Source organism: Cajanus cajan, chromosome 6, assembly GCF_000230855.2.
Source record: "Cajanus cajan strain Asha chromosome 6, NIPB_CcT2T_4, whole genome shotgun sequence".
NCBI classification, from domain to species: domain Eukaryota; kingdom Viridiplantae; phylum Streptophyta; class Magnoliopsida; order Fabales; family Fabaceae; genus Cajanus; species Cajanus cajan.
Window position 1 is genome coordinate 54207527 of NC_138522.1, and position 63724 is coordinate 54271250.

The 63724-nt window shown below is 32.2% G+C and overlaps 3 protein-coding genes across 5 annotated transcripts; 1 reads left to right on the forward strand and 2 right to left on the reverse strand.

Annotated features, from left to right (window-relative positions):
- Positions 1-8426: 8426 nt before the first annotated feature.
- Positions 8427-10319, reverse strand: LOC109795719 (uncharacterized). Of its 2 annotated transcripts, none has more exons than XM_029271035.2 (4): positions 9885-10319; positions 9031-9150; positions 8847-8927; positions 8427-8756 (listed from the first exon to the last, which is right to left on the reverse strand). In XM_029271035.2, the coding sequence occupies exons 1-4, from the start codon at positions 10110-10112 to the stop codon at positions 8682-8684; spliced, it is 504 nt and encodes a 167-aa protein (XP_029126868.1). In that variant the 5' UTR covers positions 10113-10319; the 3' UTR covers positions 8427-8681. The 2 variants fall into 2 exon arrangements, with proteins under 2 accessions (XP_029126868.1, XP_020210823.1); XM_020355234.2 differs by having other exon boundaries at positions 9031-9141; positions 9885-10313.
- A 21805-nt stretch (positions 10320-32124) lies between these two features.
- Positions 32125-35356, forward strand: GRF3 (growth-regulating factor 3). Of its 2 annotated transcripts, XM_083077647.1 has the most exons (5): positions 32125-32218; positions 32335-32730; positions 32921-33100; positions 33498-33792; positions 34735-35356. In XM_083077647.1, exons 2-5 carry the CDS (start codon positions 32535-32537, stop codon positions 35195-35197), a joined length of 1134 nt encoding a protein of 377 aa, XP_082933773.1. In that variant the 5' UTR covers positions 32125-32218; positions 32335-32534; the 3' UTR covers positions 35198-35356. The 2 variants fall into 2 exon arrangements, with proteins under 2 accessions (XP_082933773.1, XP_020212803.1); XM_020357214.3 differs by lacking the exon at positions 32125-32218 and having other exon boundaries at positions 32228-32730.
- A 985-nt stretch (positions 35357-36341) lies between these two features.
- On the reverse strand, positions 36342-59433 carry LOC109796153 (1,4-alpha-glucan-branching enzyme 1, chloroplastic/amyloplastic). Its single transcript, XM_020355810.3, has 22 exons — positions 58959-59433; positions 57576-57730; positions 56583-56854; positions 54086-54184; positions 53172-53214; positions 52969-53028; positions 51392-51472; positions 50071-50187; positions 49274-49357; positions 45794-45915; positions 45500-45619; positions 45200-45329; positions 44977-45087; positions 41305-41433; positions 40960-41063; positions 40282-40426; positions 39797-39944; positions 39571-39671; positions 38830-38907; positions 38107-38262; positions 37269-37343; positions 36342-37078 (listed from the first exon to the last, which is right to left on the reverse strand). Exons 1-22 carry the CDS (start codon positions 59077-59079, stop codon positions 36920-36922), a joined length of 2610 nt encoding a protein of 869 aa, XP_020211399.1. The 5' UTR covers positions 59080-59433; the 3' UTR covers positions 36342-36919.
- Positions 59434-63724: the final 4291 nt, after the last annotated feature.

Here is a 63724-nt window from a genome sequence, read left to right on the forward strand (position 1 = left end):
GAAGACCCAAACCTTAGTGTGAAGAGCACTTTAAAGTCGAGATTTAGACGATCAAACCTTAGTGTGACGAGCACTTTAAGGTCAGAATTTAGACGATCAAGACCTTGGTGTGAAGAGCACTTTAAGGTCGGAAAGTTTGACGATCCAAACCTTGGTGCGAAGAGCACCTTAAGGTCGGAATTTATACAACCCAAACCTTAGTGAAGAACACTTTAAGGTCGGAATTTAGACGATCAATACCTTGGTGTGAAGAGCACTTTAAGGTCGGCATTTTGACGATCGAGACCTTGGTGCAAAGAGCACTTTAAGGTCGGCATTTTGACGATCCAAACCTTGGTGCGAAGAGCACTTTAAGGTCAGAATTTAGACGACTCAAACCTTGGTGCAAAGAGCACTTTAAGGTTGGCATTTTGACGATCCAAACCTTGGTGCGAAGAGCACTTTAAGGTCGGAATTTAGACGACCCAAACCTTAGTGTGAAGAGCACTTTAAGGTCGGCATTTTGACGATCCAAACCTTGGTGCGAAGAGCACTTTAAGGTCAGAATTTAGACAACCCAAACCTTAGTGTGAGGAGCACTTTAAGGTCGGCATTTTGACGATCCAAACCTTGGTGCGAAGAGCACTTTAAGGTCGGAATTTAGACGATCAAGACCTCGGTGTGAAGAGCACTTTAAGGTCGGAATTTAGACGATCAAGACCTTGGTGCAAAGAGCACTTTAAGGTCGGCATTTTGACGATCCAAACCTTGGAGTGAAGAGCACCTTAAGGTTAGAATTTAGAAGACCCAAACCTTAGTGTGAAGAGCACTTTAAGGTCGAAATTCAGACGATCAAGACCTTGGTGTGCAAAGAACACTTTAAAGTCGGCATTTTGACGATCCAAACCTTGGTGTGAAGAGCACCTTAAGGTCGGCATTTAGACGATCAAGACCTTGGTGTGAAGAGCACCTTAAGGTTAGAATTTAGAAGACCCAAACCTTGGTGCGAAGAGCACTTTAAGGTCTGAATTTAGACGATCAAGACCTTGGTGTGAAGAGTACTTTAAGGTCGGAATTTAGACGATCAACACCTTGGTGCAAAGAGCACTTTAAGGTCGGCATTTTGACGATCCAAACCTTGGTGTGAAGAGCACCTTAAGGTTAGAATTTAGAAGACCCAAACCTTAGTGTGAAGAGCACTTTAAGGTCAGAATTCAGACGATCAAGACCTTGGTGCAAAGAATACTTTAAAGTCGGCATTTTGACGATCCAAACCTTGGTGTGAAGAACACCTTAAGGTCGGTCGGCATTTAGACGATCAAAACCTTGGTGTGAAGAGCACCTTAAGGTTAGAATTTAGACGACCCAAACCTTAGTGCGAAGAGCACTTTAAGGTCGGCATTTTGACGATCCAAACCTTGGTGCGAAGAGCACTTTAAGGTCGGAATTTAGACGACCCAAACCTTAGTGTGAAGAGCACTTTAAGGTCAGAATTTAGACGATCCAAACCTTGATGTGAAGAGCACCTTAAGGTTATAATTTAGAAGACCCAAACCTTAGTGTGAAGAGCACTTTAAGGTCAGAATTCAGACGATCAAGACCTTGGTGCAAAGAGCACTTTAAGGTCGGCATTTCGACGATCCAAACCTCGGTGCGAAGAGCACTTTAAGGTCGGAATTTAGACGATCAAGACCTTGGTGTGAAGAGCACCTTAAGGTTAGAATTTAGAAGACCCAAACCTTAGTGTGAAGAGCACTTTAAGGTCGGAATTTAGACGATCAACATAAATCAAGTCAAACGGTGCGCCCCAAGTTGCGACCCAAAGTAGGTCAACAAAATGCCTATCTGACATGCTCTTCGCACCTTAGTGCTCGAGCACGGAAGGCTATGTACCGTGGTGGTCTCCCATGAGCCAACCCGAAGTAGGTCGGCAAAATATTGATCTGACATGCTCTTCGCACCTTAGTGCTCGAGCATAGAGAGTTATGTACCATGATGGTCTTCCACAGATCGACCAAAGTAAGTCGGCAAAATGTTGATCCAACATACTCTTTGCACCTTAGTGCTCGAGCATGGAGGGCTATGTACCGTGGTGATCTCCCATGAGCCGACCCGAAGTAGGTCGGCAAAATATTGATCTAATATGCTCTTCGCACCTTAGTGCTCGAGCATGGAGGGCTATGTACCGTGGTGGTCTCCCATTGGCCGACCCGAGGCACATCGGCAAAATGACGAGCCCATAATAGGGACCCAAATATGAGAAGATTCACTGGCTCACTCAGACAATCAATAAGATCCCACAATCCGTGGGAACAATAATAAATACCGGGAGTTACGAGTCCATAATGAGGCGTGATTTATGGGATCATAAAGAGGAGTGTGCGATTCATGTCTGTAACGCTACACCATTATATATAGCAATGATTAGGTCTAAGAGAAGGGGTTACTCTTATCAAATGTTCTAGGTCAAGATTGTTGTCAAGTTCTTTTAGCTCGGTATCGCTAAGGGTTCTTCGGCGGTGATCTCCAATACCGGAACAATATTGTAACTAGTAATGTTTTTAAATGAAAAATCAAGAGCTTCAAACCCAAAATTTTTATTAATTTTGATCTATGTATATTTTAACTTAAATTTAATAATAATAAAAAACTATTTTTTGTAACAAGAAGTCCTTATAAAAAGCCAGGGAGAAAGTGATATTTAAAAAAATTAATTATGTATATTTTTATTTAAGTACGTGCTTTCTTTAAAAATATCTAATAATATTTAGATGTTTTCAACCCTAATAATTTATTCATTTTATATAAAATAATATGACTTAATTTATCTTATATACAAAATTTTCTTATAAATAAACTAAAAGTATAAAGGGCCAAAATAATTGAATTAAATTAATAATTAAATATATAAAATAAAATTAAATAATTTATTTTAATTTGAGCATGTTAAACTTTCTTAATTAAAGTCTGTTTTTGGTGTAGAAGATACATGTGATTTAAATAGATAAAATAATAAATTAAAAAACTATTACACTCTCTTGTAAGTATTGATCATATATATATATATATATATACGGGATGTTTGGTGTAATATTTTATATGGATTTCAGTGAATACTAGAGAGTATATTAATTTGGAGAATTTATGGAGCTAGGGAGAGTAGTTTAGTTTGTTAAAAAGAATGTGAGTATCCTGTTGAAGGCACTATCGAGCAGTAAATGTGGGTAACTGATCTGGGAAAGATATTAAAATCATGGTTGATCATGTTATAAGAAATTAAACTAGTTGCTTCCGAAAAACCCAATCCTCGTTAGTTGGGAGAATATATTTTACTCTTGTTGCATATGGAGCAGTGCATACCTTTATCATTTTAATTTCCTAAAACTGGGGGTGAAGAAATGTGAAAGAAGGTGACATGTGATAAACAATAGTCCTCTTTAATTTTACTTATTTTGCGGTCAAATTCAACTCCATATTATATAATAATAATATAGTTGGAGTCGAATGGTACGAAAGATGCATGAGACAGTGGTGTTATAATATCGACATAGGTCCCTCCCAGAGCAGACATGAAAATCTTTTCGACTTTTCTAAAATCTTTTACGGAGACTGAAGACGCACATAAAAGATAAAACCCTCTTCCAAACTTTAAATTTGGGAAAACGACGCCCCAAAATAAATCTCTTCTCTCACTCAAATTTTAGGTTCTCTTTATGTGGCCATGGCCATGGCCATGGAATTGGTGGGCTTTCTTTAACGTACTGTTTCCCCCTATGAATCAAACATAAGATATGGAAGTGGGTATATAGTTTTTCTTTATTTACGTAAAAAATTCATATGCTACTAACATAGAATATATGCATTTGGTTTTATTAGGCTATTAGCTAGGTAGATAGATCGAGTGAAAGATTGAAGAATTAATGGATGGGATTGGGACTAATAATGAGGCATGTCGCGTAGGATTTAGGAATGTTCCTCCATACTGCAATTGGATGCATATCTACACTACACATTCTATTTCTTTTCTATAATCTGAATATAAAATTTGTTGCACTTATATATATATAATGGAATCCTATGTTCGTCTTTGTGTTTCGAATCTTGTTGATAGTAGTGAAGTCGTGGAGGTTTCTTCTTGTATATTGCAAGCTCCTCTCAATAATCATCATCACAACATTTCTATTATTAATTTCAATGTTCAATTCCTCTACCTTTGACTGTGTAATGCTTTGTCTGGTTCCATGTATCAGTTCATACTTCATGGAGAGTCACTATACTTAATTAGCTTGTCAAAACACTCAAACTAGTTTTGTATTTCATAACACACTTTTCGATTTGAAATTTAGGATTCAAATTATATTTAATTTTTAAAATTAATGTCATAAAATTTAAGTTTACCTAAATTTTAATTTAAAATTTAGGATTGAGATTAATTTGAAGATGTAGTACACTTAGTTTTACCTAATTTAATTGAATATAATTAGCACAACATCGATAATTGGAATGACAATTAATTGTTAATATATATATATATATATATATATATATATATATATATATATATATATATCACATAACCGACCGATAATTAAATTACTAATGATGGCTAACTCTAATATGTAATTTGCTAATTATTTATGCTGATACCGATGAATAAATTGTGTTTTATATTTTTTTTTTCATATTGTGTTTTATAATGTAAGTTGAATGATCATGTACCAATAATAAAAATATTTTTAATACTGTCAATTATATTTCATTGTTGAAATAATATAATGATTTGTGATATAATTATATTTTAATTATGTATTTTAAAAATAAAAAATATTGCATATAATGATTTGTGATAAGATAACCATTTAAATATGATTTATTAACTAATTTAATTATATAAAATTAATTCTAATTTGTTAACTATTAATTTAGTAATTATGATATGTAATTAATAATTAATTATTATGCATACTAAAATAAATAAATTATACCGCATGAAATATACTAAAAAAATTATAAGTATTTGCAAATATAAATATAATATGGGGAAATGCAAAAATAATATTTTAAATTTTGAGTTAATGGATAGTGTAGAAGAAATTAATATATAAAATATTATTTGAATTAATGTGTATATATATATAATGTTAAATATAAAATTTTGAATAATGATTAAAAAGAATTAAAAAAAACTGACTTGATAGTCAATTTAAAAATAAAAGTATTATTTTTCATTTAATTGATTGTCTGCAGAAAATTCAGATCATTTATTTGGATGTACTATTAAAATATTTAAAAGTTATCATTTATTTGAATCTACTATAAAAAAATTAAAAATGAGGTGAATGAATTTTCACGCAATTGAGTGTAACTAATTATTCATAAATAAGTGTATTTAATTAATATAATTATCACGTTATCAATAATTGAATGACAATTAATTGTTAATTCTGATGGTGTTAAACAAAAAATTAAATGTTAATTCTGATATGTAATTTTCTTTTTTTATCAGTGATATGTGTGTGTGTGATTCAAAATTTATCAGTATTTACTCTTACATAATACATTTTTGTTTGGATAGAGTCTGATTCAATTTCCTTCTATTGAACACATTTTAATCAAATACACTGACGGATAGATTCTAATCACATTTCTTTCTCTTACAGTCTTACGTAATTATGTATTTTTTATGAGAGTTTTTGGACTACCATACTAAATTAAATTAAAATATTTTAATTAATTGTTATTTCCAAAGAGATATTTGATTAATTTTTATTTAATTAATATTAGACATAGTAAAATATTTACTGATTTCCACTTAAATAATCAGTTTTTTGGGTCGTTCAAAAGTAAAAATTTCAAACACTAGTTTTTCTGATTAAAATAAAATAGCATGTTATTAGTTTAACTAAACTTTCTTATTTTTTTAGTTTTATGTTGATATTCTACTTGCACTTTAAAGAATAGCTTTAAGTATGAGATACTAATTAATTATAATAAAATCTTTATTCGCGGACAATTTGATGTTATTGTTTTTGTGTATTCATTTTGAGTGTTTTATTTGAAGAAAATGACTGCAAAAAATTTCTAAATTCAGGTAGAAGAATGCCGCGTCAAAATTCAAAACTATGGAAGTGTAATTTATAGGTCCATGCTATAACGACATGCCACACCTTATCTAAAGCCCATACCCTAATGCAATGGGCCCAAAAATGCAGAATGGGGGATAAGGCACGTAAACTTAAACATCCTGCCATTTTGGCTCACTCAACCACTTTTTAGTACTTTTTACTTTTTAGTTTGACACACACAGGAAATAACATTCAAAAACTGCTGGACAACACATTTCATAATACATATTTTATTATTAATTATAATTTCTTAAAAATTACTAAAGAATTGAGGATTCATTAAGTAAGTAAGAAGTAAAACTCAAAAAATAAGTGATTTTAATAAATTTTAGCTAATAATAAATAATGTGTTCAAAAAAGTATATCAAAGAATCAGTATTACTAAATGTATTTTCTAGAGTCAAGGTGAATTAAAATAAAGACTTAAATATATATTTAGTCCCTTAAATTTAAAATGAAATTATTTTTTATCTCTCAAATTTATAATTATTATTTTTCAGTCTTTATAATCTTTAAAAAAAAATCTTATGTTAATGAAGTTTTGTGGTGAAAGGAGTTAAGGCATTCTTAGTTATTAAGTTTATAGACAGTTAAATTATTTTTACGGATAATTTCTTGACGTTTGTTAAAATATTGAGTATTTAGTTGGGAAAAGTTTTGTCGACATTGAGATGCATAGAAAAATTTGGCATCCCTATCTCCCACCTACAATCCTTATTAATGCTTCCAGCTTCCAACGGTGGAGAAATATTCAGTTTTCAGGTACCTTGCCGAACGGGATGGCTGAACTTTCTACCTCGCACTATTTCTACAATCATTTAATAATGTCATTAATTACATTACATACAATACAATACCATGTCTAATCATTTATCCTTAGCCCTTAATGGCTCCTACTTTTTCATATTCGAACCGTCAAGATTAATTTTAATTACAACATGTATTCCACGTTATGGAAATGCATCCATTAATAAAGTAACTTTTTTTTATTTATTTATTAATCGCAAGTACAGTAGTATTTTTTGATTGGAGCGTTACTTTTGAGGTGTATCCTCTTGAATCTTGATTTGTCAATTTCTTCTTGTGGCTAAGGGCTTGGGTTTGTCACGTTGCTACTTATAACCTCTGCCTCATGTTTTGGTCTCATTATTTGATTATAATAAATTACAATTTACCATAACGAAGATACTAGTGTCAGGATAGAATGATGATTTGCACCCACACACACACACACCATGTCTTCCTTTCGGATGCTTTTAACAATGCACAAAAGAAACCACGTACATGACAAGTGCGTCAGAGCGCGTGGCTTCTTCATTTCTGGTAAAACGCAACAATATGCCCATGTTTCACCTGTACCCTTCCATGAATATTAATTATAAGTTACTATAATTTATAGGCTCCCATAAACGCTACACAGTCATTTATATTGGGTGACGTTTAGATTAGGGCCAAGAGTAACTATTTTCTCACGACAAACATTCAATTAGGTATCACAAAGAAGAATGGTGAACTGATGTAGACGAAAAATGTATGAAATTTTGATTGTTATTCGTCGAATTTGGTTTTGATAGATAGAAAGGAAGAAAATTAGTTTGGAAAATTAAAACATCATTTTACTCTTTTTATCAAAGGGTTTAACACGACTTGTACTGACATATTTTAGTCAATTATAGTGTGCATATATAATATATAATCAATTATATGCACTACGGAATCCACTATCATCTTCCACAAATTGATTACGATTGTCACTCAAAATGGTAGGTGCCATTCAAAAATCAATCACAGGTGCCACACAAAATTGATTATGGACAATAATCAAACTAGCAACAAATTGTTTCTATAACATTTCACAGTACAAAAATATAATTTTGATTTTTTGTATGCAAATAATCCACAATCCACCCCGTGCTTCAGCCCTATTTAGGATCACAAGAAAGAACTTCTTGGTTTGGATCCGATGCTAATATGGAAATTGGGCATTGATGTCGCAAATCACAACAGGTTTAGCCCGTATTACTCCATGGTTTAACAGAAAACGATGTTGAAAATCCTTAGAAGTGTAAATGATTAACGAGAAGAGCTTTGCATCATAAATGATAACAAGTGTTTCCCATAAGAAATCACAAGCGGTTAATTGAGTCGCAATTCCATTAGAACATTGCTCCAGGAGCTAATACTGAAGTGATCTATTGTGTGAAGTATATAACATCATATTCAATTATAGAGGTAAATCATTGAACTAATAACAAAACACACAGAACTATGTTGGAACCATCCTTCGTGGCAACAAAATTCAAATTACATGAATAAATTAAATTATGGAGAACAAAGCAAAGAAAAGTGAATTGAAGGGTAAAAAATGACAAGAAAATGCAAGTATTTAGTTACAAGCCTGCCTGTTTGTAGGGTATATCCCTCCTAAATTAGCTGATTGTCCCATGCAATGCTAGTTAAACAAACATCAACACCACAAAATTACACAAACACAAAACACCCATACATATGAAAATATACTATGTCATCTTTAATATACCACACAATGCTAATCAGAGTCATTAGCAGTTGGCTAAATCATTGCATCGAATCTATGTTCTTACTCAGCTCCTCCAGCTTCTTCATCCTCAATCTTTCACTTTCGCTCACCAACTGAACAAATTAATAATATCCCACATATTAGAATAACCAAAGTTTTATATTCATTCACAAGTCACAACCATGACCAAGCATGAGACTAACCTCCATTAACTTAGTGATTAGCTGTACTTTTTCCCTGTTCTTTTCATTAAAAGCTTCGAGGGCGTCTTTGTATTCTTTCTCCTGAAACGCATCATATGTTATCCTCAATAAAATGTCATGATCCGTGTAATACGGCACTTTACAACGAGTATTAATGGTTTCTGGGAAATTCAATTAACTTCACCTTCTTCTGGCAGGTGTGACCCAGTGGCTTTAATTCTTTGTTTACGGAATCGATCCTTTTTCGAACAAGTGCAACTTCTTTCCTCATTGGATCTGCCAGGGCTTCAAGTTCCTGATATTCCTCAAATAGAGCAAAGTTTGGGATTATTCAATTACATATCAATTGCGTATAAATAACAAACGCTATACATATATATTAACGTCTTTTAGCCTAACTTATGGCCAGTTGCTTACTTGAAAAAACATATTAGTAAATTGCAAAGGGACGTATACGTGTGAAATTTGATATATTGTTGCATAGCCCGAAAATGTTTTCTGAGAAGAATATATTCATATTTCATGGGAACAAAAAATTTCAAATTTTGAATTTTTTTCCCCAGAAAAACACAACGGAAATAAAAAAAGAAACGTTTTGGGGCTAAAAATTCACCGTCTCGTGAACAAAACCACAGATCGGGCATACCCAAGTGCTCTAGATGTTCTCAAAACCTCTGGTATTCTCCTTGTTACAATATAACCCCATTTAATTACATGAAAAAACCCAAAGCTGCTCCATCAGAACTTCTTGACTTCATAGACCAACACAACTTTGTTAAAAATCCCAAAATTTGCATCTTAAACTTTCTTAAACAAAAAAAAATGTTTTTTTTCATGCAAGTCTGTAACAAATTCATGTTCAGCCGACTAAAAGACCACGAATACTTTTTGTTGCTGTTGTTGTAAGCCCTTAATTAATTTTTGGTACTTGGGTTTGGTCAATTTATTTTCCTTAAAAAAAAAAAAAAAAAGTAAAGAGGAAGCGGGGCTGAGATGAGTTATTAAGAAAGAAAGGTTGGTTGAGTTAATTTGGAATACCTCACGAATGGTTGCAAGGCGTTTAGTTTCTTCTTCGACGCGACCCAACTGAAGCTGAACCTTTTCTCTGACCTCCATCTTCTTCCTTTCAATCTCTTCCTCCTTGGCTTTGAAGGTGGAGAGAGCAGACCTTGACATCTCTTCATCTTCCTTGGACAAGTGGCTGCTGAAGCTAAGGCTCCCCGAATTCTGCACTACCAACTGGTTGTTCTGTTGCTCACTCTGCATCCTGCTCTTCAACGCTAAGCCAAAACCCTTGTTCTTCTCTTTTTCTCTTTTTCTCTTAGTCGCTTTTTCTTTTTATTTTTTGTGCTTTGTTGGGCTTGAAATGATGAGCCTGCACTGCTCTCTCTGCTTCCCCTGTTGCCAGTGCGCTTCTTATGTTATCTGCCTGCGCTGCCTTCCCCTTTCTACCGTCAAACCCTTTGCCTTTATGGACCCAACATTTTCTAAATTAATGCCAAATTCACTCAAGTTTCTTTTTTTATTTTCTATTTCTATAAACATTTTAAAATTTAAAAGTAAAAACTATTTATGTTATTTATCTAATAAGATTTTAAGATATTTTTATGTGTTTATCTTATCTATCACATCACACAAATATTTGGCTTTTTTTTTAATTTAATTTTTTGGTTAAAAAATAGAAATGGGTGTCTCCTTGATAGTAAAATATTGTTGATCAATTTGTGGGTGACCTGTTCCAACTTACCCCGGCCCTTTCTTCCCAGCTTGGCTTACCCCTTTTGAAGAACAAAATAAATAAAAGACAAAGATTACAAAAGCAGAAGCTGATCCGGCCCAACTGCCAGACCAATCACTGATGATAAAGAGCAAGTGCCCTTCAACTTTACTAAATCAAACATTGTTGCCTTTGGTTTTTATGAATCAATCCTTCTACTTCTACCTGGAGAGATTCTTTCTAACAAAAATACCTAACCAACACCAACCTACTCCACTCTTTCACTCCCTATGGCTATGGAGTAATTCAATTAGGAACTAACACTGACCACTGTGTAATTCATTGCTCATTCAGGTTTAATTTTAAAACTAAAATATATATGCATCAGGATTCCTTGCAGTCACAGAGAATACAATTTTTTTAATCTCAACAATTAATTTTATTTTATTTAGCAAGTTTAATATCATTAACAAAAAACTATCATTATTAATTTTCAGTGTGAGTCAATTGAACCCAAATCTTAAGTGGCTCAATGAATGAGTCAATTGGACTTTCTCGAAATTAACATTTAAAGGAAAAAGGGATTTCAAACCTCAGTTTTGTATTTCCTCCAACGAGAGACATTATATTAGATGGATCTGTATTGGAAATAGCCTCCTTGTTTTTTCAAATTAAAAACCAAATATGTGTAACAAAAGAAGCCCCTCAACAGCTGCGACGATAGCGAAAGGATTATTCTCGTAAAAATACATGATGAAGGAGAAAACAATACGTACGTACAAAGTAAAGAATTTTAGAAACGGTTAATATATTTATATCAATCACTGTATATTATCTATATGATAAATATTACTGTTCGTACCATATATACCCTGAATGACTTTTTGGTTAATATTAAAGTTTGGTCAATTGCCTAAGACTTTGTCTATATTCTGAGGCTAGCTTTGTTACGTTCACTTTAATTTGCCATTTGTCACAAATTGTTTTCTTCTAAAAGTTGTAAACTTGGAACTGTTCGTGAATCGTGACTATTAATTCTTTCCCAATTGGCGGCAGCCGGCCTCAATTTTACTTTAATCATTGTTCTTCGTTTTATTTTCAGTCTACCATGGTATTGCTACATTTCTAAATGCTTTATCGATCATGTTTTTAGAGAAAATCTTAATTAATTTCATTTTAACATATCTTGGCATCCTATGATCTATGTTTGAATGAGCAAATCGCATATGGACTTAATTGTTGCACAGTGTGTTTGAATCGACTTCGTTTCGTACGTAGTATTTTTCAAGACAAAAGTAATAAATAGTCTTTTTTTCTCATAATATTGCGATGATTTTGGAGAATAAAAGTGATTCTTAGATATTACTCAAACATACTAAAATTACACCGAAGATCACAACGTTATGGCTGAATCTGGATGTTATATGCTATCGAAATTAAAAGAAAAGTTTTCAATTATCTTACTTTATTAAAAAAATACCTTAACAAAATTTAATATTAAAGATAATTATTCAATAACAATAAATTTATTATTTTATTTTATTATCTAATAAAAGTATTAGTAACTAATAATAGTCACTAAAAATATATTTATGAAAATAATTATTGAAAATGACCTGTAAAAAAAGTAAGGGTTATTTTTAATTCATTTTATTGAAAAAAAATTAAGTTTTACATCGATTAAAGGTAAGATAATTAAAGAGTATATAAGTGGAGGATAACCCCCACCTTACAAGTTAATTTATAGGATTGAGTTAGGTTTATAGCTCACTATTTTGAAATGGTATTAGAGTTATCCTAAATTCACTTTAAAAAGAGTCATTCATCATTAATGCACGTACTAAGTACAATAGTATTAAACGTGAAAAGTAAAAAAAAAAAAAATTCAAGTCCCACCAATTATAAATCATTATAATGAGTCACTTACCATTTATTTACGTGCCAAACTCAATAATGCTAGATTTGAGGTACTGAATTTAAAAAAAATTAAGTCTTATATCAACTAAAAATAAGACAATTAAAGAGTATATAAATAAAGGATATGAAAGTTAATTAGAAATCATTTCTTAAACTTTTAACAACAATAGTGGCAAATCAGTAAATATGTGACCACTAGGTTAGCCTAGTGGTTGGGTGGGGAGGAGTTGGGATAATTAGAAGCATAAAGACCTAGGTTCAATCTTTATTGCGACTATCTTTGTAATCTTTCTTATCTTTATAAAAAAAATCAGTAAATATGTTAAACATTTTAAAATTCATATTAATAGTCATTATAAATGACAATAAAAAATGCAACAAGAACTCGTATATTTTTCTTAATTATTATGAAGATCTTTATTAATAAATAGAATAATTGTCAATAAATATTTTATCGACACTATATACAATAACTAATGTAAAAATGTTAATAAAATATTTTATAACTATTTTTATTAACATTAAAAATAATATTAAATATTATTAAAAATATTTTTTTATTGTCGTGGTTAATCCTAACGGATGATATTTTTGAGCGAGCAAGGTTATTAGACACTTGTACGTTGTTTTGCCCTTGTTGAAAGCTTTATTAAAAAAATTGCCAATTTGAACAAGAATTACTTGCAAGAGAAGGAATTTAATAAAATAAAGTAAGAAAGTAAAACAAGTCAATTTTCTCTAATAAATTAAAATTAACGAATGTCGACTCTTAACTAAAAATAATTAAATGATCCTCATCCAACTTCTTTATAGGAATCCATAAACTTACAAGTTTTTTCAAAATTAGAAATCAAATAAGTATCTCATAAAGCTAGAATCTGATCTAACTATAACCAGAATTGCTTTTCTTATAAGGCTCAATAACATTTTAAAAATATATATATATATTAAAAAAAATAGGCCATGTTTAGATATGGGCCATGGATATGAACTGTAAAATTGACTTATATAAAGGGACACAGGTGAGCCTCGGCCCCCGGCCACCCCTTAATTTAATTTTGTTTTATATATAACAAATATAAAAATAAAAAAAATAAAAAAAGAGTAGCTAGTCGTATAATTTATTGATCAAAATAGAATTTAACGTAGACTTGGCTTTGGTGTAGTTGGATTGGATGTATCCCTGACGCGGTAAGTGTTGGTTATACCCTACAAAGAAGAGATTGAGCAGATGCAACCGTTGTGTTGTCAACATGCATATGCATGTGAAGGAGAAGGACCTGTACCGTGTGGGTGTTCATAGATAAGAATAAGATCATTAAGGCTTTATATGTATCGGTTTGAGTTGGTAGACTGAAATTTTCGACTAATGCCTGTTCTTGTGTATTTTTAACTCATTCGTATGGCGTGTAATGGTCGGGGAAATTGAGAAAGAGAAAGAGAGAGAGATTAAGTGTTAGATAAACACGTGTATGGTGTATGTGATAGATCTAGCCTCTAACCCACAATGTCAAGCAATCTTCCAGCAGCTTCACCATTTCTGTGCTAACTTCTATTTGGTTTCTTTGCCAGACAGCATGTGGGTCGTTGCAGATTCTACGTAGACAACAATCTTGTCATTAATTCACTGTCTTAAGTTAATTAAAAAAAACATTTACTATAATTATTTAAATAAATTACCTTTTTTATATTTTATTTCATCATTACTATTTGGTATGAAATAACTCCAACATCACTTATGATAAAAATCGTGGGATGAACAGCCATAAATAAATAAATAAATATATATATATTATAATTATATTATTAGAGCATACTAAGCATCAAATTTGATAGTTATTAATTTTTATCATAATTACTTTTAGTGAAATTTTTTTAATCATTTTTTTTCATCTATAAAATTCAAATTCAAAAACTTAAAGAAATTAAGCTATTAAGTTTAGTTCTATTCACACTAACAACTTGTTTAGTATCATTACTACAGAGACATATTTTACATCGATTTTGGAACCGATGTAGATTAAGGAGATGTAGAAAGTATCTGACATTCTACATCAGTTGTTTAATAACTGATGTAAAACCGGTAACCCCTCGTCGGCGACGGCCAAAACCCTAACGCGCCTCACCACCCAAGCCACTCCAAGTTCTTCTCCAACGGCCTCGACCACACCTGGCCCCAATCTACTGCCTCCCCCTCCGCCGCCCTCCATCACCTAGAGTCGTCCATGGTCACCTCCCTCAAGCCCGTCATCGCCACGCCCTCATCGCCCTCCCCATGCCCACCATCGCCGTTGTTAACGGCCAAAATCGCCTGGGCCCAATTCGCGGCCTCCCCCTCCGCCGCCCTCCATTGCCTAGAGTCCATGGTCGCCTCCCTCAAGCCCGTCGTCACCGCCCTCATCTCCCTCCCCATGCCCACCATCGCCGTTGTCAACGGCCATGCCTCCACCGCCAGCCTCTTGCTCGCGTTAAGCCACACGACTACTTCGCCGCCGTCATGAGTGTGTGCGAGAGTCTAGTGTTCTTTAGGGGGGGAAAGGATTGCTTTGAGAGTGGAGGGTTCATCAGGGGAAAGGACTGGCATAGAAAAGCTTCAAATATCACATCGGTCCCTAAATGAACCGATGTAGATCTCTTTACATTTTAGAGGTATTTACTAAAATACCACCACGTTTTGAATATTACATCGGTTCTACTCAAAACCGATGTAGAACACTAAATATTTACATCGGGCCCAAAAAAAACCGATGTAAATACCACTGCGTTTGATTTTTACGTCGTTTTTATTAAAATCGATGTAGAATTGACGACGTAGAACAGTAATTTTCTAGTAGTGGTAAGAGAGAGAAAAAAAAATTATAAACACCATAATAAATTAAAGATCTTTATTTTTTTCATTTATCTTCATTTTTTTCAATAAAACACATCTATCATATTTGAATAATTATTAGATACTTCTTCACTTTAAATGCCTCATTGATTATCATTTTTATTTAAAAATAATGATATTTGTACATCTAAATATTTCAAATACCTTAATAACATCATGTTTTTCTATGCATCTCTTATGCGATTACATCATAAACTTATTGCATTTATCACTTCTTTCTTTTATTATTTTTTATTTTAGATATATATTAGTATAACGACTCAACAAATTTCTATATTTACAACTTAACAACTATACAATGAAAATATAAATCTAATTAATTAGGATTTTCATACAAACCATTCCTATATATACATGCAATACTATATATACAAGAATATATATTGAATTCTTAAATTCTCAAAAAATTTCAAACTATCTTTACATTTTTAATAATAATAATAATTTATTATTTTTTAAAATAAATTAAAAAAAAATATGAAATATCTAATTAACATAAAAGTGAATGACGTATGCGACTGAATCAATTAATTAAATTCAGTATTAAAAAAATGAAGTATATAAGTGTTAAAAATAAAGAATATGGGCATACAGCGATGAAAAGTAATATGCATGTGGAAGATTATTTAAAAGTTTTATATGCGCCGAAAAACAGTGAAAAAGTAGAAGATTTAATTTGAAAATTGATGGTATGTCCTCACTTATATTGACGTCATGAGTATTATGATTACTGTCCTCACCATTTGATTTACTAGTGCTCCCATCATATCCTCCTCATATTGCCATCACAATGCTCTTTTGTTTTTTTAGGTGGAGCCATCCCATCCCAATGTCCCCATTACAAAATCACTCTCTTCATTCTTCATGTTATAACTCACAACTGTTTTGCAAAATTTCATAATCTACTCACTAATATGTTATCCTTTCCATCACCTCCTTCCCCCTGTAGCTAATCACGTCATGTCCTCACAACTTTTTTTTTTATGAAAATGATTTATATAGTATTTTAAAACAGATAATTAAGACTAACTTATAGTTAATGAAGGAACTAGGAAGTGTCTTCTGGTTTTCAACCATCATTTTAACATTTTATAAGTAAAAGATAAAACAATATATAAAATCTCTTTCCAATAAAGTTACACATATGTATGTGTGTAAATAGACAGATAAATAGAAATAAAGATTATTCAAGTAATGTATCTCTTGTAATAAGTGATGAGATGATTAAATATTAGTTTTTAGATTATAAATATAAATAGTTAATAATTTAGATTAAAATTCAATTATCAACACTTGTCCCATAAATTATTGTCGTTGTTTTTATGATAATTATTATTGTTGTTGCTGCATATAATTAAATATAATTTTACATATTTTTTAATAATTATTATATTATTTTGAAATATTTATCATCAGAAGCATAATGTAGGTATTCCTTTTCCAATATATCAATTCTCGTTACTATTTTTGTATACTTTTGATGTGTTAAACATAATGTATAGTCACCTTCATATAAAATGCTAATTTAGATAAAACAGATAGAGAGACGTAGTTTTAACGTTGTGTTTGAAAGTTGAAAGTGAGGATGGTAAGTGATGGTTGAGGTAAAGGCTTTGTGGTGCGTGGACGCAGTTACAGAAGAGGTAGCATTGGTATTAGAATAGAAAAAGAGTATTTCTGTATTCCTCAACAAGACGTAAGGTGTAAGGCAAAGTTGGAAGAGTAGGGCGGCAGCGGCACCTTATCTAACCTTTTGACAAACATTACAACACTCTTTCTTCTTTCCTATATTTCTCACATCACATTGCCCTAAAGACACAATCACCATGCTTTAAAATAAATATTTCTTTCTTTTCTTCACTTGCTATCATTGAATCCGCCTCTACTTTACATTTTTGCCATTTTCATTTGGTAGATACAACTTTACACGTCCTAAACCAATATTAATCACATGGGGGACCCTGGTGCACCATCTAACCTTTTCCAACATGAAATTCTTAAATGACAAAACTAAAGGTTTAAATTCAACGGTGCTGATTATGGAATCACTCATGGCCATTAGCCATAGAGCAAGGAATCTCCAAGTGGGGGCCACTTCTCATGCCAAACAAAGTATCGCTCGCCTTCGCCATGCCAATTTTTAAGCTAAATAAATTTAATAAGGCACAAAGAGGAAAATTTTACCACCTACCCACCAAATTTTCAAGAAACCAAAAAATGGAGGCTATTAACACACCCTGAAAGGACCCAATGTCTACGTAAGCAATTTTGATTCATTAAAAAAGAGCTCCCGTTAGTATATTTGTGTCCAAAGGAATTAATTTGTGCTCTGCTTTGTATTTTTATTACATTGCATTCAATAGTAAAAAGCTTATTAATTAAATCCTATTAATCACTAATATCCTGCTCTTGCATCACATCACCTTTTTCAGTTAACACGTCTCACAGTTTTTCAAAAATTGCAGTAGATTCATTTTCAACTTTACGATATAACTCTGTATATCGGTGATAAATATGATTTGATAAAAAAAAATTGAAATTTATTTTTGTTTGTGGGATTTTTTTTTTCCATTTCCATTTTCTTACAGTCACTTTGGAAAGAAAAAAAAACGTTTATGGAAAACAAAAATAAGGAGGTGAAATGAATTAAAAATATGTAGTATACCTTAATTATTTGAAAAAGTTAAACGAAAGAAGATTTAAAAAGAGTGAAATGAATAAATTGATTTTAACTTGTAAAATAAATTATTTAATTTTTTCTATGAATATATTTTGAAGTTTTTACTAAACTAAATATGTCATTCTTTTTAAGACATGTTAGAATGCTCGAGTTAAAAAAAAGAAATGTATATTAATGCGGTTATTTGAAAATTGTGAAAGTGTGGGAGGGAGATTAATGATCAGGTGGAGGTGCGCCTCAAAGTTTTCAAAATTCTCAATCCAGTTGAAAATTATATATTTGAAAGGCAATACTAATGATGAGCAACAGGAGAATGAAAACAGGATTTTTTTATTTTTATTTTTTGAGTTGATGCTTCTAAAGACCAAACATAGATAGAAGAATCCAAAATTGTAGTGAGAGTATGAAACTTTTTAAATTCTTGGTATATAAATGAATGGAGTTAATAATATTAATTTAAAATGTGAAGTGTATGTACAGTTGTACATGAGATTTGCACTCTGTACCCACAAGACCGTTGCTTTCCGTAGCCGTTGGGTTTTTGGAGGGTAGGTGGCCATTACGTTACAGGCGTGACAACTGTTTTTGAAAGATTCTCTTCGCTTCACGCCATTTTTTGTTATTTTCTTTACAAGAAATTCATCACTCATCAAACTCTTTCTAACCCAAGCGTGTGGTTCAGCGATAGGGGTTGATCCACGTTTAAGCAAGGTCAGGGGTTCGAATCCTGTCTTGTGTATGCAGCCGCATTAAATCTTGGGGCCAGCTATCCCACCTTTTGAGGTGCCTCCAACGTAGCGAGGAGATTTGTCGACGGTGGATACTCCAGGGACGAACAAAAAAAAAAAAAAAAAACTCCTTCTACGATGGGAGTTGCTTATCCAACCACTTTAAATGGATCTCACTGTGTCACGTCACTCATAAGCAACTCATACTACATTTTTACAATTTTTACTCAATAGAAATTGCTTATAAACAACTTTACTTTTTTACAACTCATACTACACTTTTTAACACCTCACACTACACTTTATTATAAATTTTTGACACCACATCCTTTTTTATTATGATTTTTTTCTGATGCACGTCTCAACGTCTCTCAATTCACTTTTCACTCACGCTCCACTGTCTCACTTATCACTCACTCTTCACTCACGCTCCACTCACTCTCCACTCACTCTTCACTCACTCTCTTCACTCGCGGGCGGAGTGGTTCGCGGCCTGAGGGATTCGCGGCTGGAGGGGTTTGCGCGCGCGCGGGCGGAGGGGTTCGCGGCCTGAGGGATTCGCGGCTGGAGGGGTTTGCGCGCGCGCGGGCGGAGGGGTTCGCTCGCCGGCCAGCGGGTCTGGTTGAAAGGAGCCGCGTGCGGGACGGAGTGGTCTGGTCGCGCGCGGAGGGGTCACCCGCGAGGAGGGGTCGCGTGCGGAGGGGACGGCCAGGCGGAGTTGGTCGCGCGCGGAGGGGACGGAGCCCTCCCCGGACGGAGGTTGAAGAGGTGAAGGATGTTTTATTGTTTTTTTGATTTTCAAAACTTCTGTTCATATTCCACCTGGATACAAGAGAACCAATCAAATTTCTCTCTTTCAAGTTTTTCAGTGCTAAGCTCCGTTGCTTGCAGAAGTAATTGTGAAAAAAATTTAAACAACTGAGTTGCCACGTAAGACTACTCCAATGAAAATTTCTTGTAAGCTCTGTTGCTTATTCTTAAGCAACACAATAAGCATCCTCCGTTGGAGATGCTCATGTAACCAAAACCTGTCTCAATCTTCTACATTCTCACTCTGCCATATAAAAATTAGCAAATCATAACTTATTCACTTAATTTTAAAAGCACCCAAAATCCATCTCACTTCAACTCTTGATAGGTCATTGCACTCTAAAGCAAGAACATGATAAATTGTCTCGATTTTTACTAAAGAGAACATCTTGTTAGGCAAGAGAGGATCTAATCCCAAAAAGTAGCCATTTAACAGGATAATGAAGTTTGGGTTTGTTATAAGATTATGTGGAAAAAATAGTTCAATTTATATGCACTATTAATTTAAATATTTTATTATTATGAATTTTGGTTACAACCTTAATAATGATAAAAGTGATGAATATCTATTATAACTATTTTATTATTATAATATTATCACTATCATATTTATTGTTAAATATTATTATTGTAATAATAGGGATAACAATAATAATAATTATTATGAAAAAGATAATGAATACTAATATTATCATATTCATCATCATAACACTATCATTAACATTGTCTTTATTACTATCAATGATGATAACAATGATTATAGTGATAATAATAATATTAGAGATGATGACCGTTATAATGATAGTAGCGTTTATCACAACAATTATTATTATTATTATTATTGTCATTATCTAAATGATAATTAAAAATAATAATTGTAAAAGTAACAATAATATTTATAATTAAATTATAATTATAATTAAATTTTAATTTTGATAATTAATATTTTTAGCTATAATTAAGGATCATTATTTTTGTCTTTAATCAATTGTGATAAGACATACGATACTGTTGAGTGTTGATACACTCCAAACGGTAGAAAGGTTTTAACAAATGATAGGCACTCATCTTCCACCTGGCTGAAAACTAGGGAGAATAGCACGTCAGTTCCAAATTTCAACGGCGTGCTTTCCCAACTATTATTATTAAGAGATGAAATGTAACCCATAGATGCGACATGTTTAAAATTTAATATATTCTTTCATAAAATAATAAAAGTCTATTTTATTTTTATCTTCTTTTTTTATCCGTCAATAATAAGTCATACCAAGTCTTAAGGATTAAGATTTAAGGCGACCATAGAGGCTGGCTAGGTTCTTTCGTGCGAAAAGAGGAGAGAAAATAAAACCTAAATTTGTTACATCCCTGTTCTAAACCATTCCTTTTTAATAACAGTAATAATAATAATAGTATAGGAGTAGTATAACTTGTTATTAAAATATATGAAAAGTTGTATACTTTATTTGAATATATTATCGAAAGTAGTATGTTGGGAGGAAGTTGGTCTAACCTATCTCGTAGGGTATCTGTGACTGGATTATGAGTTGTCGCCAAGACGCCAAAACATAGTCACATGGGACATGATAGTGAGATGAGATCATTCATCATCCCTTGTCCTACGTTGATCCCACACTAGATCACATCTTTTCTCATTTTTGGTTCCACACTTCCACTTCCTGCGGCCCAGCCCAACAATAAATCATCAATGGGCCTCTTATGGAATTGCACGCCCACTTTGGATTATAGATACGCTTGTGTAACAAATGACCCTTGTTTGTTCACAAAAAAATTACATAGACAGAAGCTGGTAAAAAACAAGGGGGCATATTTTGTTCAGAATAGGCCTATATGGACTAAAATGCCTTACATTCAATGCTGAAAAAGATTAAATATTAATTTAGTCTTTCAAAAAAATGTTATTCATCGAGTTTTTCATGTTACAAAAAAAAAAAAAAAGTTAATTATCTACATTAATAGTTAATCATTAATTAATTAAATTTACTTTTTTTGTGAGGTTGAAATCAACTTCACTGATCATGCAACTTCTTTTTCAATGACCTGATTATTGAGGGTCCGACAAAACAGCGATGATAGGGCACTGAGATTTTTTCAATAAATTTCATGTCGTTGAAAATTTTCTTTACTAACGAGTAACCCAGAAGATTTTCTATGATGTTTTCAGGAAATTAAGATATTCTCTGAAAAGTGAAAACCATCAGAAAAAGTGGCCGTAGAAAGTACATAAGCAGAATAAACTTATGAACATATTTTTGGAATTAAAATGCAATCTATAGGTTGAAAAAGAAATTTCTTCTTTCTTCTCAAATCAAACATACCGTTAAATTGGGTCTGGTAACGAAAGTTTGTTGAATTTACATAAAATGTTGAAATTAAAATCACATAAATAAAATGATTTAACCCGACTAAAGCGAAAAATAGGGTGATAATGAAAATTCATCTGACCTAACACAGACAGAGACATATCCCGGAAGGGAGGGAGGTGATGGCATGAAAAGGAAAATGTGGGCTTGTGGGCCAATCTACAGGTAAACCTAAACATCACTTTATCCATCTAAGCCTTACCAATAACTTTTTCATTTTCTCTTTTATTCATTTTTTTAAAAAAATAAATTACCCCAACTTCCTTTTTATTTTAAATATATATATATATATATATACAATTTTTTTATATTTATTAAAGTTACTCAAAATTCATCTTATATTATACACTTAAATTCGAAAATTTATTTTTAATTGAATTTGACTATTATTTACACAAGGCTCTTTCTATTTCTTGAATAGTATACTTTTGTTTTATTTATATTACAACTAAATAATCCTAAACTAGTAAAAAATTGAAATTATTAATATTTAAAAACTGAAAATTAAGATAACATTGATGAGAATAAATAATAAAAAGTTATCAATAACAAATATTAATAACAGGGTTTATTTAAAAACTGTTGTGATAAAAATTCAATAAAAGCTCATTTTTTTTTAAATAAGTATACTCCATCTTACTACTAATTCATATGATTAAATTTATATTAGAAAAATTTTGAAGTAATGGTTTTATTTTAACTACAAAACTATATTTTTTTTATTATGTATTTTTTATGTTGCTCTAATTTTATTCTATAATTTTATTTTTATTTGAGAACTTAGTAATTCCATCTTTTTAATATAAAAGGGATTTAATTATGGTTTATTTTTAAAGTAGAAATTTTGCGTAATGTTTAACAAAAGGAGAGATTTTCATAATAAGTAAAATTTATAATTTTGTAATTCTATATAAAAAAAATATTTGGAATTTAAATGTATCGTGTTTATAAATTAAAATGGAATTTGTGTAAGTTTTAGAAAGAGAAAATTTTGTATAATAAGTGTAAATAAAAGATAATTTAGAATAATTTTACCTTTTATTATGAACCTTTTTTAATCAATGTTTTATTTCGAGTATATGATGTTATATTTTTAGTTAATGTATGCACATAACTTTGTGTTTAATGATTTTTGGGGAAGAAAGAATCATCAATAATTTTTATTTTTATTAAATAAGCCAGTGACAGATTAATCTAATTTGGTTCAATATATAATACGTAAAGGCCATGTTAAGATTACTAAAACATAGGTTTTTCTATGAAGCTAAAAGATAGGTTAAGGCATTAAAGAAAAATTATAAGAAACTTATTTGTATTTATAAAGATAGTTCATTTTTATAATCTATTTTAATAAGAAAATAATATAAGTTTTAGCTTACTCAAATGCTTGTTTAGAGTTCCTTTAACTTATTGTTTTATTCAAATGATTTTTGAGAAGAAATAAGTGTAAGAGAAAAAAATAACTTATATAATTGCTTGGAAGAGAAGAAAAGTGAGAGGAATGAAAAAAAAATTGTGAGTTGATATATATATATATATATATATATATATCTTCATCTATGAAGAGATTTTGTGTAAATCTTATAAAATTTGTGGACGTATTAAAAAATATATCTTTATATACTTTTTTTCTATTTCTCCCATATTTCTATGGTTCTAAACACTTTGAAAATCTACTAATTTTGTATCAATTTTCTATTCTCTCTCTTTTTTCTTTTTTTCTTTTCTGTCACACTTCTCTCTTTCCCCAAATAAAACATAAGATGTTAGTAGGCTATATAACGACAATATTAGAGACAAAGTGAGAGAAATGCAAAGCAATTGTGTGTATCTAAAGTCCAAAGTTTGAAAAGGAACTCTAGCAATTGGTGGGCAAGTTTTTATACTGCAATATTTATATTATATCGTATTACTTATTATACCCATATTTCTCACTCTTTCTTTTTTTCTAAATGTTAAATAGGTTTTGGTGTCCATAAATTGTTTTCTTATTTATTTTGAGTGAAATACTATGTAGGGAACCACTGACAATAAAATTCATGTTTTTATATTGTAAGACAAAATTTTATTAACAAAACCTGTATAAAAAAATCTTATAAAAAAGTGAGGAATATATGTCTTTTATAAGATACCTACATAACATAACATTCCATCTATATTTGGAAGGAAAAGGGCATGAATGCATTATTTTAGTCGTATATTGATCAGATTGTTGTTACTTTTGTCACGATTTTATTTTATTTTTAAAGATATTTATGTCATTATATATTTGTATACTACCAAATAAGAAAAAAAAAATTACCTAACCGTATCAAAATTTAGAAATCCGTAGCTTTATAGAGAAAAAGAGTTAGAATGGAATGATGTATAGATTCATCGGTATAAAAATGTTTCCAACTTTTGAATTGTCAAAACAAAAACTTTATGTGAGAATTGAGGCTCCAAAGGAAGAATTAGGAATTTTTGTGGGAGATCAACATGATTTTTCATGGAGATAAAAAATTTATCCACATCAACTTACAAATTCTTCTTCAAGCAATTAAAAGAATTAAAAGAATGAAATTATCAGATAGTATATTAGAGAATAGAGGTTGATGCGATTCAATGTTTTTTATCTGTAACTTGTTCCTATCCCTACTTTGTCTTTTTTCTCGTTTTTCATCAAAGCTTCTCCGTTCTCCGCTTTGCTTCAATTGTGGAAACACACACTCTCATCAACCTAATTTTCAACTGTAAATGCCATCAACAACCTCACCTCAAACATTGCAATTGCAACTTCAAATCCTGCTTCTATTAATTTCCCATTTCAATATCATACTCCCATAATCTGAACTGTCATTAACTATCACTAGGGAATCCCATTTATTAATTTTGGTCAAGGGAATCATGAATTTGAGCCACAAAACCACCCCCTAGTCCTACCACAACTATACCCCAACCTTTCAATTAAATAATAATATATATATATTTATATTTAATATAAATAGTCTTAAATAACAAGAGTATCTAAACATAAAAAATTAATAGTAAAATAAATGATTGAAAAGAAAAAGGGTGGAGAAAAGAAGTCACGTGAAGTCACGTGAGGGGTGGCGTGCCGGCGTGCCTCGCTTTATCCAACAAAAAATGTTAAATAAAGGAAGAGTGAGGAGGTGGGACCCACGTGGCAGTGTGAGTGACATGTGAATCAATGTCATTACTTTTTTTGCTTTACATATTTTTAACTCTCTTCATCTAATCTTTTCTTTCCATTTTCATCTTTTTTCTTATATTATATTTTACTTACACCGTTGCCTATTTTATGCTCTGCTATATTCCACATTCAACATATTTAATACAACAAACAAACAAATACCATACAATAAATATCAATCCATATGTCATCTCCAATAAATATACTTCCATTAATAAAATGCTAGGATACTGATATAATTATTCTCTAATAAAAACTAAATGATTAATAACACTTATAGTGGAATATAATATTTTAATAACGTTTTCATATAACAATATACTAGTTTTTAATATTAATATTATATGTTACTATAATATATTAATTTATTAGCATAAACATGTAATATACATTGCTGTGTTTTCAAAAAATTACAAAATCTGATTCCAGATTAAATTATTTTTATCAATAAAAATATTAGAGAAAAGATGACACAGCAACCACTTCCATTTCAACCTCAGTCAATGCTCTCCTAAGGTATTACAGCAACTAATAGATATTTTTAATATTTTTTTCATAAAAAATAATTAAAAGCATAGTAGATCGATATTACTTTTAAAAAAATAACTATTACTTATACTGTTGTAGAAATTATTTTTTAGATATTACTAAAGCTTTATTTTTCTTAATAATCGCAGTAAAGAAATGATACTGTTATGTAGCCTTAGACCTAGAGAAATACTAGTGTTGTTTTATTTATATTCAACACAGATCAATGAAATTAATTACCACTAATTATATTATTACATTACATTAAATAATAAATAAATATTTGTGTTAAACGATAAATAAATAATTGATTATTTTTATAAAAAAGAATCTACAGTTGCAATAATTTTTCATGTGAGGCGGATGTTTTAACATCTAGGTCGAAGGTGACGTGGCAGATGTAGAATCCTCCATTGACGATGACTGATTGAGCATGTCCGACAATAAAATCATCTTTTGATAGCGTGTTTGTATTCGAAACGTGAAAAATCACGTTTAACGTGGAAGCTATTAATAATAGCTTTCACGTTCACGCTCTAGAGTTTCGAATGATATATTGACTCATTGCTTAGTAATGTGGTATTGTTTAGAAAAATACCTTTTTTATTATAATATTACAAAATTATCAAAATATCATATTTTTAAATATATTTGTTAAAATGTTACGTTTATTATTTACATTAAAAAGTTATCTTCCATCAATCAATTTTTTATTTTATTTATTTTTATATTGAGAAATTGGTTAATTAATAATTAATTTTTTTTATTACAATTTCATTTTTTATATTATTATTTTTATTTAATATATTTTTTTATTATTTATTTTATTAGTTTACAAATTAGTTAACATATAAATAAATTTATAACTTTTATTATATTTCTTTAAAATTATAAATAATTTAAAATACATAATTTCATTACGCAATACAAATTAAAGAGTATATATACAATACCGAAAACAAAAATTAAATGATTAATTACATTGTCAAAATATATAAATAAATAATTTTTAGAGGATAAATACATTAAATATATCATTAATCATATCTGATAACTAAATCATATTTCTTTATGATATTCCTTAACAAATTGGAAGAATATAAGTTTCTTTGATATTTGAAAATTTAAAGGGAACGAATATTTGCTCTTCGTCAAAGAAAAATGACGAACAAATATTTCAAAGTATATAAAGTCACAAATAAAGTCATTTTCGACAGATAGACGTAACAACTCTCACTTTGTACTTTAAAAGTGATAAATAGTTTTCTTGATCGAATAAAAAGTGACAATTTGATAAAATACAATTAATGCTCATATTTAATATATCAACGAACATTTCACTTTACAAGAAAGGAGGATGAAGGAAAACGAAGTAGCCCTATGAAAGAAGTTTAAAGATTTGTAACGGTTATCTTCATCAAATACCTATATAAAGAAATTTGAAGATTCAAAATGAAGAGAAACAAATATCAAAGAAAACATTATTTTTAAACTCATTTTGTGAGTCAAACAAAAGTATGAATTTTCACTTTTAACTTTGTGTTATGACATGAAGTTTTAAAAGACTATGGGCTATAAAATATTTGGTTATTGAAGTCTAAATAGTCTTCCTTGTTTAAAGAATAATTGGTTGTTAAAGTATGAAGAGACTTCATTATTCAAATAATACATACTTGAATAGTTATTTGAAAAGATAAGTCAAATAATATTTAGGTTAAACCATAAGTGTCTTGTAAAATAATACTCGTATATTTAAAAATATAGTAGAACTTGATTGAATTGATCAATTATATGCAATCTTAGTAGTTGAGACAAACCAGCATAAAAATACATTATATTTTTTTTCTCTTTAACTCTTTGTTTCCACTCTTAAGATTAGATACTGTTTAATTGTTTTTAAAAAAAATATTGAGTTTTAAATTGACATTATTTAACCACTATTTTAGTACATTTCTTTTATCCACAAAGTTAATTTTAACAATTTTCATTTATTGTTTGAAATTTTAGCTTTACTAACTATAATATATTAAAAAAATTTATATTCATTTTTTATTTTCTTCTAATAAATTATCAAACACATATATTACAAAATTTATTAATTATCACTAAAAAGATGTTGCATTTATAATAGAAACAAATATACTGTTAATTAAAATAAAAATAAAAATATTTATATATTAACAAATTTTTAAGTCAGTAAATTAAATAGAAATATATATTACATAAAATAATAATATTACAAAAAAAATTATAGAAAAACCCATATTTGAAATCGATTTCTGTTAGAAATTTTCACAATGTAGAAATAATAAAAAAATATATAAAAAAATCAGGTGAGAAATTGGTTGGTAGAGATCAAATTTTCAACATGAATAATAAATATAACACTTTAATAAATATATTTCAAGATATAATATTTTAATAAATAAACAATTGGACTTTTTTTATTGGTTTACCTCTAAGCTATATACAGATATACTAATTACATGGAAAGAATTAGGGAAAATTGCATTGACTGTGAGTTATTTTCAAATAATACATATTTTCACTCCATTTTTAAAATATCAATTTTTTTCTTCTATTTTTCATATATTTTTACTCCATCAAATAATTACAAATTTTACTATATTTTATTTTTTTTTATATCAAAACAATTTTTATATATTCCTCTCGATTCCTTCTGTTCCCCTTCCTATAACAAAGCATAAAAAATGTCTAAATTTTTCTTTCTTTTGCTTCTTCTTCCTCTATCTCTCTTTAGGTCATGTGAGAGTGTGGATTGAGATTTATAAACCTTAACTCTTATTAGGTACAAAAGTTTTCTTTTTCCCATAAACCCTTTTCTCCAAACTTAACCCAATTATTAAGTTATTAATTAAATTATTCCTAATTATTAAAATACCTTCAATTATTTATAGTAAATTGCAGGATGTTACAAGTTTGTTAATAATTATCTAGTATAATTGTAGAACTCATTTTATTTTTATTTTTACCATTTGTTATTAATTCAATTACATATAATTTATTCTTTGCATGCGCTAAAAAATATTAGTAGAAAAAAAATGAAAGAATATTAAGTTGCAATACTAATTGCTGTCTTGAAAATAAATTTTTTATGAATCTTTGATTTGTTCACCAAAATTTATACAATGATGTATTCAAACTCTTATATTTAAGATCAAATATGTTGGAATCCCATGAATAATTTTTAAAATAACAAGGAGTATGAGGAAAAATCTAAAAAAATAGATAATATATTTTTTTTATTAATTAAGACTCACTTTATCATCTTTTTATACAATATAAAAGAAATTAATATGATAATAATTAATTAAGAAATACTTTTAATACCAACATTAACAAAAATAATTAATATACGAATGATAATATTAACTTACTTAAGACTTGTATACTATTGTATTTTTTTCAACATGTGCTACCATTTGTGGCCAAGAGTGGGACTTTGAGAATTAAAAGCAATGAACATGCATGCTATTAAGCGTGCAATAAATATAGATTAGCATTAGTCTAAAAAGTATGGTAACTTTGATTTTGTTGGGTGTCACTTTAGAATAAGAAAAATGGAGGATTCATTTGGTTATGGGTGAGTTGTGGTCTTTCATCAAAAGAGCTTCACCAGGACGCTCATTTACGTACGGCTTTGTTTGGTTCGGCGGAGAAACAAAAGACAGAAAAATAGACGAATACTGAAAATAAAAATTAAAAATAGAATATATAGAATATATAAAAGCATTTTCACGTTTTGGACACACGTTAACTTCAATAAACGTGAATCCAATCACGCTAACATCGAACATATTAAAGTATACGATACGATGGGGCCATAGGATGATAGGAGATTATAATTATCTCTCTCATCTTAGTGTTTACCATTTCCACACTTTTTATGATTAAAAATAAATCCTTCTTTTATAAAACATATCTATGTCTTAAATAGTTACCATGATTAAATATTAGTAACTGATTCATTATTACGCTTTTAAATTTTAATAGTTTCTTTAAATAAAAAATCTATTAAAAATACAAATAATTCCTTATAATCTGTTCTGTCAATCTGACTCTTCTAAATTAAAAAAATGTTCCTATAATTTAATAAAAGTTAACAGATTTTTGAGTAATATATGGTGATTATATTAGACCTGGACCAAGTAAAATTTACGAGTTCTATTTTATATTTAATTCATTTTTAAAATATAACAAAATAAAATGTAATATATTTTGATTCCAATAAAAGGTGAAAAAACAAGAATAAAACATTTTATTTTGTCTAATCTACTAACCAAATGGTGCTTTAGTGACTATTAGGAAATCATGAGACAATTATTTTTTTTAATACAAAAATATCTTTAAAAACGCTTAAATTATTAAGGCTAATTAATTAATAAAAAATAAAATTATATAAAATTATACTATAAGAAAATTGTCATATAATAACACACATCCTATAGTGACATAATAAGTATCGCTAAAAATTATTTTTACTTACACAATAAATATACTATATGTTAATATATTGTTAAAAAATGTGGATATAAACTATAGTGACACATAAAATATGTTGTTAAATCTTGTTTAAAATCAACACTAAAATTATATATAACTATATACTAAATAGATATTATATTTATAATAACACTTTTTTATGTTATTATATGTAATATTTATTATAATATTATTAATTCTTTTTATTAAGTTACATTGATAATAACATGATTTGAATACGGTAGATATGCATACTACCTTAATCTTTATCATAATAATAATAATAGGGAGTACAACTCAATTGATTGGACAAATTATTGTAAGTCTTGGTGTCCAGTTCTATCTCGATAGATAATTAAAAAAAGTGTGATTTAATATATTATGGAGAATAATTATAATAAATATTAATTTATACCGGCCCGATATATATTTCACTTCACTTTTTCATTAGTTGTGCCATATTTTTTACTCTTATTATTTTAAAAAATATTTATGTATTACATATTTAACACGTTTTAGTGTATAACATAATTAAATTAATATAGAAAGTGTAAAAATATATTAAAAATTTAATGAAGTTTATAAATAGAAAAGATATTACACACTCACATACAAACAGGTGTACTATTGGTGAGAACTTTTTCTTATTATGGATGAGTGAGAATTTTCCTTACGATAAAAATCTATAAATATAAACTATTGGATTATAGTTAAATGATTAAAAATAAAATAAAAACATGAAATTTTGAAATAGTTTCATACTTAATTATTAAATAACAGTTTTAGAGTAATTTTTTTTAATGTATTGTAAGTTGAAATATTAATAAATAAATAATAGTGTTTTGATATTCTAAAGTGACATATAATTTAAGAATAAGAAGTATTTCAAAAATGACAAATAAAATGAGATGAAAAGATTATTTAACTAGTCTCTGATGATTTTTTTTCATTCTTATCAAATTTCAACTCAGTAAAAAAATATATTACAAAGAGTGTATTAGAGATTCTCGTATTACTATTACTCTTGTAAATAATGTCAAATTTATTTATTAATTTAAATTGGATTTCATTAATTCAATTATTGTAATTGGAATTCTTATTAGGTAATTAAATTTGTAATTTTTCATGTATTTATAAACTAATAGATATTTCACAAATCAAATTCAAAAGAAAATTACTTTTACTTTATATTATAATTCTGAAAAATTTATTGAATCGTATCAAAACATTATTATCAACAGCATTATTTGAGTATAAGAATTTTATTTTTTTTTGTAAAATCTGCAAGAACCATGATTTTGTAATCATACTCTAAATACAAATCAAACATTTTAATGTTAATAAAAGATTAGACTGAAGAAAATTGGAATAGCCACAGCAACGAACAACACATCTCATTTCCACAATAATGACAATATTTTCTAGCAATGAAGAACTATTTGGAAAAAACAAACTACTATTATGTTAAAATAATATTTTTTCAAAATTATAAGAACTAAAGTTACAAATTTAAATTTAAAAAATATTTTAAATTTGAGAAATTAAAACATATTTAAATTTAAAAAAATATCTATACTTAATTATATCGAGGGTACCTACCAGCATTTTTATTTACCTAAAATAAAAAATAAAAAAACTTAACCCTGGAATAGGCAATAGAACACAAAACTCCTCGAGATACTACATGTTGCAAGTCGCATAGATTGGACGAAAACCGAGATGTTGTCTTCTAAGCAAACCAAAATCCTTTCATCACATCAGCCTCAGCCTGAGCAGCGTCGCCATTGCAATTGCATTGTTTCAGTCTCATTCACCACATTCGTCCAAAACCATCTCATTAAAAGAGATGAATATAATATTATTCTATGCCACTCTACTATCCAACTGTGTTATAGACTCCTATACTAGAGTCATGATAATATAATACTAAAAAGCTTATTTTTTTTTTCCACTTACAAGCCCTATGCTGCTACTTCTTCCCTCGAGTGCTATTTCCAAAGCAAAGCACAAAGACAAAAACCGCAGGTTCTTTCTTTCTTCTCTCTTCATACCCATTATTTTATCACTTCTTTTTCCCCTCAACTGTCTTGTCTCACTGTCTTTTTCTCAAGTGCTCTAACCCTTCAAAACAAACTTTGCAGGCTTTGCTGTCAGAAACCCTCTCTCACACACAGGTATCTGCCAAAGATATAAAGGAACCCTCAGAGGACACTGCAAAAGCCTTTTACAAGCTTCGTCTTTACACATCCAACACACCTAACGAAGTTAATTAGCCACACATTAAACAAAACTTAATACTCTTTTTTTTTTCTTTTCTTTTTTTCTTTCTCTCTCTCTCTCCATGGACTTACATCTGAAGCAATGGAGAAACCAGCATGAGTCAGAGGAACAACATTCTACAAAGATGCCAAAACTTCTCCCTGAATCCCATCAACAGCCACAACCCTCTGCACTCCCTTTGTTTGTACCTGAACCCAACAGCAAAGTCAGCACCCTGTCAGATTCAACATTAGCCACTACCACTAACAGATTTCCCAGTAAGTTTTTTCTTTTTTATTTTCCTTTTGATAGAAAAAAGTGTGATTAACTTCAGGTATTAGTTGCTTCTTACTTTTCTCAAGTTCGCTTCCACCTTACTACCTTTCCTCACCCTCCCTTCTTTGGCTCTTACGTTTTCTCTCTTTTTTCCCTTTCTGGGTTGGTCTCCTCTTTATTACACCTGTTCAGGGATGGGGAGCTACTTCAGCTTGTCTCAGTGGCAGGAACTTGAGTTGCAGGCTTTGATATTCAGGTACATGTTAGCTGGTGCTGCTGTTCCTCCTGAACTCCTTCAACCAATAAAGAAAAGCCTTCTTCATTCTCCTCACTATTTCCTCCACCACCCTCTCCAACATTACCAACCTGCTTGTAAGTCTCTCTCTCTCTCTCTCTCTCATTCTCTCATTCTTACTGTATATGTCACACACCATTGTCCACGTATTACATCGTTTTCTCGTGTTTTGTGATCATTCAACGCCCCCCAAAACTTTTTTATTTTGCTTGATAAAACCAAAAATAAAAATAAAAATTACATTTTGGACAAGACATGCTTGTTGCATCAGCCTTGAGGATTGTGTTAGGCCCTACCAGTAAACTTAAATATTCATCGACATATTAAATATGGAACAATCACTCACCACAGAGGAAGATGTTGATGGCATCTCTATGCTTGTTATATAAGTGTGACACGCCTACTGCTGCTATATAGAGGGTGAAGTTTAGGTTTTTATAGATGAACATGTTGTGTTTTTGTTTGTTGCATCAGTGTTGCAATCAGGGTATTGGGGTAGAGGAGCCATGGATCCGGAGCCAGGGCGGTGCCGGAGAACCGACGGGAAGAAGTGGCGGTGCTCGAGGGACGTGGTGGCGGGGCAAAAGTACTGTGAGCGCCACATGCATCGTGGAAGAAACCGTTCAAGAAAGCCTGTGGAACTACCCACACCAACTAGTGCTTGTGGTGGATCTCTAGGACTAGCTGCTTCATCTTCCATTTCTTCACCGCCTCTAGCTTCTGCTTCACTCAAATCTCCTTTTGATCTGCTCCATATGAATGAACAACGGTAATCTTATTTCCTTTCCCACTGTCTCTGATAATGTGATTTGTTAACTAAGATTGCATCCTAAGCGTTACGTTAGGGTCTTACTTTGGACTATTAATGATTATGAGTGTGTGCTTCGTGTATCTAATAAAGGGCAATCAGCGAGTGAGCTTTGCTTTGGAAAATGTTAGTTCTATGTGAGTTTGATCTTAATGTGATGGGGCATACTTTGCTTCTGTGCTTTATATTTTGTTTGCCTTTTCCGTCAATGTCGTTTCTGAGGTTAATTAATTGACGTTTAAAAAGCAAGTTTGAATATTGATGCATTCCGATTGAACAAGTAATCTAAGGAGATACATCTTTGTCACTTACTGTACTGGTGCCTAACTGGGATAGGGACCCCATTGAGGGTATGGCCACTATGTCTCGTACTTGGGTAATAAAGCAGGTTGGATTAGAACAAGAGATAACAAATGGAATCTATTTTCTATTTAATGTATTTTCGATGTAAAACATATAAGGAGGTAAGGGAAAAAGGTGATACATTCTGTTTTTATTGGCGTGGATTGCAAACTAGTTTCTCAAAATCAATGATTAAGTAATTAAGAAATATATTTTTTTTATTAAAAATAATGCTAGAAGTTCATTAGAAATCTTGATTGAAGTGGACTATTAACACTTTTTTAGCAATTTTGTTTCATTTTTATTTTCCTTAATTAGAAATCTTGTTGCATTTACCTATATCAAAAGGGTGAAGGACAAAATGAATTGTTTTGTTCGGTTTAAGTGCATGCGAAACACAATAGTATAGATTTGGCACAAGTAATCCCCAACCGTTACTTTGTAAACTAAATTTAGAAATGATGCTGTCCTTGTGTTCCACGACCACAATTTAATTTTTGGCACCGTTTTGATACAAGCTCGGACTTGATATTTTTCCTGTTGTTGGTGGGGCACATGTAGTACATCTGGGACCAAGAATGAAGACAAGAGCTCTTTTGAAAGCGAAGATCATGTGGGTGGGGATGGCAGATCAGGTGGCCATATGCTGAGGCATTTCTTTGATGATTGGCCACGATCACTTCAAGACTCTGACAACGTTGAAAACAATGCTGGCAGGCTGAACTCGGCCACATGTCTATCTATTTCAATGCCCGGAAATACTTCCTCGGATGTGTCGTTGAAATTGTCCACGGGCTATGGAGAGGATCCAGGCCCAAGAAATGAGAATGTGGACCTCGAGGTGGAGGCTGACCAACTGCAGTTGAATTGGGCCGGAGGATGGGCCTCGGCTAATCAAGTGGCTTCTATGGGAGGGCCACTTGCGGAGGCACTCAGATCATCTACTACAACTTCATCTCCCACTAGTGTTTTGCATCACGTGCCTCGTGGTTCTGGATCTGAGACCAGCTTCATTAGCACCTAAGTTTAGCTAGTTGGTACCCCAACTAATTTTCTGTTCTTGTTTTGAGATTAAGTTCCACTTTCGGAGCATTCTTGGACAACAGTTATGTTCGTGTCAATCCTGTGGACTTCTTTTGTTTTTAAGCTGGCGATGAAAGGATATATGGTTGGTTCCTGCTTGCATCGTGCACTTAATTCATAACTGATACTGGGTTTCCCAATAACTTAACCTGTTTTTTTGAGGCATTACTTACGTTTTAGTTGAACTACTCAAGGTTCCTAAAAGTTCTGCAAGTAATTATTGATTATTAGTGTGTCAATATGGACTTAAATCACTTGTGTTGTTTTTTTCTCCTTTGTCTTGGTACAAATAAAAGTCTGAGCCCCTTATTATTTACATAATAAACATTGAAGCCGAAAAAATCTCGACAATAAGGAGAAAAGAACAGTACTTTTTTTTTTTTTGACAAGAGAAAAGAACAATAATTTAAAATAGTAAATTCTCAATGAAAAACAAAGAAAGCAGAAGCGAGACAATTCCAATGCAGCCAGTGTTGTTGGATAAATATGGGGATATCAAAACTTCCACCTAAGACGGTAATAATTTAGGCTTTTTGACAAATTTGTTCGTGTCAGTCGTACAAGATTACCATAAAGAGTTAAATATTGAGAACTCGACGATAATAATTTAGGCCTATTTTTCGTTTGAGAACAGTATTTTTCCATTCATATATTTAAAAACACTATTACTTATGTTCAAAGCTAAATAATAGAAACAGCTTTTGCTTGGTTAGAAGACATTTTCTCTTTTTGGGTAAAGGTAGAAAAAGCAAAATAAAAATAAGGAAAAACTTGTGAGATCTTAAGAAGCTAACTCCATAAGCATCGGCTGCCAAGAAAATCGATAATCCAGGAGCAGGAGCGGTGAGCTCTTGAAATCAAAAGTCTGAGCTTTGCACCCATTAACCACCATCCCGGACATTAGACTGATAATTCTTAGTATCGCTTTTGCTTTCGCCACTTGGTCACCGCACAAAAATGAATCAGACAATTATGGATAGTGAATATAAATAGATTAGTATTATTTATAAAAAAAAAAGATGGTAAAAGGAATTGAAGAAATACCTTTCTCGGCTTTTTGACTTAAAAACATACAACTATGGAAGTGAAGAAGGAGCGACCATTTATACGGTAACGCAATTATTTTACTCTTTTTTATGACCGTGTATAACGCCTTTATTACATTGTATATAGTAATACTTTGTACTGCTACAACTAAACTTCTAAATATAAAGGAGATATCTATAAAGCCTCCTGCAAAATTTCCCATGGTAAAAGCCCCCTGGAAGCTTCCAAGTCTTAACAGAGTATGCACTTATGAAGATTGATATGTGCACAGGTACATTGAGTCTCAGGTTCGCGGACCATAAGCTTTGTTGATTCACATTTCTCAATCGCGATGCAACTTACACATCTCAAGACGTTAAATCCTAAAAAGTAAAAACAGAAAGCTTGGTGTGCTATCACAACTTATTACCTACCGAGTAACATGTACAAGATTCCGACGCTAGATTCCTGCCTCACTAAAGATTAACTAGTGCCCCACTTATTCTTCCACTTCAATTCTGCTTCTTTGTTGTTTCAGTGTCGGTTAAACTACCAGACGTAGGTTGGCAAGTTTGACTAGGGAGTTACCGCATCCATGCCATTGTGCACCTGTAACATTCATCCCAGAAACTTGTCATCAAGGATCAACTGGCTCTGGTTCAACTTCAACTTCAACTTCCACTTCAACTTCATCTGCAAGGGCTGGTTCATCGTCAGCTGCAAGGGCATAAACCACTGCTGTTCTAGAAGGCGCATAGATAAGAAAGGATCGAGGTCGGTCATCATGCCACCCTTCCTGTAAAATCACCGAAGAGAATTCAAGGAGTTTGTTTATTTCATCAGGGTAGTCAAAACAGTAAAATTAGGTATGCAAGAATGGAAGCACACGCATAGGAAAATACAAACAGGACACACAACACAACATGCTAGTGTGTCCATGCCAGAGCATGTGCACACTCGGACACAAGTTTAGAGAAGCCCCATACAGAGGTGAAGTACTCAGCAGCGTGGTTGAGCCTGCTGAAGCCACCAAACAAGGCATCATCCGAATCCAAGACAATCTGGAAAAAGGAAAAGCACAACCAATTACACCAGATAAACATATTCTCAAATTTTGAAAAAGAAAAAGAGAAAATAATCAGTATTGGTCATATTGTTGCAAGCATTAGCAACCAGTGTCAGGTAGTACTCTTGTATCAAAAGTAGATGTGTTCTAATTGTTCTTGATTAATTAAACATATGTGGATATAGATGATGGGGCGGTGGGACCAGATCATCCATAGATGGAACTGGGGAAAATAGTGCAAGACTAGACTACTTTAATTTTGGGGACCTTTTGCTCATTGTTCTTGATTAAAGTTCCGTTAAGATGAGCTTCAATTAGCTGTCACTTGGGCTGATTACTTCATTGATGATTTGAATTTAGCAGACGGGGGAAAACACTTTTGCCCAAACTAATCCAAGTAGAATAAGTAGTTACCAATATTGATAGGCTTGAATGCTGGACACCATAGTTAAAGTGAATTTGATGATAGAGCCAATGATTTCAATAATAATATAACATGCGTTTACATTGAGAGGATTAACTTAGTACACTAGAGGGTTTTATGATTTAGAACTTAATCCACACACATATTGTGCTTTCCTGAATTGGGATCCAAGTGAGGAGACTAACCAGACAAATGACGAAAATGATGTTTCTTGAGATGAATAACAGATGGTAGCTTTGCATTGTTATAAAGAACTTCTAATATTAATCACCAAAAAATAATAACTTCTAATATTACCATTACAGTGTTGCCAGAGAATGATACTAAGATATACCTTATATTTCCCAGGGGTTAAGCAGCCAATTCTGTAATCCGAATAGCTGTTGTTCCAATGAAAATTGAAGACAAAGATGAGGTTTCCCCTTTCGAAGACTATCATTTTGTCACCTTCATTTTTCCTTGAAATGTATTGGTGCTCAGCAGTCATGAACTGCAGCAAAAAGGCACCTACAATTATTTTTCTTTAACTGCTTATACTAACGGGGGATAACAAACCTATGTTAAATACTATTGGTACTCTAAAAGAAATATTAAAGTTAGGTTGCACAATCATGCATATAGAAACTGTCTTGGAAGGGAAAGAAAATAAAAAATTTGCTTTCACAAGTGTCTATTATTATTATCATTACTACTAGCATACAAAAGATACTTCGTGCCTCCATGAATTATTTTTATAAAAAAATAAATAATACAAATTATATAAGTGAGTGGTTATTAAAAACACGTGCAATTAAAATAGAATAAAAAATTTGTAATTTGTAAAAAGGTAAAATTGTCCAAAAATATGAACATCAAATGGGACAATCCCCTTTATTAATAGTATAGATTATGATGATGATGATCATGGTACTCAAAAGTTAAAACTTTACACAAGTTATCTCCAATGATGAGCAAGAGCCATAAAATCTAAGCTAGATAACCTTCCAATAGAGATTTCATCAGGACAATTCATTGTCAAAGGAAAATAGTTGAGGCAGGCAGAAAAATGAAGACTTACACCAAACTTTTCTTCTAGATGCTGCATGGCTTGATCAAATTCTTGCATCCCTCGGTATCTTAGATAGTCTGCATCCCCCTGATTATGCAACACAGAATATAGTTTTTGTAATTGTTGAACTATTGGCTTTTGCAAATTATTCTTTTTCTTTACTCCAAGAAGCCTTGGCAATTTGGATAGTGGATAAGTACATTTAATTTATGTTTAATGTCAAAGTAATGTAGATATAAACAAAATAAAGCATATATTTTAACTGTTTTGCCCACTAAACTGAGATTCTATCAGGCCACAACCCATCATTATCTTTATTGGATTTTTCCAGTTCTATATATAAACATCTTGCTCTACCTGAAGCAGGGCTCTAGTTTCATCTTCTCATTCCATGTGTTTGTAGCAATATCATTTAACTTTCATGACATACAATGTCATGAGAAACACATCACAAACAAGTCATGCTGCTAGTTTCTTCTTTATTCCATGCATTTCAACGGTTCAAATATATCATCTTACTTTAGTAACTCTGATGCTAAAATAGGACAGTAATTTTCAGGAACATAGAAACATGTATACAAATGATTAGTATGGTTTACACTTTACAATTCATCAGTAATCCAATAAACATATTTTGCCACAAAGTAGTGCTACTGCTCACCTAACTGAAATTTCAAAACATAAACACAAAAAAGTGGGAATATAAATTAGTAATTGCACAGGTCCTGAATGAAGGAACCACAAGCTTACCAAGTCAAATCTACGCCTGCATTTATCAAAACTGTAGTTATTCCCAGGAATTACTCTGCCATTAGGAAGATGTTGATCACCCCTTGGAAAATCAATCCACTCTGAATAGAGAAACAATGAATGAGCAATGATAAACTTCACTTGATAATATCACATCCAACAACTGGTTATATCATTATTAAATCTCTAAATAAATAATGACATGACACAAGTCAAATATGCTTACCAGGATGGCCGAATTCGTTCCCCATAAAATTCAAATACCCTTCACCACCAAGGCTCATGGTAATAAGCCTAATCATTTTGTGTAATGCTATACCACGATCTATAAGAGGTGTAGATGGTCTATCTAAAGCCATAAAATCATACATATCCTGAAGCAGTCAACAGAACATTAGTAAAATATAAATGTCCAATGGCAAACTGCAGCAATGTACTTATAAAGCAAAAATAAGTGTCCTTAAATGATTTAACCGAAGCATAGTAAGAACTAAAAGAATTCAAGAAACAGCCAGAGAATTGAGGGATGCTATATCAGGCATTCTTTCTAAGCTGATACTCAACATCAGAAGCTGATTGCAAATGCATGAGAAGTTTCCAAAATATTTATAATAGTCAAGTAAGTTTTTGTTTGTGTTGTTAAATAAGAACTTCATTGCAGCATGCAGTTTCAAATAAATGAGAAATACAATATATTGAAGTGATAAACACCTTGTCCATCAACCAAAATGCAATTGTCTTGTCACCAACCAAGGCCTGATCATGACTTTCGGCGTAAGCTACACATTTTTCCAGCCACCTTCTGTTTGTAAGTGTGTGAATAATATCACCCATTTTCCATTCTTCATCTTGCTTCCTACACCAAAAAAGGACATCGCTCAAATAACACAAATTTCTCTTTTCACACTACTAGCAAAAAGTAAGAATGAGTGACAGTGGCCTGCGGAGGTGAAATGATAGAATGGAGTTTAAAAGGGTTTAGGATTTGAATAACAACTTGCAACAAAAGGGTCACACAATTTTGATTGACACTTGCAAGGTTAAGACACAAAAATTGGGCATCATGCCATAGTAATAAAGTATAATTTATGCATATGCTTATATATATAAGGAATATTTAAAAGGAAACTCTTAGAAATTAGTCCCTAACTCAACATCACGAAACTAGCTTGTAAGGTGAGGATTGTCCAAACTTTGTAAACTCTATTTAAGACATCTGCAGTCAATGTGGGACTAAACCACTACCCTTGAAGTTGGAATTTACTTAGGCAGCCCCCAAATAGGCCGCAACAAAGGCAGGGTAGGAGTAACAGCAATTAAGATGGCTTTCCAACAGAAACATAAGATAATATGCTGTACATGAGCTCCAGAATAAAAGCAAAAGGTTACTTGAGAATCTCAATCCACTTGTCTGCAATGGCCATGTGCAGGCGATAATCAAAGCCAACCCCACCATCTTGTGTAGGAAGGCAGAAAGTTGGCATGCCACTGACCTGGAAATGAAAAGAAAATTGAATTGTCAACTGCCAGTTTCCGGTGAATCAGATAGAGGGTGCAAGCAGCATATTTTCTTTTTGTTCTTTACAACTGTTACTGGACCATCTATACACTTGACCATGGATAGTCAAATCAAATTTGAGAGATGACAACTACTCAACTCCTAAAACAGTTTGAATGAGGTGTAACAAAAGTAACATAATTTAAAACTTTCAAACTTTCAAGAGGACAACATACATCTTCACCAATTGTAACAGCCTCGGGGAAGAGCCCATGAATAACATCATTAGCCAGCATCAGGTAAACCACAGCATCAACATCAGTTGCAAGACCAAAATACTCGCTGTAATTTCCTGTAAATGCTACCTGCAGCAGGATTCATAATGCAAAAGAAAAAAAAATGATTGAGAAAGAATATCCAAGTGAAATAGAATCCTTTGTTTCAAAGGCTAACCACTACATATTTCATCAGCTGTTTAAAACTGATTCTTTTACTTTTTTTTCTCTTCTTTGTTTAATTCTTTTTTCCCCTTTCATATTCATTGACTGAACCAGATATTAGTACTGTTGTTACCAACTGGTCGTAGATAATTTCTTCTATTGTAAACTGATTTTAGATTATATTATCATAAAAAAAATGCAAAAACCACTTATGTGATAAAAATCAAATTTGTTGAAAATGCAAAAAGACTAAAGGGGGCTTCTGATTTCCAAGTTCAATGTTCAACCTTAAGTTGAAGAGTGGGGGTAGGGGATCACATGACAGGTGAAAAACTTCGTAGTTATCTAACTGTACAATCGAAGTATCAAACCATTTTCAGTTAAGTAGGTTATGTTCATGCTCATGATGCATTGGTTCCTCTGGATCCATCAAATTGTATAAGTTGCATAGCTTTTGCCATTGCACACAGCCTAAAACCAGCCTTGGCAAGGCCACCAAGGATACAAGGAATGAGTTTTCCACACAAAAGAAATAACCCTGGAATTTTAATGGGGATAATGTTGTGTATTATAAGAGAACTTTTATATCAATACGTTTTTTCCTGCTACTTTCATCCATATAACATGCAACAAGAAATTTTAACACCATGATAACTACAAGTTTTAGACTTCAGTAGCCCTTATATTTAGTATGTTTACTTATTTTTTTTTATGGTCAATTGTAGGTCTTGCACTTGTTTTATAACTAGGCTTAATTGCATTTTTAGCATAGTTGGGATGATTCAAATGTCCAGAGGGGGTGGGGGCAATCCAAAACAGGGTTGCTGCCACTAGAACTTGGCCTTTGGAATTGAAAGACTAGTTGCACTTGCTTTACACATTTGGTCCCCTATAATATCTGATATGCAATTTCAGTCCTCAGAATTTTAATCCACAATTTTAGTTCTCAATTTTATAAAATTCGCAATTTTGATCCAACTCGTAAATGTTCATCTATTGACCATTAAAATTGTAATATTTATCATGATCTAGTATTACGAAGACATGACAATTAATATTTAAACTAAATTGCACTTTTAGTCTTCATTTTCATCCCACAAAAGCGATAAAAATGAGATGAAAATGGAGTGAAAATGAGAATCATAAGTACAATTTAGCCTAAATGTTATTAAATATTAATTGTAATGTCATGTCATGGTCAATGTTATAATTTTAACTGTCAATAGATAAACATTTTAACAGTTTATAAAATTGGACTAAAATCATGGAACTAAAAATTGGGAGACAAAAATTGAAGATTAAATATTATAAGGGGACTAAAAGGATAATTTAGCTGGGATTTAATGCATGTGTGGTAGAACCAACACAATTCTGGATGGATTTCTTTAGTTGATTGTTCTTTTAACTACAGTTGATTTTTTCATTTTATTCTTAATCAAATTTCATTGAGAAAAGGACGCTAGCTAGGGTGGGAGAGCCACTCAAGTCTCACACCATGGATTCAAATTAATGGATCAGATTTTTTCTCTTATTTTTTTATATTTTCTTTTTCTCTCTTGTTTACTGATTCACCCTTTTTTCCTTATCTTTTTCTCCTGTTCTTTTCACTTTTTCTCCACTGCTCCTTTGCCTCATCAGCTCCACCTGCTCCACCTTCATTGTCGGTGTTTTGTCTCTTCTCTTCCATTACTGGTAAAATTACTTTCCCTCCATTTCATAATCACTCATTCTTTCCTCAAATTCCTTTCCAATATCGGGTGGGTCTCAGATATGATCTGGGTTAGGTTATGCTTGAGAACCAGGTTATGAAGTTCTTGTCAGTGCGACCATTGGAGTAGAGGCAGAGGATCCGAAGCAGTGTGAGGCAACTGATAGTGTTGGGTGGGACCAAAGCAGGCAGGTGGCTGTCACCCACGCAGACAATGTTTCTTTTCTCTATTTTTTTTTTCAATTTCTTTTTGGATTTGAGAACATGCAAGGATAATGTGTTGACTTGGTTGTACGTATCTGGTTTGGATTGAGATGGAAAACTTAATTTATGTCATGGAGAAATTGTTATATGATAGATTGGTTTGGTTTTTCTTCAGGCTTCTCCCGCTTGGGAGAGAAAACTGAAAAAGGGCTTGGAAGGGAAAGAGGTTGCAGTCAAAGTGCTGCCCAATAACGGTGGATGTTACAGATTCGATACAGATTCGTGGTAGAGATGGTTGGGGGACAAATCAGGAAAGATTGTTAAAAAAAGAAAAGAAAAAAGGAGAGAAAATCTGAACCATTTATTTAAAAATGTATATATCTAAAGGTGAAAAGTAATTTTCCAAAGTGGGAGATAAGATATCCTCTCCCACCTTAGCCAGCATCTGAGAAAAGAAGTTAAAAATTGAGAACATGAATCATAGACACAGAATGAGAATACAAAGAAAAAACAACAAATGATAAAAGAAAAACCTAAGCTCTAGATACCATGTTGTAATTCAGGAATTGTGTGTATTGTTGTACACACTACACACACCAATTTTATTTATAGAGAGAATACAATAAATGATAAAGATACTAATCTCTAATATTATGGAAATTAATCTAATCATATCCCTAATTGATAGTGAGAATAATAACCATAATATCTGTATTCACAATATCTGTAATATATCCACAATATTTGTAACAAACACAATGGAACACAAGCATAAAAATTGCTAGCTAATTCCACTGACTATGCATTCAAGAAACCTGCCTCAGGAAACCATGAGAAGATACACATAAGAAGCTAGGTGAACCAACCTATCTCATAAAAGTTGTCCGACTAACTAGCTGAGAGTGTTGATCTAAAGCTCTAGCATTTGACTCTAATTAAATGAACCAAAATCCTATAAATAAGGCTATTTCCACTAAATAATTACTAAACACCAAGAACTAGAGAAAAATGTATTATTTGAGGGCAGTATATGGCAAGATATCATAAGTTGAACTGCTAACCTATGAGTAACAAAAGAAGGAATAAAAAAATTATCTCAGTAATTAGCTTAAGATAGTGTAAAATCCCCTAATCAAAATTTCAACATACATAACAGGAAAAGTTACCATGATTAGAATTTTAGAAAGAAACCTGGATTAAATCAAAAAGGACTGTAAGATGTTCAACAAGTGAGTAAAATACAGCTTCTAAAATCCAGTAAAAAGTTCTTGTGCAGAACTATTTTTGGGCCAAGGAAGAAACTTTATAGAGAGGAAAGAAATATGAGGGGTATAAGATATCTGCTATAACACAGGCTTTTGAAAACAATAAAACCATCGAATTCTCTGCACTCTGCAATGTTCTGATAAAATACATAATGGTATTTAAAATTTCACTCGTTCTACTTCAATTGGCAATCTAATAATCCTTGATCACTAAACTAAGAACAAAGGTAGCTTAGTTATCTTAAAATACCAACAAACTTAAAGTCCAAACATAATCCATTTAGAATGTACCTGCAATCCATGATGAGTGTACATCATTGATGTAACACCATCAAATCGAAACCCATCAAACTTGTATTCATCCAGCCACCATCTTGCATTTGAAAGTAGATACCTTAGCACCTAAATTATAAATCAAAATAAGTCACTTACTATTGGCCAGAAGGTACAGTGGAATCATGATGGAACATACTGTCGGAACTATGCCAAAGAATTATGTGGAGCCTGGACTTACTTCCCAGCTTCCATAGTTAAAAAGGCGAGAATCCCACATCCAATGGTGACCTCGTGACCCAGAATAGAAGTAATGACCATCAGTTCCATCAAACATGTTCAGCCCATCCAATGTATTATTTGATGCATGACTACATTCATGAAATATTGATAATCAGTCTAAGCAGAAACTCAAAATACCATGGGTAAAACCTAACATATAATATCTTTCATGTAATGATAATTGCGGAGAAGGATGAAAGGAATAGAGATATTGCCAAAATAATAAAAGGAATCATAATGTACACAGTATAATCATTACCTGTGTACAATATCCATCAGAACAAGCAGACCGAGTTCATGGGCTCTGTCTATCAGAGACTTAAGATCCTCTGGAGTTCCAAATCGGCTGCTAGGTGCAAAGAAATTTGTAACATGATACCTGTGTCATGCAGAACAATATTTTCACAACCAGGCCATGAAACTTAAGAGGTAAGCACTAATGCACTGAGAAACAAGAAATATATCATACAACACTGTCTGTCATTGTTTAAATCACATTGGAACCATTAGTAATTTGGGTGGAGGAGAAAGATAATGACAATGGAAGAGTTACCCAAAGCTGGCATAATAAGAATGTTCTTGGATAGCCATAATCTGGACAGCATTATAGCCAAGCCTTTTAATGCGAGGTAGTACTTCATCTCTAAAATTGACATATGTGTTGATTTTTGGTTCCTGCACCACATGGTTCACAAATCACACCATTGTTAATATTAGAAAAAGAGCTGAAAATCTAAATAACCACTTTTTGAACTTCATAGATTTAATCGCTAATGCTAATACTAAGAAAATATTTAATTATTTAAATCCAATTGAAATACTGTACAAACAAGACCAATGTCTTCATTGCAGATAAGTAATTCAATATAGAATAAACTTTTCATTTTACAAAATTTAAAGTCATGTTGCACATAACAACTAGTACATTTTGCTTAGCATTTATTGGACATGGAGTCGGCTGTTACTAGTGTTGCTTCTGCAAATTGTAAGATAATTTCAAGTTATGATAAATATTTAAAGAATTTGGGAACAAGTAACCCTTTGCAGTTTGCCATTTCTAGATAGATAGGTTATATTTTGTTTTGAGAATCACCATATCAAAAAGGGGTTCTGTGAATGTCATTGGGTCAGCCTAGTTATAGTTGCCCATGTATATCTACTATGGACGCTGGAAAGAAATACGAGAAATTGGCAGAAATAAACAAAGAAACTGAACAATTTAATTTAGTGACTAATAGTAGGAGAAAGAATTATCCTCCAGAGACCTTCCCTTTTCCCCTTTTTCTTACAAATCTTCTAAATCTCTGAATAAATTCTGCCACCCTTCTTCCCCCTATTTAAATGATTAAATCTAATTAATCCCACAAACAAACTATTTGTCTTCTCAAATGGTTGCTAACTAATTTTCCCTTCTCTCCTAACTCCCAACAACACCACCCCCTTGAAATCGAATAACATCCTTAAGGTTGAAGTCCTGAAATTCAATCCTAGTTTTTCCTACTATCCTATTCAGCTTGGAGAGGTGAAAAACACCATAAATGCGGGCCTGTTCTGAGATGGGATGCTGGACGGCAAGTGTCTCCATCTGCTTGAGGTCCAAATAAAGATCCTATCCTATTTTCCAATGGTGATTTGTTTTGCCCATTTGGGCTTTCCCCATTAGTTCAAAAGCTGACCCTAGTTGGTACATTGTAACATCCCACCTTCCTCATGAACCCAAATACCAAGACAAGGTTGAGCCTGATCCATTTTGCAGAATGCCATTCTGCCCCTCCTTTCTGTTTCTTCTTAACCAATCTCTCTGACCCAGAAATTTGTATATCTCTTGTGCAAAACCCATGGTGGCTCTGCTGGTAACAACCCACTGGCTGCCACATGCGAGCTTATGTCCGGTGATGGTGGGGGTGAAACCAGTTTCTGTGTAATCCCAATCTCCATGGCTGCTGCCATGAGAAACATTGCTGCATCTTCCGTATCATCCCATGCCTCAATCTGCTCACTTCACATCTTGTAAAACAATGGTCAAATTTAGTGAGTTTGGAAGTGATGGAGGAGTGGCTGATATTAGCATAGGCAGGATCCTAGAAAATTTAACCTAACCAAGAAACACTGAGAAAGAATCTGTTTGCTTAAATTGCATTGAAAAAGTCCTAATTGTGGTTGTAGACTGTTTTACTATCCAAAACCTTCCACCACATGACCTGAGTGTCTGACCTGAAACATTGGCTATAGATTTTGTGATGTAAATATTGTCTTTCTCAACCTAACAACATTTCTTGACCAAGAATGGTATTCTTCCAAGACACTCAAAATTACCTTCTTGTTCCTTGATTTTCATTGGAATCTTTGGTGAATTCCATGTCTATTGACCGCATGGTCGTTAATCTCGAACGATAACTCATAATAACTACCAAGTTTACGAGACTGGTTAGCCCCACCTATACAACTCAGAAGCAAACTTGTTTTTGAGCAATCTCAAGCAATCTCACCCCTTCTATTTATAAAAGCAAAAATTAGTCTTTTCTTAGTTTTTTATTTGTTATTTTAAGAATTTGTGTCCTGTGTGAAATTTTGCATGATTTGTTACTAAACATTGCTACTTTAAAATTGTAATTTGCTATTTTACTTTAATATGGAGTTGAAATGTTGAGTTACTATATTATTTATGAGTATTATAACATTTTTTTATATTAAGTGAACTCATGAGACCTCAACGAAATTATGTAAACTCTTGAGATTGACAACCTTGATTGAATGGGCTTTTGTTATTTTCTTTCACCACAATCTCTTCTACTGTCTCAGCCTCACACAGCTCTACGAAGGCAACAACCAACCTTTCTTCCTAACTACTGAGTCTTTGTTTCTTTAATCGTTATGCCTTGACCCAATAAATTCATGATTTCTCCTTCCTCTTCAATACTGTTCTTAATCTCTAAAGGTGTTGGATCCACCTTTTTTTTTTTTGTCTCAATTGAGTACCCACATTTTCATCAACTGAATCAGTATCTCCCTGGGCTCAGAAATGTTGGATTCCCATGAATGAGGTTGTAATCCATAATTGTTGGTCTCCTCTTCCAAGTACAGTGATGCATTCTCCATTTTTTCCCTGACTAGAGATCCAGCAGGTTATACCAATTGTTACAGACCCAGGAAAGAAATACGAGAAAATGACAGAAACAACAAGGAAATAAATGAAAAGTGTTCTCTTACAAGGGTTTTCCCTTCACAAAAGGTTTTTCCTTTCTAACAAATGATAAATATTTGAATGAATCCATCCACTCTTGTTCCCCCTATTTATATCTCTACTTAACCCCTCTAGCTAACTAACTAACTCCTCTAACTGTTGCTACCTAACTTTCCTTTCCCTTTTTTTAACTCTTAAAATACCAAATTTAGTTTTGGGTGGTAGTGCAAGTCAATTTGCTTTCTTTTGGCATAGTCATGAATAAAACTCCCACAAAGCAAAGATAACCGTTATCTTGCTTTTTAGGAGTTAACTGCGGTGGCTATTAAGAGAATAATCAACTTTTCGTAGACTTTAGGAAAATAGTACGGTAGATACTCACCTATTACTAGGGTGCACAGTAAAAAGAGAGGCATAACTCAGAAGCAATGAATCATATGGTAGCAGGGTCATGAAGAAAAACAAGGAAAATTAGTAATGAGGCTAGGAAGGAAAGGGAAGAAAGGAAAAAGAGACAGAAAAGCAAGGTTTGAATGGATATGGTATCGAGAGGAAACAAGGTCCCTCAAAGAACCTGCATTATCTTCCCTTTTTCTTCTGTGACTGTTATTTCTATTTAAGTTTCCCATGACTTCTGGATTTGATTATTAGTTGTTATAAGTTGAAGTGGTTGATATCATAATATGCGAGGGATGGGGGAATTTAGTCCTTTTGACATTTTGGCATTCATGATTAAAAAAATAGCTAAACTTTATGATGTAATATATCATTGACCTTAAAATAAGACAAATAGTAAAGGGAAAGGAAAATGATCACTTATTGATATCACATAAAGAAAAATGTGTGTACCGGACTGCTCATTCCAATGTGTGACTCATATATTCTAAGTGATTTTGGTCTCTTTGGCTGTGGATGTTTGAAGACATATTTTTCCTGTAAAAAGAAAAATATAGAACCATTTAACACAGTAGTGCATGACAGAAAAAATAAAAAAACATACAAGTAACCATCGCCTGTTATTTTGAATTATACCCAACTTTTGTACAGATAACTGAAATTACTGCTTTCAACATTTTTCTTTTTTTTCCTATGATATGCAAATATTAACAGAACTACTTCAATATTATTCTGCAGTCTGCCATTTACAAAACATTGTTCAATATTGCAGTATTGACTAGCTTTATTTTTTGTTACGGGGCTATTTCCTAAGAAAAAAAGCCTAATACAAAAGCTGTCAACATCATTGCATATCAGTAATACAAGTTCCACTTGAAACCACCATCATGAGAAGACCACACAAATATATTAGAAATTAAAAAAGAAAATTGAAAAAGACAAATTCAAAAAACTTGTCAGTTTTTACTTTTTCAAAAAAGGTGAACATGGAACAGTTAGCGTGCGGCACATACATTGTGCAGCAAACAGTCTAGCACATGTTTTACAAATCACGTATTGCATAGTCATAATTCCAAAAATAATGTATTGCAATGAATTGGTAACATATCTGTCCTTTCTTTCTTTTTTAATTAAATCACTGTGGATACTGCTGAGATATGTATCTAAGACATATCGGGACATAGTACTGGATATATATTCGATACTGGTACAGGCACCAAAAAAGCCTATCTGCGCTTCAGAGATCTTACCTCTTCTGGAGGATCATAGTATATTCCGCTATAGGGAATTTCACCAGGAGCCTGTACAGAAAACTTGATCCAAGCAGGAATTGAGTCCTTGATTCCAGAGGGAGTATCCATGCGGATCTACAAATATATGTTTAAGATATATTTAGTTGACACTTAACAGAGAATACCCACAGACCTGGTTAAAGATATCTAGAAACGTTTAACATGTATGATTATCCCGGCTAAAAAATCGCTCTTATTCTTTTGAAAAATAAATATAATAAGAGAAAGAAAGTAGTCAAGAATATGATGTCCTGGTATACGAAACAGTTAGTACTTAAAAAAAAACAAATATATAGTGAAAGACAAACCAACTAGCTAAGCTCATTAATCTTTTTAGTAATTGATGTCATTTGCAAGGAAGCATGAATATTTAAAAATAATAGTCATATCTGTAAAGACACAAATCCAAGTCAGAAATTTCTACACAAAAGATTTAATGCATCCTTTTTAAGGAACTGGTATAATTGGGCTCCCCTCCAGATTAGAGGAGTTTTTATGTACATTTCCTAAAGATACCATAGTTGTACCAAAAGAATTTGAAGAATAAGAAATACTTTAATATATTTTTAAAACCCTAAATCAGTACAGCCCCTGCAATCTCTCTGTACATTAATAAGATAAATACCACAAATCTTCTGCAATGAAGTGTGTTATTCATCAAAATAAAAACTCTAAAAGAAGAAATGAAACAACCAAACGACCAAGAAACATGAAGGTAGATGGTTTCAGGAGACAATCAAACTCTTAAATATTCTCTTTTAATTGAATTGTCTTCTCACATTTTAGAGTTTATCCATGCATATACACCATACTATCATTCTTGAAACAAACTCAATACATCACTCCATTGTATGAGTGGCTAATGTTTCGCAATCACTAGCAATGCATAAAATAGCACAAAATATCTGTTAGCTTGGATCTTATAGAAGACAATTTTTCAAATATCCTATGCCACTTGCTTGTGATAAAACAGAGAGCATTCTTCTTTATACAAGCAAGGAATTTTACCTTCTCTCACAGTGTAATTCATCATAAAAAGAAAAAATAGTATTGAAAAATGTACAAGCAATAAATATGAGGAACCAGAACATATACTTGGAAAAATCTTCATTATTTATGAAATAGAATCAATACTCAAACAAATACTCAGATGCCAATTAAGAACAGAAGTTAGTTACTTGATAAAAAGATAAAAACAAAGACTATCAATGATTTGTATGAACATACATGAAGATTATTCAGGTCCATCAAAATAATATTTTGTAAGGAGAAAAATTACCTTGACTCGAGAACCATGAGGAATTGGTGGTGAACCATCCACATTGTTTGGCAAGAAAATCTCCCACACACCAAACTCATTCTGTTAAGACAAAACTAAAATATTTAAAGACTGCTAATATCATTACAATTGTCAATTAAGTTCAAGCAAAGATATCCACTATCCAGAACCAGAGTAAGATTTGTAACAATCACATTCACATACATCAGTACAGGGAAGGATTTCCATTTAAAACAAGAACTCATGATGTTGCTTATTTAATCATGAGATATACAATAAGCCCAAATTCACTTTTTCTTCCACACTCACTTTTCTTTTCAAAATATTGTTAATTCTCTAAGCATTGTAACAGATACCAGATATACTGTGATAAGAACCATAGAACAAAAGCTAGACATTGCAGTTCAAGAGCCCAAGGCCTTATAAACCCCAAACCAAATCCCATACTTCCAATGTGGGACTCACATCCCATACCTTGAAATGATCCTAGCATATTGATTATCCAAGTATCATGAATATGTATTACCTGTTACATCAGCTTGTTTAAATAACTCATAAGTTCTGAACAAGGCTTTTTTGAGACAAATTAGTGACTGTATGTTGGGTACTTACTACAACTCTGTTCATTAATGTTAAGATTTAACTTGCCAAAAAACACAATCTGTTGAAAAGAGGCATATGAATGGTTTTATTCTCTAACATGCCTCCTTTCACAAAAGTCCTTCAGTTCATGGACAAAGTACAAGCCCAGTCAAATCTGGAGCTGAATTGAAATTACAATTTAATTAGAAGAATGATGAAAGAAGAATCAAACTAATGAACACTAGATTTTAGAAGCTTTGATACCATTGCAAAGCCCAACTCTCCTAAAACCTTAAAACTGTTGGCTAGAAGCATGTGAATGGGTCGTATATCTTTGACAATTAAGCATTGTACAAGCCTTCAGCAAACAAAGCATGAAGCAGAATAAAATAATTACTAATAGCATAAATATTATATTGAGGATTATTAAAGCAATAGTTGCCTTCACCAGTTATTACTACCTTCATACAGCAAATAATTCTTAATCTTAATATCATAATAAACTAATGGAAATTTTTTCATTTGAATTATAATTCCTAATAAATTCATTCTACCCCTCATTGTTTCAAGGGTATTGCAATAATGTTATCTACGATAAAGAAAGGCATTGAGCAGCTCAGCTGCATTCCTAGTTTTCATTCAAGGACGTTTCCATCTTCTTCTTTTCTTTTTTTTTTTTTAAAATTAAAAGAAGTAAATACTCAATTTTGTCCTCCAAGGATCAAAATAGACATTAAAATGGTTCCACTATCAACATGGTCCCCATACAACTGGAAAGAAACAGTTCTAGTTTTATAAATAATTAAATACAGATCTAATTTAATTTTACAGAGTCACAGAGAATGAAAAGGAAATGAATAAGGGGGAGAGGAGATTAGATTCTAGATCAAAAAGATAGAGTAAAAAAAAGGAAGTTGAACCATAATATGTTCAACTACTTTAATGAAAGTACACTGAATTTCACGTGTGAACTTTAAAGGCCAATTAAGGAATACCTTGGTCATCACATCTGCATTTGGATTCCAATTGTTGAAGTCTCCAATTAATGCTGCTGACTGAAAAAGCAATCAATAACATCCATAAGGGTTTGCTAAAAAACAACTATCTAGAAGATGATTAAGTAATTGCCTCCAACTTTAAAGACACACCACACACAACATCCAACAAGATTTTCTCCAATAATCAAGTAGAAGTATACCTTAGCTCCAGGTGCCCACTCTCTGTAAGTAATGCCTGTTGTACTGCAAACAAAAGCTTATAGTCATTAGAGACCGTATTGATCAAACGGAAATTAGGGTGTAGAGATATGTGCATAATTTCCTTTTTTATGTACATTTATTGTTGCACCATTGTACGTAACCTGTGCTACCATTGCTCGGTATTAAAAATATAACATTAAAGGGGTAACTCACTGACTTGTACACTTTTTCTCTCATCTCATGGCTGCAATCTCAGTTTTGAAGATCTGAAGTATGTTTCTCACCAAGCAATCCCACCACCTTATTCACCATCCTCAATGTGCCCTCTTGCTGGAAGCCTACAGCCATTGGAGCACACATGCACCAGCATTCATTGTGAAAATGAACATCACTGGAACCTGTTCAACCAGTGTTTTTTGTGTGCTTGGAACCACATGCTGCCTCTCTTCTGGCCACCACTGCTTCTAATCCTCTTCCCTAATTATCTCTGGTCAGATCTAGCCTCCCATGCATATGCTAATTTTAGCTTTTGGAAAAACTTATTTCATTTTATTCTTTTATTTTCTTCTCCTATAAGTGTTTATGGAGAAGTTTATCAAAACAAACTCATAGTTGGATTGTAACTTATTGCCCATCAAGGTCTTACTCTAGTTACCACTTGCCAGATTTCTTCTTGTAGTTGAATCAGGGTTATTTTAGTTGTAGCATGCATCAATTATACGAGGCTTAATTTCTCAGGGTATTCAATCTAATGTTTTTTATATAGTTTATTGATCACTAATAAATATGTTTGATTGATTTAGCTATTTATTGTCTTTAAAATATAACATCAATAATTCATCAAACAAAGTTATATGTGTGTGCAGTGTGCACCTGGGACATATTAAACTCAAAAGTAAGTGTAACATAATACCTGCGTGTGAAGCCAAATTTTTCATAACCACGAGAAAATGTATCCAGACCACCTTCATGCTTGTTAATTTCATCACGCAATCTTTTGTATTGTCCATAACTGTGATTTAAGAAATAGTATTTAAAAAATCAGGTTTTCAATATAGTATAGTAGTTACCAGAAGTGCAAAAGTAGAGAAGGTAGAGTTTGGAAAACACAGAAGTAACACATGGAACAATACGTTAAATTATTAATCAACTACCTATAAAGCAGCAAAATAAACATTTAATTTGTTTTCTGGATTCAAGATTACTATGGTACATATCATATTAAATCATATTCCCCCATACCTTACCAAGTTAATTGAGCATCCAATATTTTGTGATTGCCGATGTATACATACTGTTCTAGTTATTTGGTTTTTCAGTTCTGAACAACTAATGTCAACTGACAGCTGTACAGAAACAGCTGATGACAGGCTGACAGCTGTCAATCTGTTAGGATTTGATAGACAGTTATAATACCAAGAACTCTGAAACATAGTCTATTTATAGGTTCCACCTCTTGTACTCACATTTTGAGGCATAATACAAAACATCGCTGAGATTCTCACTCTCTACTGTTATTCTTCACTATTTGTTGGCTAGAATCTATATAAGGTAATTAGAGCTTGATTCCGAGCCAGTACAATCACCAATGTCTGAAATTCCAACAAATCCCTTAAATTCACCACTGCTAGTTGATAATTCCAGTCTCTCTGGCTTCATCTTCTCCAATTATGTTCAATCATACTATTTTGCTGTGCCTTGATGAGAAAAACTTATTGATGCGGAAACAGCAAGTCAAGGAAATCATCATACACCATGGGCTTCTTCATATCGAGTCACATTTCATTGCATTTTCACAATGAAGGTGACTGTGCAACCAGTTGAGTGATTGACAATTACTTTCGCTGGGAACAGCATGATCAAATGCTATTTTGTTGGGTCCTTTAATCTCTCTGAATCCATCCTTGCACATATTGTAGGTTGCATTCATTTATAGCGTGTGAGAAGCATTACACTACCATTTTCACACTCGTGGTTCAAAGGCTAGGCATCTCAAATCTGAGTTGTGCAATACAAAGAGAGGATTCTATCTCCAAATATCTTTTAAAAATTAAATCCCTATTTGATACTCATATGTCTATTGGTGAATGTGTTTCTCCTCAGGATCACATTGATTTCAGCCTTGATGGGTTATCTCAGGAATATGATGCTTTTGTAACTTCTTAGTACTAGTACGCATTCTAAGTCAATCTTGTTCAGCAACCTACACAGCAATCAGTTTCTCGGATTCCTCTGCAGTTCACTCCTCAATCTCATGATTCTTCATCATATCCAGCTCCAAGAATCATAACACTGGTATGCAGCCATTTTCATATGGACTAATTTTTCCAATAAAAATTCATATAATTTTGTTCCTTAACCATCATTGTCTCTTGGTAGAGGTGGGTTGTTTAGGCAGAGGAAGAACTGGAAGTGGAGGAGAAATAGATCAATGTGTCAATTGTGCCAAACATATGATCATGATGTTACAACCTGTTTCCACAGATTTGCTCCCATGTTCATTCCTACCGGCTTTGGTCAGTCATTTAATTCTCTCCGCAAAACTTTAGATTTTTGGTACCAAATTTTCCAGTACCGTCCTTTCCTGCATAATATCCCACTTCATATGTTCAACCTACACATTGGCCATGATCTACTTCACAATGCTATTGTTCGTGCTTCAACATTTAATGTTGGTCCCCAGATCAACATTGGAAGTTAGACTTTCCAATCAAATTCACACCACCCAAGACTATTCCAACTGTGCAGCAGCCTTGAGCCTTTCTTTCTTACAACACCAGAGGGCTTCACTGCAAGCAGCTGGTCTATCATTTCCAGGCCAATCAGTCACCATGTCACATCAGAACCACAAAATTTAGCTACTACTACTCTTTTTTTGTCAGAGAGAAGGTTATCTCCAAGCATCTTCCTGTCTGTCACATTCCTGCTCAAGACTAGCCAGCTGACCTTCTGAACAAATCTACACTCCTACCAGATTTCATCTTCTAGGGACATACTCCGACGGGATTGCACTGTTGCATTCCATCCTTGCCAAGTTTGCAGAGGTATGTGCCAGCATATACACAGTATTCTAGTTATTTTCATATTTGAACAACTAGTGTCAACTGAACTGTAGAACAACAGCTAGTGACAGCTGACAATCTGTTAGGATTTGATAGGTAGTTGTAATACAGAGAATTCTGTAACACTTCAATGTAAAGTCTATAAATAGACCCCACCTCTTGTACTCACATTTTTTGAGGAATAAAAACATCAAATTCTCTCCCTCCCCCCCCCCCCCTTCTCCCCGGTCTCTCTCTCTCTCTGTGTTTACTGTTCATTATTATTTTTTTGGCTGGAATCTTAACAGTGCTTGTTGTTTCCATTTAGAAAGTCAAGTACTTGCTACACCTATATTGGTGTTAACTTACCGGAAATCAAGATGCTCACGGTATGGCAGCAAAGTTGGATCAATCTCATATATTTTCTGCCCGGCACCAGGTGAGGGAATGATCTTTGGTTTTGCATCATCACCAACTATCTTTACTTTCTTGCCAACAGACACCGGTGTCTTCTTAGCCTGAATGTTCACATCTACAGGTGATGAAACAGAACCTTGCCCATCTTCAATTGGTCTGTACCTGCTAGCTGCTTCGCTAATGTTGTATTTATCCTCATCTTCCATTGTTAAATCCTCTAAGTTCTGAAAAGATTAAACATACATTCAGCAAAGAACATTCAAAGTTTATGATTTTCAGGAAAGCCAATTTTGATATTAATAATAAGAGAAAAAAGACTATGCCCTAACAATGTAAAACAATTTTACATAGTCATCCAATCACAGATCATCATTTATTGCAGGTTTGTTGACTTGTACAGCAACTATCTTAAAAGTCATATGAAAGGGCGACTTTGATTGGTTGACAGTGTAAAAACCTTTACACTGGCAGTGCATCACCATGAAACCCTAATAACAAAAATTGCAAACAAGATAACAAATCAAACACATTTGTAACAAATGTTACCCATATTAATTTCACCACATCATCTATCTTGCACTCTTTGACTTCATTACTAAGTTCTTATTGCTCCTGAATTGATGGTGATTGTATGGGTAAAAATGTAAATCAAGGTTGTTAGAATTGAGATTTTATCTAATGATCACAAGGGGGACAAAAAGTCATAAATTGTGAGATCCTACATTCCTAGCTACAATACACCGTTTGGGTATCAGCTAATGAACTACATGCTAAAAACTCACCTAAACTGCACCGACTTTGCAATAGAAAAGCCACAGAAGTTTTCATATATTCTCCAGATGTTTCGCAAGAATACCACAATACCAGCACAGAGAAAGGCATGTGATAACAAAAATGCAAAATCAATTATGTAAAAATATTTGACATGAAGTAGGAGAAAAGCACCTGTGCATCCTCTGGGGTTATATCAGGAGTTTCAAGTTGATCTGTCAAAGATGCAGAGTTATCTTGATCTTGAGGAATAAGTACTTTATCAGATTCGGCAATTGCAGAAGACAGGGAATCAGAATCATGGGAAGATTTTACAGCAAGGATTTTCCCTTATAGAAGCCATAAATTGTATCAGTGAGGTGTTTTAAAGCCAATCATGTAGAATTATTAGTGCCACACACAAACTAGATTGAACTTTATGTTCATCCAAAGTAAAATAGATATATCACATTCTTTGCCTTTCCTACTTTTATTGTTATCACGCTGTTATATTAGTAATTTAAACTTATCAAATATCAATCAAGAAATATTGATATCCAGTTTCACAAGTCAAATGATGCTAATCTCATGCTATGATCGTTTGTTCAAACGTAGCCATTCAAATTACAGATCATTTCCCTTTCATCATCAAAGCCTATGCAGTTATGATTAAATCATTCAATTCATATTCCAAACAAACAAAAAAGAGTAAATAAAGTAATGGAATTCAACAACAAATGTTGCATGTAGTAATGTAATTAAAAGGAACATATATGAAAGTCAGATGGCCTACGGCGGCATAGCAACTACAAGTCTACAACTCGATGAAACATATTTTGTCTACAGTAAATATAAAAGAATGACTTTATTACAATAGCTAATATTGTGCATTATTTTTCTAGTTAATAAAATGCTGATTCAGTATTTCAAACGTTTGGTTTATCAGTCCAACCTACAGTGGCTTCACACATAATGCAATTATATGCATTAATAAATAATTTGACGACAAAAAAAAAAGTTCATTCCAAACTCTAATCAATACAATCATTACAATGACACGGTTGGAATTTCACGTGGTAGCACACGTTGGGCAAATTACGACAATGATTTACAATGTATAATAAAACAACCAAAGTTCGCATCCTTCCCTTTATCTACGTGTGACTAACGAATTATGAAAACGAGGATAAAGCTCATAATTCGCCCAATCAGAGTCGATCACACAAAAAAGTCATTAAGAAAATCGATTATCTCAGTTCGTTAACCTCTGAAATCAAACACGTAATCGAAGTCCAACCTACAAAGTAAACAGTATCAGCAGAATCTGACTTTCCAGCTCCACTAAGGTACCGTTCGCTTCTAACAAGGAAGCAAAAGCAAAGGAACACGTTTCCGCCGATGCATGTGCTTTAATGATTAAAAAAGCAAATAATAACAATAATGACGATGATGATAATGATGATGAGATAAACAAGAATAACAAGGAATGAAATCCATAATCAGCAAGTACTACTCACATAAGGTGAGCAAGAGAGGAATCGTAAAAGCAGAAAGTCTAAAATGAGGGAGGTTTATTACTAGAGAAGGAGTTGTTTCTGAGAAAAACGGGAAGAGATGCAGTTCTGAGATCGGCGCGGAAGGTGGAGCTGTGCAGCGAAGGAAGAGGCGGAAAGCGAATTCCCGAGATAGTGTAAACCATCTTTGTTACGCTTAGGGTTTAGTCTGAGGGGAGAAGAGAATGTTGTTTCAGAGATCCAGAGTCTAGAGGGAGTTGAGTTGGAGGTGGCGAGAGAAGCGTGACACGAAGAGAATGAGTGATATTATATATAACGAAAATGGAAAGGGATTTGTTAAAATAAAAAAAGAAAATGAAATTGTAGGGTGAAGGGTGGCGCTATCTGAGTGGAGGTGACAACGAGACTCTGCAAGCCATGCTGCTACGTGTGAACACTCACTGTCCAAATAGCATGGGGATGGAAGTTACGGGGCCCACTGGGCTCACTTCTTCAATTCTGATCGTCCATTGTCTCCTCCAAACAAATAATCCGCCCTCCAAGTCCAGGATATGAAATGTCTGGCTATCCACGCGCCTCTCTGATATTTTCTCTCTCTCTCTCGTGTAACGTAGTAAAGGGAAGCAAAAAAGTTCCATCATAGGAAAAAGGATCTTTTGCGTTATCATCAGTATATGCCTTGCCTTGCGTCCCCTTTCTCAAACACTGCTTCCTACGTATATGCTTCTTCATACACAATTAGCATAAAATACTCAAAACGTGTTGAACGCTAGCTATTCTTGATACGAAAATAAAATATCAGAAAATAAGACAAGATTATGCGGGAAATTACAACGCGTAAATTCCTTATAATTATTTTAATGAGGGATCAGAATCAGACCCATATTTTTTAATTGAAATGGAAACTTGGATTCCAAAGATGTCTGTGCCAAGTTGTGAAAATATAATAATAATGCAGTGGCTACGGAATCAACTGCTAATAATTACATTCCAACAAGGGATAAGGGACAAGAAACTTGAAATATATGGAAAGTACCCCCGTGAACACTCAGCTAGCACCGCTAATTCGAAATTGAAATATTTTTTTCCTATTCGATAGTTCCTTCCTGTCTGCTATGTTCGAAATAGGCTGATCCTGGCATGATATTGACGCTTTATCCTATTATTTATTTTATTCATAACTTGGACATGGATAATATCAGAGGTACTAATGTTCTGGGAGGGAAAGAATCGAAGGAAACAATAGAGAATATAAGAGAATTGAATCGATTGTAAAATAAGTATAAAATAGTGCGTAATTTATAGTTATTTGATAAAATAGAATTAGATGAGAAATTTATATTTTAAAATTATATTTTATATAATTAAACTTTTATATAAAATATATATTTTTTAAATAATTACACTTTTACTTTTTATTAATTATATATTATAGAAATAGTTTTGTTCAAGTGTTTACTTATGAAAAATTTTACACTGGTTCGTCCATAAAAGACCGAAATTAAATCCATATATTCTATCATAATTTTTCATAAATTTACTTAAACTATTTATTCCAAATACACGTTTTGTTAATTCCTTGACAAACTCTTTTTTTTTTCCCTCTATTTCCTATTAAACCACCTCCTCCAAATACATTATAAAAGTAAATACTACAAGAGATGGCAATTTTTAACTAATGTTACAAATAATCATATATTAATTAATATAATGCTTTAAATAGGAATTTTAGTTATTAAAAGAAATAAAAGTTTAATTACACAAGTACTTGATGGTTGAGATTATGTATTTAATTTAAATCTCACACGATTAATTCAGCATTTTACTTCATTTTAATTAAAATTACACAATATCTTTAATTAAATATTTAATTTAAGCTATTGAATTTTGTTCTTACCGAAAATCTGCTGTAGAGATGATCCTCCGAGTAAAATTGGTGAGCCTCCTTCGCTGGTACGCTTGATGCTCCAAGATGGGGGTGGTACCTGCAAAAGAGACTCCGATGCTAAAGTTAGTGTTTGCGGGTGTATGAGTCTCGTATAAGTAATGCACGTACCTTTGTGTGTATTAGGGTTTTGTTGGGCCTTGGGCCCGAGATCAGTTTATGACCTAATTGGATAGCGAGCCGATGTCGCCTAGCGCGTGTCCAAGGTCACTCCGCGCTGTGATGTCGAGCTCAAACTTGGCATAGCGGTACGGATAGTACAAATTTAATTTAATAACTATTTAAAAATTTGTTTCTCCAAACATTTAAAAGTTACCATTTCCTATATCATGGATGAGTGAGAGCTTGTTTGCATACAAGTTTAGAAGTTCTAAGAGTTTTATTAGGAAAAAATAGTCTTTATTTTCATTAAAAAAAACTCTTAAAAGTATTTTTATTTGTATCCAGAGACATGCTCTAAGACTAAAGTTTCATTACAAGTTTTAATTTGTGAGCTAACTCATAAAAGGTTTAAGGCAATTGTTTCATGCAACATTCATTTTACCTCTTAACCCAATATTTTAAAAAGTACTTTATAGTTGAACTACAACAATAGTCATTTACCTACATTCATTCCTTTCCCATTCTTTCATTTTAAACAATCTAAAAATTGTTTTTCTTCTCGATTCTACCTTTGTTTTCATTAATGCTGGTTATTGTTTCATTATTTTGTTGCGATTTTCAAATAGGTAAGGTTTTGTGTTTATTTTATATATATATTTGCATTTTTGGTTCATCAGCTAGATTGTTAAGTCTTGATTTGGATTGACTAATCTAGATTAATAATGATAGACTCGGATCAAAGGTGATTGTCTAGATTACCCGATCTTGAAACACTTTTGCAATCCATATTGGGTAATCTGGATGGACTTTTTCGAATTGTAACGACCTAACAGACCATTATACTTATTACAACTTAACAACTAAGTAGCGAAAAACATAATTTTACATAACTAGGATTAACATGTAACAGTTCTTGAATATAAATGCAACAATACATGTGTATAGGAATAACAACTAAAAGCATAAAAATCCTTCAATGGGATTACATCATAATCTTGTACATACACAATTATCCAAATTGTAAAACAAAATTTATAAGTTGTTGGTCAAACAACTATTAGTTATATTAGAACAATCTCCACCCAACACATTGTCACCACCAACATGACATCAACATGACATCAAAATCTTTACTCGCCCTCTAACATATTCCTACCTTATTCCCATGATAATATGATCATCACACTCCAATAAGAAGGAAAAGTAAGGGTAAACTCATAATTAAGGAAACAATATAATATAGAGCAAAATAGATAATTATATAAGCATCATCAATATCAACCATTTAACAACTTTCAACAACTCAACTTATCACTTTACAACATATCCAACCAATGACACAACTCATTCATGTATCAACAATTCATCTTTACAACATGGCAACACCACAACATAACAACTAAATGCATCATCACACATTTCAACTAAGAGAGCTCTTATAATATAAATGAGTAGTTTAAGTGGTTTAACTCTATCGAATCACAAAGTATGATCCCAAAAATAAAAGATCAAGTCAGCAACGTCTAACATATTAATGTCAAGTCAACATAACAGTTAGCATACCAATGCCTAAAAACAATTGCACTAATTTCTCTAATTTTTTCACTTTAGACTAAGAAAGTCCAATATCACTATCAAAAGTATAACAACTTGGATGTGAGCCTATCACGATATTATTATGCATCAATTAAGCCTATATGTAATTAACTTGTCAACTATCCTCCAAATATTGCACACCTTTTTAATAATTAGTTAATGGTTTTACCTTTTGACTTCATACCTTACTCAAATTGATCACTTCTAAATCAATATAATTCAACTTGACCCTATACGATATCAACTAAGAATCTAAAAGAGACTCAACAATTTACTTCAAGAGACAACAATACTCAATAAGAGTTTTTCGACAATTGGGTGCACCACAACACATATTCACATAATGAGATATTTTAACTTTTAAAATAATATCTCCCCTCTAATCCTAAGTTCATAACACAAATCAACATCATGTATTATGCATTCACTACACAACTTTATACAACAACACGCTTCACATGTTTATCACAACTTAACACCCTATAAATTCAAACAACAAGCTACTTTCAATCTTTAAAACAACTTAAATCTTCATCATACATCATCATAGACCACTTACTATGAATTGGATTCAATTATCGTCAATCTTCGTGTAAATAACCAGTACAACAAGATATGACTTAGAAAATTACAAATTTTGAAGAAAACAAACACTTCAAGCCATGAAAAGTGCATCTTAAGCAAGCAAAAATTGCTTTAAGCACTCACAATTTACTCCAAGCGAGCTTAGATAAAGAGCACCCCTAGAAAGCGTGATCAATTAACTTAAGTGAGTAACTTTTTGCTTTGAGCGATGGAAATTTGTTCAAAGCGACCAATGAGCACTCCAAAAAAACTAAGTTAAATAACACTTTTGAAATGGTTTTACTAGCTTGCTTAAGTTAGTAAGTTATCGATTTGAGCAAGCACATCCAGGCAGAGAACACAACTCAAGGGGTTCATCAACTTACACACCTTAACCTATATCAACAATTTTCAATTCTTCCATCCATACCAACATAATATGTAATCACCAAAAGCAATATATATACATCATAACAACTTAGATTCGACAAGGAAATCAACATGCAACCACCTAGGAATCAAGGAATAAAATTTTCTTTTCATCCCACCATGAACAACCAAGTAACCTAGAACATCAATCTTTAGTTCTTCAAATTCAACCATCAAAGCTATCAATGGGCAAA

Bases quoted from the DNA above. Each gene is read 5' to 3' on its own strand.
- GRF3 (XM_083077647.1), top strand. From the start codon at position 32,535: ATGGACTTACATCTGAAGCAATGGAGAAACCAGCATGAGTCAGAGGAA. The intron at 32,731-32,920 runs GTAAGTTTTTTC...ACACCTGTTCAG, and splicing joins TACCACTAACAGATTTCCCA to GGATGGGGAGCTACTTCAGC. The intron at 33,793-34,734 runs GTAATCTTATTT...GGGCACATGTAG, and splicing joins CTCCATATGAATGAACAACG to TACATCTGGGACCAAGAATG.
- LOC109796153 (XM_020355810.3), bottom strand. From the start codon at position 59,079: ATGGTTTACACTATCTCGGGAATTCGCTTTCCGCCTCTTCCTTCGCTG. The intron at 53,029-53,171 runs GTATACTTCTAC...TTGCTTTTTCAG, and splicing joins AGTGGGCACCTGGAGCTAAG to TCAGCAGCATTAATTGGAGA. The intron at 45,330-45,499 runs GTAATGATTATA...TCATGAATGTAG, and splicing joins CTGATGGATATTGTACACAG to TCATGCATCAAATAATACAT.
- LOC109795719 (XM_029271035.2), bottom strand. From the start codon at position 10,112: ATGCAGAGTGAGCAACAGAACAACCAGTTGGTAGTGCAGAATTCGGGG. The intron at 9,151-9,884 runs GTATTCCAAATT...GCTCTATTTGAG, and splicing joins GCCTTGCAACCATTCGTGAG to GAATATCAGGAACTTGAAGC. The intron at 8,757-8,846 runs GTTAGTCTCATG...TAATTTGTTCAG, and splicing joins TAATCACTAAGTTAATGGAG to TTGGTGAGCGAAAGTGAAAG.